The following is a 72,089-nucleotide window of genomic DNA, read 5'->3' as shown; positions in this document are numbered from 1 at the left end:
CCACCGTGGCACTAAGGAGAAAATACCTTCAAAAATTATTGTCTGCACGCTGCCAGTGTTTTGGCAGAATTGCTGGCTGTCCTATGGTTCCATCAATGTGGGAACAATAACAAATAGGTTTTTTTGTGTTGTTGTTTTTGAGGAATGCTCTGCTCCTTGTGCACCATGAAAATTTAAGCCATAATTGAACTTACCGGTTATTCACACAAAAATGCTTTATAGTAGTAGGATTGAGTGGGGCATGTTTGCATGAGAGCAGCAGAACCTAATAACTTTGAGTCTTTCCAAAGTGCGCAGGGAACCTGGGTCCGACTCACATTAAATGAACAAGATTTTTATTTTGGCTATATTTAGGCCCAGTTCTGCATGCCTTTTTCTCTTTAAAAAAAGTTCTGCGCACTAAAAAAAAATCAAAATCCTGTGCCACAATAATGATTCTGTACACAGCAAAACTGAATTATTTGATGCATAATCTGTTTTGCACAACACAGCTGCTGCTCATCATGAGAACCAGGGTGGAGAGAAATATATCTGTAAAATATTATTTGCCTATCTGCTTTTACTACTGAAGATTCTGTTCTGTCCTCATACCACCCCAAGTTCTGAGTTTTTAGTAGGCATTGGCTGCGCACTAGAATGCAGGCATGCTAATGCCACATCCGCACCATACCTTTAAAGCACCATGATGCCACTTCAAACAGCCACTTGGTGTCCACAAAAAGAATTCAGGGAGCTGTAGTTTGTTAAGGGTGCGGAGAGTTATTAGGAGACCCCTAGTCCCCTCACAGAGCTACTATTGCCAGAGTGGTTTAACAATGCAGCCACAATGCAGAGTGGCTGCATCAATAGGAGTATAGCATCTAGATCAAGGGAAGTAATAGTGCCACTGTATTCTGCTCTGGTCAGACCTCACCTGGAGTACTGTGTCCAGTTCTGGGCACCACAGTTCAAGAAGGACACTGACAAACTGGAACGTGTCCAGAGGAGGGGAACCAAAATGGTCAAAGGTCTGGAAACGATGCCTTATGAGGAACGGCTAAGGGAGCTGGGCATGTTTAGCCTGGAGAAGAGGAGGTTAAGGGGTGATATGATAGCCATGTTCAAATATATAAAAGGATGTCATATAGAGGAGGGAGAAAGGTTGTTTTCTGCTGCTCCAGAGAAGCGGACACAGAGCAATGGATCCAAACTACAAGAAAGAAGATTCCACCTAAACATTAGGAAGAACTTCCTGACAGTAAGAGCTGTTCGACAGTGGAATTTGCTGCCAAGGAGTGTGGTGGAGTCTCCGTCTTTGGAGGTCTTTAAGCAGAGGCTTGACAACCATATGTCAGGAGTGCTCTGATGGTGTTTCCTGCTTGGCAGGGGGTTGGACTCGATGGCCCTTCTGGTCTATTCCAACTCTATGATTCTATGATTCAATCAATCCCTCTTAAATTGTAGTTTTGTGAGGGGAATAGGGGCCTTCTAACAAGGTGCGGAAGGAATTGTAAACACACAAGTCAGGTAGGTAGGTAGGTAACCCACCAATCCATATACAGCCAAACTGCTTGTGGATGCCAGCACACCAAGGACTTTCCTTCCTTCCCACCACCTTTTGTCTGCCAGGAACGGCAGCGATGGGTAGCAGGAGCAGAACATCAAGCACGTTATAGGCCGCAAGAAAAGATTTCTGCCTGCTTCTACACACCAGGGGGAGCAGCAGTTGTAGTAGCCTGCAGTAACCGGATGAGGGCCCCCCAAAGCAGCCTTTGTTTAAAATGGATGTTCCTTCTAGGTCCCACCAGCAGATGCTGCCCTTGCCTAACTCTCTCCCCCCTTCCTTTATTTTGCAGCAACGCTTAACATGGCTTCAGTCCGAAGGCGGCTGTTTACACTTCTGTCAATCTTCCTTTGACCACAGTTGCCCTGCCAGATGTTGGAGAAGAGGGGAAGGGTGGGAAGAAGAAGAAGAAGGCCTTTGGCGGGGGAAGGACTATGAGAAATTTTGACTGCAGATGTCCCACGTATTGTCCTACAGCTGTAGTGTTTCTTCTCTTTGGCTTTGTAATAAAACTTGGATCTGCTATATTCAAGTAAACACCGTGGCTCTTAGTATATATCTTTTAAGCCCTGTTTTCTTTTTGGTGGGGCAGGAGCTGATTTTTAAAAATGAGTACCAATCGTGAGCTGATTTATTTCAGTCCACCAATGAGATAATATTCTAAAGAGATGAACTGAGCATTGCTAAGATACATCATTGGGTGCCAAGGAGTGTAGCTCAGTGCTAGAGCATCTGCTTTGCATGCAGAAGGTCCCAGGTTTATTCCCTGGCATCTCCAGTTAGGGCTGGGAGCATCCCACCTGAAATCTTGGAGACCCACTGCCAATCATGGGGGCAATCCTGAGCTTGATGGACCAATGGTGTCGCTTGGTTCCAAACATATTATTATTTGACTAAAATTCTCCAATGGCAACATAGCAATTGGGTGCCATAGTGGATCAAGTGTCAGACATGTCAGGGAGGTGAAATCTCTTGTCTTATGTGCACTTGGATACATTTGACGAGTGACCTTAAACAAGTTACTGCCTCTTCAGCCTAACCTACCTGCCCAAGGTAGTGGGCCAATAGAAATGGGAGAACCTCATTTGTATTGCCTTGTGCTCCTTGAAGGAAGGTAGGAAGCAAATGTAGTGTGTCTTAGTCCTTGTACACTGGTACCTCGGGTTAAGTACTTAATTCGTTCCGGAGGTACGTTCTTAACCTGAAACTGTTCTTAACCTGAAGCACCACTTTAGCTAATGGGGCCTCCTGCTGCTGCCGTGCCGCCAGAGCACGATTTCTGTTCTCATCCTGAAGCAAAGTTCTTAACCCGAGGTACTATTTCTGGGTTAGCGGAGTCTGTAACCTGAAGCGTATGTAACCTGAAGCGTATGTAACCTGAGGTACCACTGTACTTCCAGAAGAGCATCTGCACTTCTTTCTGCTGCTATTGAGAAGAAACGAGCCAGAAATGGCTGTGGTCACTTCAGTTAAATATTAAGACAAGAATAGAGACGGCCTTTTTATTTTTATTTTTTGGTTGAGGAGTGGGGAAATGTTCTCACGCTGCCTGCACCATTTTATTGGGGAATCAGTGGCAGAAGATAGAGCATCTGAGGAAAAAGCCAAGAGAAGGTGCTGTGAGCAAATAAGCGATAATAGTTGTGTTAATATATCCCACAGCTAGCACATCTCTGGAGACGCTAAGCTAATTTCCCTCATAGGTCTCAGGAGTAGGTTGTTGTTTGGAAACTATATATAACATTTTCCATCACAACAGTATACACTGCCAAACAGAGGTCTTGAATAAGGAAAGATGTGCTAGCTATAGAGATGGGTCTCTCTTCTCTCTTCTCTCCCCACACCCTTTCCCAGCTATCAGTTCATGCAATTTCCTCCTCTTTATCTCAGTCCTAAATGTCAATAACAATTGTCGAAATGCCACGAGAGTCTGTAAAATGAATCTGAAATGTGAATCTGAGAAATGCAACCAAAACAAACCTAACAGCTGGGGAGTGGCTTGTTCATTTCATCTCCCCCCTACCCCGCCCCACTTAATCACAATAGAAATGGTGGATGAGGTTTCCTTGTCCTTTAAAACACACATATACACACACCATCTTCCAAGACAACCTTGGGCACACTTACCTATCAGCTACCTATTTTGATGTCGCCCTTCAATGGAGGATCACAGGGCAGTTTACAATATGAAAACAAAATATATATATATATAGTAACAAATGAGAACAGTACTCTCCCCTGTTTAAAAGGCCATAGATTCTCTAATTCAGTGTTTCCCAACCTTGGGCCTCCAGCTGTTTTTGGACTACAACTCCCATCATCCCTAGCTAGCAAGACCAGTGGTCAGGGATGATGGGAATTGTAGTTCAAAAACAGCTGGAGGCCCAAGGTTGGGAAACACTGCAATTAGCCAAAGGCCTGAGAGAAGAGGAATGTTTTTGCTTGATGCCTAAAGATATGTAATGAAGGCACTAGGTGAGCCTCTCTGGGGAGAGCATTCCACAAGCAGGGCATCACCACAGAAAAGGCCTGTTTTCATGCTGCCACCCTCTAGCAAAGGAGGCACAGGAAGAGCAACCTCACATGATGACTGCAGGGTCCGGGAGGTTCATATGGGGACAGGCAGTCCTTGACGTATTGCAGTCTTAGTTAAGGCTTAGTAGGGCAAAACCAGCACTTGGAATTGGGCCCAGAAACTAGTTGGCAGTTCAGCTAGGATTGGCATTATATACTCAATCCATCTTGCCCAGGACAGAACCTGGCCTCCCAATTCTGCACCAGCTGAAGTTTCCGAACCATCTTCAGAGGCAGCCCCATGTATCATACATTGCAGTAATCTAACCTAGAGGTCACCAGAGCACAGATGACAGGAGCTAGGTTATCCTTGTCCATATAGGGGCGCAGCTGGGCCACCAGCCCAAGCTGATGGAAGGTACTCTATGCCACTGAGGCCATCTGAGCCACGTGACAGCCAAGGATCCAGGAGTACCCCCAAGCTACATACGTGCCCCTTCAGAGCGAGTGTAACCCCATCAAGAGCAGACCACCTCCCATCCATCCAGTTTAGCGGACCACCCACTAACAGCGCCTCAGTTTTATCTGGATTGAGCTTCAGTTTGTTGGTTCTCATCTAGTCCATTACCAAGGCAAGACAACAGTCCAGCACGTTCACTGCCACACCTGCAAGTGTAAATGAGAAGTAGAGCTGTGTGCCATCAGCATATTGCTGGCAACGTACTCTCAAACTCTGGATGATGCCACTCAGCAGTTTCATGTAGATGTTAAACAGCAAGGAGGATAAAATTGAGCCCTGAGGAACTCAACATTGAAGGGTCCACAGGGCTCCTCAAGCATTATCCTCTGGAAACGACCATCCAAGTTGGACCACCCCAAAGCAGGGCCATCCATCCCTAGCTCCAGAAGGATGCCATGGTTGATGGTATCGAAAGCCGCTGAGAGGTCGAGGAGAATTAACAAGGACACATTTTGTCACATACAGGGTGACCAAAGCAGTTTCTATGCCAAAACTGGGCCTAAACTCCAATTGAAATGGATCTGGAAAATCAGTTTCCTAGATCAGGTCTGTGACTATCTGCTCAAGAACCTTGCCCAAGAAGGGGAGACTGGCAACTGGTCAGTTATTACAGTGGTACCTTGGTTCTCAAATGCCTTGGTTGTCAAACAACTTGGAACCCAAACACTGCAAACCCGGAAGTGTTCTGGTTTGCGAACTTTTTTCGGAAGCTGAATGTGCTCTGTTTTGAGTGTTACGCTTCTGATTTGAGTGCCACACTTCTGTTTTGTGTGCCACACTTCCATTTATAGTGTTACGCTGAGGTCTGTCTGTTTTTGCTATTTATTTTGCATTTTCGTGGCTCTGTATGTGTGTGTGTGTGTGTGTGTGTCTGTGTGTCTGTGTCTGTGTGAAACCCAGTTCAGCTACTGATTGATTGCGTGAGTGTAGTACATTGTTTATTGCTTTCCTTTTATGGATCAGTGGCCTCGTTAGATAGTAAAATTCATGTTATATTGCTGCTTTAGGGGTTGTTTTTAAAAGTCTGGAATGGATAAATCCATTTTGAATTGCTTTCTATGGGAAAGCATGCCTTGGTTTGGGAACGGACTTTTGGAACGGATTAAGTTTGAGAACCAAGGTACCACTGTACTTTTCCAAATCCAAGGAGGACTTCTGACGGAATGGTGTTGCTGCTGCCTCCTTGAAGCAGGCAATGGGACTTAACAGCATAATTCTGTATATGTGTACTCCTAGTGAATTCAATTAAACTTACTCTCCTGGCTAAGTATGTATAGGACTGCAGCCCAAGTGTCCATAATTCTACCCTGGATTGTGGCCATATCTCTCCCCCTTCGCACGCACACACTCCAGCATTAAAGCATTCTTATTATTTGTTTAAGCCTTACTAAGAGCATTTGAGGTGTGTGACAGAATCATGTCCATTAATGCTGCCGAAGAATCAATCTTTTGAAACTTTCTGGGTTTCATGCGCTCAGTTTCTCCACCGGATCATTTGAGTTAACAGCTAGTCGACTCTTGTTTACCTATTCAACAGTTTTTCCTTTTAGTTTCTGGCTAACCGTAAATGTATGGAAACACTGGGTATGTAGTTTAAAGCCCTTCATAGCTAAAATTAGAGTGTGGCTCTTCCAAGGAAGGAGAGTGAAATCAAAACACACAAACAAAAGGGCTTAACTTTGTTTGCTGGTGGTGGAGTAGCAACATTTAAAGTAGTTCTTGCAGCCTGCTGCTAAACATTTACTTGGAATATGTTCAGGATCGCAGTTGCAGAGCAAGGGAGCTCAGCTGGTTAGAGTGCTGATAATGCCAAGGTTGCAATTTTGATCTCCGTATGGGGTAGCTACATATATATTCCTGCCTTGCAGGGGGTTGGACTAAATCAGGCATCCCCAAACTTGGCCCTCCAGATGTTTTGGGACTACAATTCCCATCATCCCTGACCACTGGTCCTGTTAGCTAATGATGATGGGAGTTGTAGCCCCAAAACAGCTGGAGGGTCAAGTTTGGGGATGCCTGAACTAGATGATCCTCAGAGTCCCTTCCAACTCCACAACAGGTGGCGCTGTGGGTAAAACCTCAGTGCCTAGGACTTGCCGATCACATGGTCGGAGGTTTGAATCCCCGCGGCGGGGTGAGCTCCCGTCGTTCGGTCCCTGCTCCTGCCCACCTAGCAGTTCAAAAGCACATCAAAGTGTAAGTAGATAAATAGGTACCGCTTTATAGCGGGAAGGTAACGCCGTTTCCGTGTGCTGCGCTGGTGCTGGCTCGCCAGAGCAGCTTTGTCACGCTGGCCATGTGACCCGGAAGTGTCTTCGGACAGCGCTGGCCCCCGGCCTCTTAAGCGAGATGAGCACGCAACCCCAGAGTCGGACACGACTGGCCCGTACGGGCAGGGGTACCTTTACCTTTTAAGATGATAATGGTTTTGGCAGCTGGACACCTGGGGACTTCATACAGCCCTTGCCCTGGTTTTTTTTTTGTTTGTTTTGGGTTTTTTTTGTGGGGGGGCTCTCACTTCTCCCTGCATTAAATGGGACATGAGGTGCTGTTTATTGAGCACTGAGTCTTGATTTGTTTGCAGGGACAATGTTAGACAATGTTGGCTATTTACCGGGCATCCGTTCCAATTTGTTTGCAGGGAGGTTAGATGAGGTGCCAAAGCAAGTGTTATTTTGTACTTTCCAGTGCATTTACCAGATTTTATTTGTGATTTTACTGTGTGTTTCACGTAAACCACTTAGAGGCTTCGATAAACCATATATAAACATCCTTAGATAAATAGGTAGTCAGCCTGGTAGTTACTCCTCTCCAGTTCCAAGCATTTCCCCCATCAACTGAAGAAAAGATCAGGGTGGTCTAATCCCTCTGCCTCCCCATCACCAAAATAAGAATAATAAGAAAAGTTTCTTCAGATTTCATTGCTTAATGAACTAAACTAGAATCTCGGCATACTCTATAAGCAGGCAGTGAATGCTTAGAGTGGGGAATCTGTCCTCCTTTACAGGGCTTATAGCTCCCACTCTGCTCCAGAACTGTCCTCTCAGAACAATAACGTATCATTAGTATAGGACCCACAGTTCTCTTTTCCTCTGCCATTATCTCTTAATGGGTTCAGAAAGCCTGTCTTTACTGCATATGTAATTTTCCTGATTCTTTCTTAGTGTGACAGGTTTTAGTTAGCCTCTTCCTCTTCCAGCTCTCTAATAACCAGAATCTTTCGCCTCAGGCCCTTGGTGTGTGGTGTCACTGTCTTGTGCTGCAATATTATGAGTTCATTTTGTGGCGTTTGTTCCGCCCCCTGCCCCCCCCCCCGTCTTTTTCCTTCAGTATTTCAGCTCTAAGGTATCTGCTCTTTAGCCATCAGGAAGCTACAATATGCAAGACTGGCAACATATATTAATTAAAGGCAGGGCTTTTTTCAGCTGGAACTCACCAGAACTAATTTCCGGCACCTCTCAGGTGGGCGCCATTGCCATTCTAAGAGAAGGAGGGAGGTGTTCGTGGTAACACTTTTTCTAGAAAAAGAGCACTGATTAAAGGTATATCCTTACCGATACAGATTGGAACAAAAGACGATGGAAGAGAAGATATCAGAAAAGGTGGGGAAGCCAGCTCTTCCTTTGCCCCTGATTGTTCATCTTACTGTCTGTGCACAATTAATAATGTGGCTTTTTTTTTAATTTATGAGGACAGTTGTTGATGGCGGTTTCATGGCAATGACCACCCATGTTTGAGTGTTTCCCTTTCTTTCATCAGAATTACATTTGCCTCTGAATTCCACTAAAAACAAAGCTAAGCTCACTATTTGTGCTTTTGTTGAATCGCAGAAGCGATATCACCGACACCCAATTCTGCAGTGTTTTCATCAACTCTGCATCCAGGAATTTCAGAGTGTGTTTTAGTACTATGACAACAAGTATTATATGTTTTCCCCATACCTATGTCTTTGTGATTATATATATTGTCACTTATGTACTGAACCATTTAATGCAACCTCATAGAAAAGTTTTTTCATTCCAAGTTGCATTTAAAATTATGAATGTTTATTCCCTGAGTTCAACTGGTTGATATTAAGCAGGCTTCCTCAACCTCAGCCCTCCTGATGTTTTTGGCCTACAACTCCCATGATCCCTAGCTAGCAGGACTAGTGGTCAGGGATGATGGGAATTGTAGTCTCAAAACATCTGGAGGGCAGAGGTTGAGGAAGCCTGATATAGCATACAGTGCCCATGATGCAGTGCAACTGCCAAAGAAGCACACATGTGAGAACCTATAACCATTAATGCAGCTGTAGGCCTACGCAGCCCATGATGAAAATACAGTTGGTAGAGCATGAGACTCTTAAGCTTAGGGTCATGGGTTCGAGTCCCACACTGGGCAAAAAAGATTTGTGCATTGCAAGAGGTTGGACTAGATGACCCTTGGAGTCCCTTCCAACTCTACAATTCCATGATTCTACATGCACATGTAAAAAAAGAACCAGAGCCTAACTTATTTTGTTACATCAAAATAAGCATAATTACTTGAATTGTTTGGAGGACTGACAAACCACTTCAGGAAGGGACAATTTTGAGCAAAGAAGCAATTCAAATGCAGTGCTTAGCCTTCTCCTAGGCCACTGTTTCTCCATTCCATTTTGACTCCAAGCCACTGTTCCTCCCATGGGGTTATAAGCATATGCAGTGGTACCTCTGGTTATGAACTTCATTTGTTTCGGAGGTCCGTTCCTAACCTGAAATCATTCTTAACCTGAGGTACCACTTAAGCTAATGGAGCCTCCAGCTGCCGCCATGCCGACGCCACTGCACAATTTCTGTTCTCATCCTGAGGTAAAGTTCTTAACCCAAGGTACTACTTCCAGGTTAGCGGAGTCTGTAACCCAAAGTGTTTGTAACCCAAGGTGTTTGTAACCCAAGGTACCACTGTATTTGTCAGATGGGGAACTTCTGGGGAAGAGATAGTGGCATGCATAGAAAGAGTTAAACGACACACACAGAGCCTGCCACTATTTTTCACTAAAGTGTCCCCTCCTTTTCTTTTAAAAAACTGGTTTCATTTGTGTGTAATGTTTCATTAGATCCCCAAGCCAGCAATTTCAGCTCCCTGAAGAGTCGGACACAACTAAACGTCTAAACAACAACAGCAGAAGAAACAGCGCCACATGTGGAACAACCCATAATTGCTGAATGGGCAGAAATATTTCCTACAGAGATTTGCTGCTCGGGATTAGGAAAGAAGGACTAAAAGCAGACTTTCACACAACCTTAACAGTGGATAGTGGAGGCCACCATTCTGTGGTCCAAGTCAGAAACACAAGAGTTCACAGAGTCCAATTGTTTGTGCCTGGGGTGGAATTTACACACGTGTTAAAAATGTGAAAATGCTTTTTAAAAACTGTTTTAGCTCACGGTCATCATCTAGTGTCACAATTGTATACTGCACTTCACAACACATTCAAAACATTTTATTTGCAGCTGTATAGCTGAGTCTCTAGCGATGTATCAAGGTTGCGTAATGGAGGCACAGGGCCCATCTTGTTTGGACTGGTTTCTGATGAAGATGAGAAGATAACTGAGTGATTTTAATTTAATATAGCAATCTTTTATTTTTCTTATGGATTTATAAGTTGCCTTCTACATGTGTGTCAAGGCGACTTACAAACATAGAGAAACAGTTTTAGAAACAGTTGAAAAATAACCGAAATTAGATTTAAAAACAATACACAATGAACATCTAAAGCCAGAGTCCTTTTCATCTGACTGGAAATGCTTGTCAACTGCATCCAGTTGTTTCTGGAAAGTACAAATTGTGAGCACCTGCCATATCTTGACAGGGGCAGCCGCAATGAAAAGCCTGCTCCGAGTTCCTGTGGAAGGGGGTTCTGGTATGTTTGGGACTCTTAGGAAAAACTGGTCTGCAGAATGCATTGACCTGCATGGTATATAAGGAATAAGGTAGTCTGTGGGCATCTATGGGCATTTCATTGTGCTGTAGTTCAAGCTGCCATCACCTGAAGCAGGGCGGTGCAATAATATTGAAAAGGGAGAACTTGCAAACTGTTTCTATTGGTGGATGAGATTCAATTCCATATCAGCGAATTCAGGTTGTGCAATTAATGTTGATTGGGGACTCCTCCAGAACAAATGCATTCTGCACACACACATGCTCCACAGTCAGGGCCGGATTTAGGTTTGATGAGGCCCTAAGCTACTGAAGGTAATGGGACCCTTTATATGTCCAGCTGTCCTTTGTCAACAACAAATCGTCACTGTTTCTTTTGTTGAATATATGCTATATGGTAATTTATGGACCTAATAGGTATCTAAAGCTATTTGCACATAACAAATAGGAGCCTACACAACACAAAACACTGTTGCTGTAGGTAGGTTTTATTTTATTTGTTTTTTTATCTTATATTTTGGAAATGTACATCCAATTCTTTTCCTTTACCTTTTTTGGGGGCCCCCAAGAGAGTGGGGCACAAACTATAGCTTGTTTAGCTTATACCTAAATCCAGCATTGCCTGCAGTCAGATTTTGTGATGGGAATAACGCTTGACACAATGGCACATAACTTGTGTACAAAGAAATCAAGGCGAACGCTCCATAAAAAGCAACCAGAGAAACAAAATATGCCCTGTTGCTGCGTTGGCTATTCTTGCCTCATTTCTCCACCCCTTTAATACTCTCATCTTGCTTTCTTGTGCTCCTTTAAAGTCCTTATTTATTTTTCTAAAGTCATCTGCAACAGCAGAGGTGGGGGTGGGGGGAGCAACCAGCTGCAGCACCGAGGGAATTCGCCCAGCAGCTGTTGAAATACAGAAGCATCCTGGAATTGCTAGTACAAATATGCAGCAGATTGTGGAGGATTAGAACTGTGAGCAAGCAAATCTAACAAAGGGAAGCCAGTGCACAGCTAATCACTCTTATGAACAGGCTTATAGTTATATTATTTGAAGGACCCAGGATTGCTTTATCATTCAATTACCATATGTCTGCCACCCAAGAAAAGGTGGGTGCAAGCTGGTCCTGAAATGGGACCTGCTGCCTTCTGTTTTCTGACCACATCTACTACAAAATTAAAACTGGCTTTGAGTCATTCTGTCTTCTCCAGGAACTGTAATTCTGGGAAAGGGCAATAGAGATCTGTAATAGTGGGTTCTTACCATCTCCGGGAACCACAGCTACACCCTACTTCAGCAGCAGCTGTTTTCCTGGGATTCTCTCCCATGGTGCTGCTGCAATGTTTGAGGGCCCGGCACCTCACGGATGGGGTCCACCATCACACAGCTTCATCTCAAGCAGTTGCCACATGTCATCATCATGCTCGGCACTCCTCAGGAGAAGGGAAACACTGAGAGTGGTGATATCATGCCACATGCCACGAGGGATAAATGTGGGCCTGCGAGGGCCACACTCCCCCTGTAATTAGGCATTTACTTCTAAGGGAACAAGACTAAGATCGGGCACGCATTACGACTGCTGTTTCCAAACAATGGTCTTTTGTAGGGCTGCTGGTTTCAAGCAATGCACTATGATGCTATACTATTGCTACTTTCTGGCAATGGTCTATGCGTTGGAAGCATCAGGTCAGTAGTGCTGCTCTTCCCCCAACAATCAGGACTCAACTCCACACAATTGGCGTCCTTGGGATCTACAAAAGACATTCAGACTTGGTGCAACTACGTACATCAAAATCTACCACTTGGAAGTGAATAAGACAGGCTGCTTCTAAGCAAACTGCTGATATTTCCACAAATCAGTATCTTTCTGGAAGAACAGGCATGTACAAGACTCTTTGTTCTTAATATCCTTTCCTGTCACCTGAGTGGCTTTCCCCCCCAGCCGTGAGGATTGATTAGTTAGCACAAAGTTGCTCCCACTATCTAAGGGATAGATCAGTCAGTAGAGCAGCGGTTCTCAACTTGTGGGTCCCCAGATGTTGTTGGACTACAACTCCCATCATCCCTGAGCTCTGGCCTTGCTAGCTAGGGGTGATGGGAGCTGCAGTTCAACAACATCTGGGGACCCACAGGTTGAGAAAGGCTGCAGTAGAGCATGAGACTCTTTAATCCATGGGTAGGCAAACTAAGGCCCGGGGGCTGGATCCGGCCCACTCGCCTTCTAAATCCAGCCCACGAATCAGCATGTTTTACATGAGTAGAATGTGTGTTTTTATTTAAAATGCATCTCTGGGTTATTTGTGGGGCATAGGCAGTGGCGTAGCGTGGGTTGTCAGCACCCGGGGCAAGGCAAGTAATTTGTGCCCCCTAACCCGTGGATTTGCGCCCCCAACCCGTGGATTTGCGCCCCCTAACCCTAACCCCCAGATGTTGCGCCTGGTGCGGCCGCCCCCCCCTGCACCCCCACGCTACGCCACTGGGCATAGGAATTCGTTCCTCCCCCCAAAAAAAATATAGTCTGGCCTCCCACAAGGTCTGAGGGACAGTGGGCTGGGCCCCTACTGAAAAAGTTTGCTGACCCCTGCTTTAATCTCAGGGTCATGGGTTTGAGCCCCACATTGGACAAAAGATTCCTGCATTGCAGGGGGTTGGACTAGATGACCCTTGAGGTCCCTTCCAACTCTACATTTCTATTAGGAAATTGCTAGGATTTCAAAGGCAGAATTGGCATCTGGGGGGGATTTTTGAAAGATGACTCTTTGTCGTGGATTTTAGCGCTTTTGTTTTTAAAAAGCTCAGCAACTTTTGTGTTTTCCTAAGAAAAGCTCAACGATTTCGATGGTTTTTTTACTTTTGGGGTGTCCTGGTTTTTACTTTTTGAAATATGGCAAACCTATTTCTACGATTCTGTGTTTACAATCAAAGCCTCATATGTACTGGGTGGTGTTATTTTGGAAATTCACTTCCCAGGCAGTAGGAGTACATTTACCCATAAACCAAATGAACCATTAATTATAAGGAGCTGAAAAGCTCAGGCTATTTAAAAACATCTGTAAAGTAACCAGCAAGGCTGCTTTGGTTGCAGAGTGGGGGGGGGGGGGACGAGGCAGGAGTATGGATTTTTAAGGGAGAATGGGAGGATTCCAGGGAAGATATGGCTCTCCTTACATGCCCACTGTAGGAAGTATTGACTTACCACCTAATGTGCTTTTGAAACCTGCTCTGTACAGTTGATACAGGCCTGCCTTTGAAGAGTGTGCAGAAATTTCAGCTGGTGGAGTACGCAGTTGCTCAAGTCAGTTATGTATACAGGTCCCTGGGAGTATGATTACACAAGTGCTCCAGCTGAGAGAGGCATTATCCATCTTCACTCACAACAAGTGGCCCCAGATAGAGCAGCACATCTCCACCTGCGTTCAAAGATGTTTTCAGCCAGTTCTGGGGGACTCAGCTGAGCATCACTTAGCAGACATAGATGATGGACATCAGGGTCATCTTAAGTTTATCCGGCGCTGTGGTGCAAAGATCCCTCCGGTGCCCCCACCCCCATTTCCCAGAGTTGCCGACCTTTTTACGGCACTGCCAGCAGCTTTGTGGGGCTGGAGGAGGCAGGCAGCGGCTGGAGGGTGGCTCCTTCGGTGGGGAAGATGCAGAGGCTGCGGGCATGGTGTTGCTTTGGCGAGGGCAGCGAGCTGATGCCGGGAGGTGCCGCATCCAGCCTCCACCTCTTCCTTGGCACCCTCCAAAACTTGGTGCCCTGACGCCCTGTGTCACTAGCCTCTATGGGCAAGACGCCCTTGATGGACATGAAGAGGCATATTATCCACATTGGCTGCCAACATGGGAGCTTGCTTCTACATGGATTATGGCACAGGTGGCCAAAGTGGTGCTCTCCAGATGTTGCTGGATTGAAGCTCCCCTCATTCTTGCCCATTGGTGGCTAGGACTGATGGCTAGGAGTTAAAGTTGAGCAATATCTGGAGGGCGCCATGTTGACTACCTCTTAATTAAGGGAACTGTGGCAAACAGACATCATGTCTGAATAAATTCAGGGATCATTTTGCCAACAAAACATAAACATGCAATAATTAATGGAGGGAATGTAGAGCTGGCTTAACTCTAAAGAAATCGAGGACCAATGCTGAAGACCAAAGACGGTTCCCTCTGTTTCTGAAGTTCACGCTGTAAGTGCTGCTGCTGAGTTAAAGGTAAAGGTAAAGGGGCCCCTGACCATTAGGTCCAGTCGTGGCCGACTCTGGGGTTGCGGCGCTCATCTCGCTTTATTGGCCGAGGGAGCCGGCATACAGCTTCCGGGTCATGTGGCCAGCATGACTAAGCCGCTTCTGGCGAACCAGAGCAGCACATGGAAACGCTGTTTACCTTCCCACCACAGCGGTACCTATTTATCTCATTGCACTTTGGTGTGCTTTCGAACTGCTAGGTTGGCAGGAGCAGGGACTGAGCAACAGGAGCTCACCCCGTTGCGGGGATTCGAACTGCCAACCTTCTGATCAGCAAGTCCTAGGCTCTGTGGTTTAGCCCACAGCGCCACCTGTGTCCCTGCTGAGGTAGCCAAAAGCAATTGCGCAAAATTATTATTAATTTGATTTAGATACCGCGGCCCTTCATCAAAAGATCTCAGGGTGGTTGAAAAGATAAAAGAGTAAACAGTGGGCTCAAAGAATTCTGGGCGCTGTAGTCTACCCCTCACAGAGTTACAATTCCCGGCAACTCTTAACAAAGGACAAGGCCCAGAAATGCTTGAGGGAAAGAATGTGCTCTCAATGTGCTGTGCAAGTCCAATGCATATGCAGCCACAGGGTGCCGTTAACCACAGAATCCTGGCTGACTGTGATGGAGAAACAGAAATCCAGGGGGAAGACTCTGTACAGGAGTCTTGTACAGAGAGCACTCTATGCTGCAACCTTTTGTTGCAGGTCCTACTGGTATGGCCTAACTTGTTTTTATTTTTTGGTAACTTCATTTCATGGGGTGCCACCTGAATGTTCTTTCAGCTAGGGACAGGGGAGAACTTCAATTCAGCGGGCACTGAAAGGTGAGCTTGCCCTATTTGCAGTTTACTAAACAATGCACGAGCTGAAACACCGCTACGCTTCAAAATTGCACACTTACCCAGATTTTGCCCTGCAGCCAAGTAATGCACACCAAAAAATGCATATATTGTGGTAAAGTGTACATATAAGTGCATATGTTACTGAAAACAACATACAAAAATGCATCATATTGGGAAAAACAGATTTGCAAAAATATGTATATTTGGCCAAAAATGCTTGCAAAAATCTATACAGTAAATTCACACAAAAATTCTAACATATTTTTTAAAAGTAAATTGATGTAGAAATGTAGAGAACTGGGGGAAACGAGCAGTCGAGAAAATCAAAACTGACCAATTTGTCCATCCCTACTTTCAGCTAGGACCATTCAGTTAGATTCTGCTTTCCTCAGTTACCAGCTGAAGAAGTTGTGTGAGGTGGGCTGGGGCAGGGAGAGGAACTGAATTATGAAGAGACTTTGGCAAACAAACTGAGCTCTCTGTTGTTGTTGTTGTTTTAAAAAAGTTGCTGAGGCATGGATCTCAACCCCTGAGTCCAGCAATACTGAATCTGCTCTTTAATAGTCCTTGACAGACAATATCCCTCTCATGAATCCTCAGAAAGGTACCGTGGATCAAAGACAGACCATTAACAGTGGAGAAAATGTGGCATGGTGACCTGATGCAACACAATCTTCTGATTAAGATCATGACATCTTTTTCGCAGGTGGGCATTGGGAAACTGCTAGCCAGCATGTGAAAGGGACACTTTGTTCTTCTGGAGCTGAGAAGAGGCCCAGGGAGAAAAACAAGAATGCCTTTCCCGATTCCCTTTTAAATAATCCTCAGGCGACGCTAAGCGAGTTAATAGCAGCACATCTGGGCCATTTGAGTGAGACTAGGGTGGAATCAAAGGCAGCCTCTGTTGACATTATAATGCTGTAGTACCCTAGTGGGATGATGTGTAGATACTTTATGAAGAAAGCAGTGTCATCCAGCTTTACTTCATTATGCCCATCTGCAAAATAAAATTATGAGGGCTCGTCCTTGTTCCTCTTTTAATAATCATGAAAAAATGTTGTCCTGAGGCAGTGCTTCTTTTTTGGTTAAAAATGAGGTATTAATCATATCTCAGAGGATCCAACTCTCAGGGGTCGAGAGGGTCTTTGCCCACCCCTAAAATATTTTGGTATTGAATGGCACTGCCATTCAAATGGTGTGTGTGCGCTGCATCATGTGATGCCTCCCTGATGCCTCCCCCTTCCCCATATTTTATTAAAGTTGGCACCCCTGTCATATCTTGTCAAAAGTATTGTGGGCACCAACACAAAATGGCTGCCATGGACAACAATAAAAGAGGTGACTGTACTTCATACTATTGAGTTCTCTCTCTCTCTCTCTCTCTCTCTCTCTCTCTCACACACACACACACACACACACACACCACTGGCCTTAGGCAAAGGAAATAGTCATAGCTGTCAACTTTTCCCTTCTTGCGAGGAATCCAATTTGGAATAAGGGAATTTCCCTTAAAAAATGGGAAACGTTGACAGCTATGGAAATAGTAGAGGAGGAAAAGGTTCCTCCATACTGGAATTACTTCATCTCCCAAAGTTAGACTGCTGAGCTGTATAAATACATGCAGCCATGGACTGTGAAAAGAAATGTCAAGATTAACAGTGGCTTGTTGGCTTAGAAAGCTTGGGAATCAGAAATCTTACAGGTTAACATTTATTGAGCAAATCCAGCCTGGAAGGTCTCAATAGGCAGCTCAAACATATTGAGTGAGGTTTCCCATAGAGCTTGAAGCACCTCACTCGGAGTCAACAAGAGCTGGATCCTTGACAAGGCTCCTAAGCTGCAGTGCTATTGATTGGCCATTGTCCCCTGTGAAAGAAATCCTGCGCCCTCAAAGATACTTCCTGCTGTAGCTGCTCACCCCTGATGCAGAGATGCTAATCGGCTCTCTTGAAATGGGATGAATTTATCTCTCAGGCAAACAAGAACCAAAGGAGCACAGGGCTGTGCTTGACCTTTTGCAAGCGTATTCAGCCACAAAAACTGCATTTCTGCATCTCATTTTGACTTGTTTTCTTCCATGCCTGCTTTCAGGTTTTTTGAACCTCCACCGCCCTCCCCCCCAAAAAAGAAAACCACCACCAAACCAAAAACAAAAACAGTGTGAATGGCTTCTCTTTCTGAAGTAGGAGCTTGAAGCCAAGCCTGGAGCCAGCTCGGAGAAAATTGCTGGAGCAAAGGGAAGCGACACAACAGCTCTTGGTGGTGCTTTTGCATTCCATAGCTATGGAGAGCTGAGCTTTCCTGTCTTTTATTTTTAACTTTGTCCTGACCAGTCTTCCTGAGCCGGTTATAGTGATCCTCCAAAATAAAAATATTTGCTCACCTGCCGGCGCGTTTATTAGTGTCCTCATCAATTAAACCTATTCAGATGATGCTGACATGCTGATTTTAGCTGCTATATTAGGGAAGTCCAATAAAAGCACCTTACCCATCTTGGGCTGGCAACGCCAATATAGATATACACTGTGATAGCCATAAGACAGGAGCTGTGTGTGTGTGTGTGTGTGTGTGTGTGTGTGTGTGTGTTTGTGGGCAGGAAAGTGGTTTGCAAGCAGTAGTCTAATTAGGGAATTTGTCAGGTACAAGGGAGAGTAGCAGTGAAAGAGCTGGTCAAAGCACCCAGTTGTAAATGGGTTTGGAGCACTTCCAAACGGTTTGTTTATTGAGCATTCATCCTGATTTGTTTGCAGGGAGATTAGACTTAGTTGGCTAAGTCATGAGTATTCATTCTGATTTGTTTGTGGGGAGGTTGGAGAATATTGCATCAAAGCAAGTGTTAACCCACACTTTCTGCTGCCTATTCCAATCAATTTCCTTATCGCAAAAAGTCAAATTTTGGGGGAAGAGGGTGTGTTGCTCAGGATCCAATATGTGATTGAATCTCTCCTGGAAATAGTGACAGTCTGGAAGTGTGCCTGGTCTGTTTTGTAAGAAAATGAATGCTCAATAACATCGAGAAAATTATTATCCTGAGCTGGTCCATTAGCTAGTCAAAATAAACAAAAACAAAAAAACCGGTAAGAATCCACAAACGTGAATTGTCTTCTGTTTTTTTCATGAGCACATAGCTTCCAAGGAGCCCAGGGCAACCCCACTGGCCAAGGTCACCTAGTGCTCTCTTGTGGGTTGGCCTTTTTTCTCTGTCTCACCAGAGTGGTGCATGCTCTAGTTATCTCCCGCTTGGACTACTGCAATGCGCTCTACGTGGGGCTACCTTTGAAGGTGACCTGGAAACTACAGCTAATCCAGAATGTGGCAGCTAGACTGGTGACTGGGAGTGGCTGAGAGACCTACATTGCCTCCCAGTATGTTTCCAAGCACAATTCAAAGTATTGGTGTTGACCTTTAAAGCCCTAAACGGTCTTGGCCCTGGATACCTGAAGGAGCGTCTCCACCCCCATCATTCAGCCTGGACACTGAGGTCCAGCTCTGAGGGCCTTCTGGCAGTTTCCTCACTGTGAGATTACAGTGAACCAGGCAGAGGGCCTTCTCGGTAGTGGTGCCTTCCCTGTGGAACGCCCTCCCATCAGTTGTCAAGGAAATAAACAACTATCTGACTTTTAAAAGACATCTGAAGGCAGCCCTGTTTAGGGAAGTTTTTAATGCTTGACGTTTTATCGTGTTTTTAATATTCAGTTGGGAGCAGCCCAGAGTGGCTGGGGAAACCCAGCCTGATGGACGTCTTCTCCTACTATTTCACTCTCATGCAAGCCAAGACACAAACTAAAATGTCTTCAGTCTTTTCCCTCATAGTGTCCATGCCTTTGACAGTGGTCTCCTCATGCTATGCACTTATCCACTCACTGTGAAACACAGGCAAAATGCAGGCAGGGGTGATCAAACTTTTTAGCAGGGGGCCGGTCCACTGTCTTTCAGACTTTGTGAGGGGGGCCGGACTATATTTTGAAAAAAATAATAATGAATGAATTCCTATGCCCCACAAATAACCCAGAGGTGCATTTTAAATAAAAGGACACATTTTACTTATGTAAAAACACGCTGATTCCTGGACCATCCGTGGGTCGGATTTAGAAGGCATTCGGGCCAGATCCGGGCCCTGGACCTTAGTTTTGCCTACCCATGGGCAAAGGGATCTTAAAAGCAGCTGTGGTGCAGAATAAGGGGTGTGTGCCTGTGTCCTTGGGATCCAGTTGTATAAAGGTCTGCTTTTCCATGCAGGAAGCACAATTTGTGCCTCAATCTTCCCTTGTGATGATCACACACATGTATTCACGGTCTAGGAACATTCTGCAAAGCCATAGCTATTTACTGCACGTGCAGTGGGCCCACAACCTACATTTACTTTACATATGCAAACTTACACGGAGGGATAAATGAATAAATGGAGAAAGAGGGAAAACCCAACATTCCCATACTCCATTTATTTATTCTTTTCCCCACCCACACACCCAGCAGGGGTTTTTTTTGCTTGTTGGGCTCTGAGAAGGTCACACAAGGGTCCTGGGATGCTCCCAGAGCCCTCAAGCCTTCTTCCCAGAGCCCAGTAAGCAGCCCTCCACCTTGCCGGGGGGTGGGTTCTGGGGTTTCTGCTTTTGCTTGCGGACCCCGAGAACCGAACCCTTGCGTAAGTAGTGAGCCAACTATATAGGTGTGTTATCAAAGGCTCACTGGGTTAGCAAAAGCCTGTTTGTTTCATTTTCCTAATTCCAGCTGCTTCCCCATACAAGTCAATGTGTGGGTGAAATTAACTAGGCCAGAGGTATAGCTCCTGGGCTAGTCAATTCCAGTCCCTAGGGAAACTTTGAAATAGATCAGAGAATCATAGAATGGTAGAATTGGAACTGCCATAAGCTGGGGATCTTTATCTTGTAATCAGCTAGCCCTGAGCATGCATCTCTAATTCAAAGCACTTTACAGATGGCCATGTACAGATGGCCTCTTAGGACAACTTTGTCTCATGGCCAGACATAATGTGGTGCACAGATAAACCTTCAGCCACATTCTTCTTTGAGAAACAGATCAATCAGGCAGCCATCTTGCCACGTGGAAGGATTAAAAGCACATTAGCTGAAGAGAAGACTACAAAATATGACCTGGGTGGAGACAGAAATTAGTTTCAGGCAGGTAGCCGTGTTGGTCTGACGCAGTCGAAATAAATTTTAAAATTTTAAAATTGTCCAGTAGCACCTTAGAGATCAACTAAGTTTGTTTTGGGCATAAGCTTTTGTGTGCATGCACACTTCTTCAGATACACACAGAAAGTTTATACCCAGAACAAACTTAGTTGGTCTCTAAGGTGCTACCAGAAATTAATGTTAACATTTCTGTCACAATGAGTTAGCACAAGCCTTAAGCTTAAAATAAATCACATATACAATGGTACCTCAGGTTACAGACGCTTCAGGTTACATACGCTTCAGGTTACAAACTCTGCTAACCCAGAAATAGTACCTCGGGTCAAGAACTTTGCTTCAGGATGAGAACAGAAATAGTGCTCCGGCGGCAGGAGGCCCCATTAGCTAAAGTGGTGCTTCAGGTTAAGAACAGTTTCAGGTTAAGAACGGACCTCCAGAACGAATTAAGTTCTTAACCCGAGGTACCACTGTATTTTATTAGGTTTAAAATATTCTTTCTGTTTATTATTCCCACGTGCTCAGAGCCACTTTTGAGGCAGGAGAAGTGGTTCTTAAGTCTTTCCGTCAAGTAAACAAAGTGAGTGGCTGCTGGGTCCCAGCTGCGAAAACAAATACAGATGGGAATGATTTTGTCTGTGACTTGGGGACAGGGAGATCAAAGTGGGAACGATGTCCACCCTGAAGAAGGGGGGCATGGGAGATTTGCAATAAAGAGGATTGCTGTAATGATTCCCAGCTCTGCCAATCAACAGGAGGGGCAGGAGGACATACAGCCTTTTGCACTGCATTGATTGGAATTTGCCAGAAAGGGGCTCGCATCTCCCCTGGCACTTTCCCCCTTTCACTCTGTGGACTGCTTAGTGTAGTCATAGGCAAACTTGGCTGCACTCGACTACAATTCCCATCATCCCTGACCACTGGTCCTGCTAGCTAGGGATCATGGGAGTTGTAGGCCAAAAACACCTGGAGGGCTGAGTTTGCCTATGCCTGGCTTAATGTGTCAAGAACCATGGGCTCTGTAATTGTTCAAGAAGCAGTGAGGCAACCCACTAAATCGAGCCGATATGTCTGGATTTCTTTTCAAAGTGGTCGGTTTTGATTTGCAATGCACATCTTCAGCAGGCAGTCCTTCCATTACATAAGCCCTGAGAGCAGAGAGCGAGCATTTCTTTAAAAGGCAATAAGGCTGACTATACTCTGTGGAGCAGATCCAGATTTCACTGTAACCGAAACAGCCCTCAAGTAGGCCGTCTGGTTGGCTTTTGGGAGTGGGAGCTATTCTGGAAATGTCTGGTGCCACTGTGATTATATTCCATGGTTTCTTCTTGGTTTCGTACCTTACATTCAGTAGCTCCGTTGAGAGAAGGAGCCAAAACTAACAAAGATGTGGCGCTGGCAGAATATCTGGCCTAGGCTTTCCTGTTGATGGTGCTCTTTTGTGGTGCTGGAGCTGACAGCCCATGAGAAGGGAGATGCTTGGGCTTAAAGAGTGAGGATTTTATGAACAAAATCTTTTTTATTATTATTAACAGCAGGACTTAGAGAACTGCACAGCAAGCAGAAATAAATAGGTGAAGCTTTTCCCAGCATTGGGGATGGGGTGCCAAGCCTATTTTGCCAAGATTCTGACTGACTGCAATGGAGATTTTTTTTCTGTTAGTCATGCTGCTGTAGCTTTTTGCTGCTGTTTTCGGTGGGTGTGTGGTTTATGGGTTTTTCTGAATTGCATGCTTCATAGGATTGCTAGTCCTACTTGAGAGCAGGCTCACTGAAGTTAGCAGACATATCGGTGTTGTTTTTTTTGTATGTAATAAGCATGGAAATAAGCATGAAAAAAATAAAATTAAAAAAAGAAGTAGTTAGCAGAGATGACTAACTTAATGTTGTTCATTTCAATGGGCAGGATTCATCAAATGAACATTGGCAGGGGTTTGTAGGATCCACCTCCCAATCACCCCTGCTCTAAGTCCTTATGGAGGTGAGCAACTTTATCCTCAAAATGCGTTCCATTTTGTTTTCTGCTTACCAGGATGATTCATATTAATTAGCCTTGTGTGCCTCTCAGAAATGTTCTGCCAGATGGGCTACTTGAGGATGCAATGGAGGTGGAGAAGAAAGCTCTTTTGCCACCTTCACTACCAGGCAGGTGTTGCCTTTGCAGAAACCCTTATGCCTTTTGCATTTAAGCCATCTACTGGATGCTACAGAGCAAATATACTCATGGCTCAAAGTTTCCTGGATGCTGAATGAATCTATTTCATTTGGTGGCCTCACTCAGGAAAATACAAGAAATGAGACGGGTTTGGGAAAAGTACCAGAATGTTCAGGGCTTCTCTAAAAAACTTATCACTAAAGAATGCTCTTTTCTCCTTGCTTTTTGGACCAAAGTTTGCAGAATTAAACCTACGTTTCTGAAATCCCAAGAGGAAAGGCTGTGAGCCAGTTTCTTGACACGTCAGCTTGTGTACTGAGTGGCCTATTTTCCACTCCAGATGCAAGATATCTCTTGGGCAGAAACAGATGTAGGAGGGATGAAACCTTTCCCCTTCTATCCAGCAAAAGACTCGGAATTTCATTTGGAAGCCTCCCCCCACACCCCCTTTTAGAGAGAGTGCTGCAGAAAAATTGCATGTCTTTATTTGATTTGATTCCTGTCCTGTATGATGAAATTAAAGGTGCCTTTTCTTGCCCCACTAAATTAAGATCAAGTCGTACTTCAAGCATCTTCTTTTATCAGTGAAGGCATTAAAAGTCCTTTTAGTAGCCGATTGGTTTTGTGGCCTGCATCTAACAAATCATCTACACTAGCAACACCTGTGCAAATGTCATGCATTGCACATTAAACAGGCAAGTTGATCGATAATGGAAATATTTTATAAAGTGTTTTGATATACTTTTTTCTTTATTTCCTTAGGTTGTATTAAGCAACCATGGGCTATTTTGGGGAGGAAATGGAATGTATAAAATGGATAAGATAAAATAAACATGAGCCACAATCCAGCACAAAGCTAGGCAAACATAACACCCCCCCCCAAAAAAGTGAAAGGACTTATGCACACTTAACTCTGTTTTGGATTGTGACATCAGCATTTGCGGAAGAGTCGGTGTTAACTCCTCAAACTTAAAACTGGCTACAGTTACTGACAAATATTAATGCTGGCTGTCTATTAAGAGCTCCACTGTGATAGTTTCCAGATGAATATGGCCTTCCTTCCTAGGGGGGAGCGGATCTTCAGGCTTGCATAACCCCATTGCAACACCACAACCCATTCAAAGCCATGCACATGTCCCCTGTTTTTTACAGCCAGCAGATGCACAGGAAGGAAAGGTGTTGAAACATACAGACACCAGCCAGCTCTCAGTATTTAGTAGTGTAGTTAGCGACTAATTGCAAGACAGCAGGAGGAGGTGGGCAATTTCCACTCAACAGTTCTAGCCTAGAAAAACAGATCCAATCCTAACATGCACTTCTGAAGCCAGGAACAGGAGGAGCAATGCAGGTGTTGTGATGTGGTCAGCTTGGGTGGGTTTTAGATGTTTCCATAGTGATGTGGCAAAGGGCTGACACAATGGGATTTTGGAATCCACCCAGGAGCCAGACAACTGTCCCAGCCACCTGTGGGCTTTATATCGAGCAAACCTGGCCTTGCACATTACACTTAGGCCACAACCACTGCATATATTTAAAGCACTCTTATGGCATTTTAAAAGTAATATTTTCCTCCCAGAGAATCCCAGTGTCAGGGACCATACTGAGGAGAGCTGCACTGAGGAGGAATCGTGGGAGCCTTCCCCTCCCCCTGACCCAGATCCTGAATCTTCCCAGGAGCAGGAGGAGCAGTATAGATTTGGAACAGTGATTTGCAGAGGGGCACAGTTCAGAAGGCAGAAGCTGGGAAATACTGGATGGGGAACAGCTAGGAGAAGAAACACTGGAAGAGAGAGGGTTAACAGGATGTGAGGGCGATCTGGCTGCGACATCTGTCATCCCATTGATTGCCAGGGTTGATTCAGCTGATCTGGCTGGCTAGGCGGGTGTCCCCTCCCTCCCTCACCACTCCATGTGCATCCCTCCTGAAGCTCAGTGGAAGAGGGCAACCATCCCAGATAGAAGGAGTGTACCATTCTTCGGTCAAGGGAGAGGGTTAACAGATTCACAGTCTCTGGACAGCATTCCTCCACCGCCCTCCCCAAAGTTGAGAAGAGCTCAGAAAGTGGCAGAACAGAAAGCACAGAGGGTACAAGGTCAGATTACAAGACGTAGAAGTGATGTAGGTTAATAAGGACAGAAAGGGGTGGAATCCTTAATTGGGAGCACTGCCATTACTAGGAGATGTGTTCTTTGTTTTCTCACTGTGATGATTAAGGTTTCAAACTGGCAAGAAGACTCCTTTCCTTTGTTCTGCTTTGTTCTGCCATGGAGGAGGAAGCCTGACACCCAGGAACTGTAGTTTGTGAAGGGTGCTGCGATTTGTTAGGAGACCTCTACTCGCCTCAGAAAGCTACAATTTTCAGAAATATTTTTACAACCAACCCCTCTTTCCAGGGAATTCTGGGAATCATAGCTCTGTGTGGGGAACTGAGGTTTTTGAACAACTCTCAGCATCCTTGACAAACTCCAGTTCCCAGGATTCTTTGGGGGAAGACGTGGCTATTTAAGTGGTATATTTATGGTACAGATGTGGTTTAAGTCTCACTTTCCCATCTGTAAAATAGGAACTGTAGTAATATACTATCCAACCCCAAAGAGCTGCTGGCAAAACAAACAGAGTGCACATTTCACAGGCAGGACCCTGTGAATTTTGCAAATCTGTAATCACAACTGTTTGTGGCCCCAGAATGTTTATGGGAGTCACTGTCAACTGGATCAGCAGAGTGCTAGAATTCTGCTTTGCCTGAGCCCACAGTCACCATTTTGTTTATTCCAATCAGTGACTGCACCACCACCCTTAGAGTGGCTCCAGCCTCCTCCTCTTTTTCATCCTTCCTTCAGCACCAGCCCTCTTCCATACATCCTGTGAATACCACTTATGTGCATCCACATAGCAGCCTCTTGCTTCTTCTGCATTGTTCTGGTCTTTATAAAATTCAATGACATGGTGGAATGTCAACAATACGGAAACAGCTCATTCCATCATTATAATGTTGCAAGCCCTTTGGAGTGTCTGGTGAGCTGTAAGGAGGATATAGTTCTATGCATGCGTACACCCATACACAATGCAACATCTGCTTCCCATTTTATGAAGATCTGCATGTTTTAAAACTTCACATAATTGTGGTGCTGAATGTAGGGTGGTTTACTTCCAAATATGAAAAATCTTCTTTCCTAGCCCTGTATTTTCAGGTCTCGGGAACAGTTGATGTGGTTACTTCACTCTCACAACCTCTAAATATACCATTGATCCTGAGGGAGCTCTCTAGTTTGTTTAAGGCAAGTGTTGGTGACCCTGTGGCCCTCCCATCCGACTCCCATCAGGCCCAGATGGCATAGCCAATGGTTGGGGGTTATTGGAATGGCAGTCCAGGAACATTTGGAAGGCCACAAGTTCACCATCCCTGCTTCAACGCCAGACTGGTTGGGAAAGAGGTTAGGACATCCTCTCTTTGAGTTGTATCTTTACTCAGTGTAAATCCATTGGAGGTAATAGATTTAAGGAAGTCATGTTCATGAACATTGATGGGTCTACTCTGAGTATGACTAGCATTGAATGAAGCCTTTTTATCTTTATTTGTCTGTGGCAATATATTCATTTCTAGATGTTCTGTTGTTGCTTTAAGGTAACCATTGCACCATTGTGCTCGTCACAAACCTTTTCTTCTCTTCCATTTGGTGGAATTTTGTTTACTTTTGGGTCTTAGGGTAGCAGAGTATAGTTTCAGAGCTCTGCCCCCAGAACCTCCAAGACCAGAAGTTAATGTCAGTTCACATTTTCCTTTTGTGTATCATGGAGAAAAGCATTAAGTGAACTGTCTCAGGGAGCAAGTTGTGTCTGAGGGTTTCTCTTGAGGGAACATGATTCACAGTTAAGTCATGCGTTTCTGGATTCCTCCCTCCAGTACCATAAATTTCTGTCAGATTTATGGAAACTTCCCCAGTTACATGTGTTAACTTGTTTCTGTCTGTATCTAGAATGAGATGCACTGGGCCCATAATTCATGTGTCTGCACTGTTCACACACAAAGCATAAGAATGCATTAAGGACATAACAGCAAATGTCTCTAGGTCCCTGTTCAGCCTACTATGTGGCATATTCTCCAATGGTACTTACCGGTATTTGATAGCTGTAGTACTCTATTATGTGTACTGGTGGCCACTATGGGCTGCATTTCTACCTAATAGGACTAGCATCTTTTGGTTCGATCTCCCTACCTTGCTAGCATGTGCCAAATTTTAGAATTCCGGCTGTTTTTGTATGTGGGAAGTAATGAGACAAAACATGAAAATTTAACAACATGCACAACTGTGGCTCCTCCACCCAAAGTTCATCAGTGTACAGTAATGGAGCCCATTTCTGATGCCGGGGTTAGATCAGAACAAGTGACATTATATAATAGATTCTGAGCACATGTGGAATTTATTTTCTCCACAGTTGAGCAGCAATCAGATCCCTTGTGATCCTGTGTTAAGTGTAAAGGCTTCCCAGGCAACATGGAGGCAGGGCTCAATTCTCTACTGCACATCATTTGAGGATTTAAGACTTCTATCCAATACATAAAGTCCCATTGAATTCAGTGGACCTTGCTTCTGAGTAGGCATGTGTTTGACTGCAGTGAAATCACTGCATGAGTCCTGTTGCAATTCTGCACACTTGTACAAGCTAGGCACATTTGTGAAAACAAAAAGCCCCAGTTGTTGCTATCTTAGAAAACAGCTACTACCTTCTAGTACAAGTGCTTACATTTGTAAGTGAAATACAGGGGGATAGCAATCTGTTCGATAAGTGAAGGACACTCAGATTATTATTAAGAACTCCTTGTTCCCCCCTCTATTAAGAGCCAAGACGTTAGCCAATCCCACAAGCATCCCCTCACTTTTGCTAGCAAAGCAGCTCCTCCCAAGCACATGAAAGCCAAGCTTAGCTTTGTGCAAGGAAAGTGGAGGGGCTGGAGGGGGTCTAGGCTTTGGTGCTGCTTCAGTGCAGCTTCTTTTCTGCATTGGCTAATCGTAATTGCAAAGACATCCATGTGCTGGAACTCGCAAAGGATGAGGATTCCTGGTTAAATTCTATCTCCCTTTTTTCTGATGCAATTGCTCCTTTTTGCTTTTGTCAACGCTCTGCATTCAGCTGCCACGTATGTAAAGAAGTTGCAGTTATAATTATCTCGCTGGCTCTGTCATTTGGTGCTCTTTAAGGGAAGGTTTCGCTTCAGGCCAGAACGCAGAGCATTTAAGCAGCTGCCACGTTGCAAGCAGAAAGCGAGCTGGTTCCACTCTTTAAACTTTTCCAGATGTTTTTGTCTTAACAGGACAAGTCCCAGCAGCTGCACCATTTCAATGCCTCGAGGCTGGAAGGCATAACTAGTCCACCGCAGAAAACATTCAGCCTTGCTGAAGCAAGTGACTGAAATGCAGCAATGGGAATTGTACAGAAGCATCTAAGCCGGTTGCCACCTTTTCAACTGGATCAGCTCTTGTGCCTTTAACAGCAGACCAATGTGCAGAAAAGTTGCTGGTAAAGCTTTTTCAAAAAATCTCTTATGTCCATAACAGCAAGGATGGAGAATTTGTGGCCTCCCCCCATAACTTTGGGGGAATTCATCTCCCATCAGCATGGCCAGTGGTCAAGGATGATTGGAATTGTAGTTCAGCAACATCTGGAGGTCCACAGGTTGTCCATCTGTGCCATATCAAGGACTGCTAAATTTCTAGATATCTATAGCTACTGTTAAAAGGCATAAGGATGATGGCAGTGTTTAAAAAGAGAGCCACAAGCTTAGGCACAATAGAGGCAAACTAATGCATACCGGGTGGGAGTGAGTTCCATTTAACTCAGTGGGCTTTACTTCTGAGTAGGCGTGTATAAAATTGCCCCGTCAGTGTCCACTTATCATCTTCTTGGGTATTTGACTCCCAACTATTCTCAGAAAATGCAGCAGTTAGGGGCTAGCAAAAGGGCCAGCCAAATTATTGCATTCCAGGATGGAGAGGTTGTTTTGCTTTTGCACACACAACACCTGTGCACATCCTATCCCAATGTCTCACTCATCAATGGTGAGCTGCACAAGGATGCTACAGGCCACACATGGCAACATGCAAGCAACACACTACCACCTCATGTCTTCTTTGCCCTGAGGTTTGATTCCCACATTTCTGGTTGTACGTTGAAGCCCAAACCAGGCACTGGGACTACACAAGTTCCCTATGTTGAGTTGGCCTTAGATACACTCATGCTTACTCTTTTCAAAAAAGAGTTGGTTGAAGACTGCTCTCACACACCCTAGGCCAAGCTGAACATGACACACACACCCCAGCTATGTGGCCATTAGGTACTCATTGTAAACCATAGACAAACATTATCCGAATGTCCCTTTTTATTTGAATCCCAAATGTTTGAAAATGAGAACATGACTATGAGAAACTAGGATGCTGCTCCAGTCTACATTTCTGGTTTCCAAAATCTTTTTTCTTCTTTTGTTTCAGGGCCAAATACCAACAATCCAATTCATTTGTATACCTTCTCTTTCAGATGGGTGTGTCAGACATGCCCCCCCCCCTAAATAAAACAACAGTTTTCCACTCACCTTCAGTAATTGATGGACCAACCTTATCTAAAATGCTCCTTCATTTTCAGAGTTAACATTTTCTGACTGTTTAAAATGAAGTATTTGTTAAAATGAGAGGGGAGGGGGCGTTGACAAACAAGAGTCCTAAAAGGACTCTTTCTTTGAAAGTTCTTTGCCATGGAAATTCTTAAGGGATATGCCTGGTAGCATTATGAATGAGTTGTTCAAGGACAATGATGCCTCCTGCTTTTGATTTATGAAATATCATAAATAGGGTTTGTGAACCATCACCATTGTTCTACAGTAACAGCGTCACACACAAAAAGAAGAACACAGACGGAAATTTGCTACTGGAACCTAGTGAGTCACCAATCCCATCCTTTTGAATATGTATCATGAATTGATACCCCATTGACTAAGATCATGCATTCCAACTACTTAGGCTTTGCTGCTTAATCTGTAGACATCTCAGAGCTATCTGTTAGCCACAGAGGTCATGCTGAAGCTGCCTGACAGCTGGACTACATATGATTCAGTCCCATTTACGACTCCCTTGAGGGAATTCTCCCCCTCCCTTACCTTTAATCTCACAAGAAAAAAGAATTGTAATTGAATCGGGAATTCCAGAGAGTCAAAACTTTCCATTTACAGTGGTACCTCGGGTTAAGTACTTAATTCGTTCTGGACGTCCTGTAACTGTTCTTAACCTGAAGCACCACTTTAGCTAATGGGGCCTCCTGCTGCTGCCGTGCCGCTGGAGCACAATTTCTGTTCTCATCCTGAAGCAAAGTTCTGAAGCCGAGGTACTATTTCTGGGTTAGCGGAGACTGTAACCTGTAGTTGACTAACCTATGCAGATTGATAATGTTGAAGCAAGTGTTGACCCCCTACATTACCTCTCCTGCCCGCTTCCTTTGCTGTTGCCTTGATGTTGGAAATATTGCTTAACAGAAAGTAGAACCATTCTAGAGTGAATGTTTTGAATAATATATTTTATGTAACTGACAGATAGAAGATTGGAAATCCTATTTATTTCTCTCTCTCTTTCTTTTGTTTTCCTTTGGTGTCCTCTGCTCTGGGCCATTGGAGTCCAAGGATTACGCACATATGAAGGAGGTAGGTGGATGAAAGGGCCCTGGGTGAGAGTCAAGGAAGGGAAGACCTCCCTGGATAAGAGACTGGGAGAGGAAAGGAAATCTCCCAGGTGAGAGCTGGGAGGGCCCACTACTCTCTGTGGGAGACAAAGGTTAACAGCTACCTTTGAGAGAGGACTCTGCGTTTCCTTTTCTCTTTCTCTGTTCTTGTTCTTACCTAGATTAGTTTCTTTTAACTTGCTGTATCACAAAGAAGCATTAGCGAAATCTTATGGAAAAAGGGCAAATTTAAATAGGAGCAGGGTTTTGGGGGTGAGCAGGGGGGAATCACTAAAACTCACAGGCATTGTACTGCTTGAGATTTCTGAAATTATAAATATGCAGACAAGATGGTTGCTAACTCCTTAAATTCTGCTAGCATGAGGGTATCCCTGAAAACCAGTTACTGGGAATACCAAGTGGGGACCGTACTGTTGCCCCCAGGTCCAGCTTGTGTGGATTTACCACAGGCTACTGTGGCAACAGGATACTGGATTAGATGGGCCTTTGGCCGGATATAGTGAGACGCTTCTTAGGTTATCAGCCAAAAGGTTGGAGAGTTTCTACTCATGGCTAGGTTGCATTTTATCAAAATATAAATGTAAGAATGTTAATAATGCAGATGACAACCAACCCCCTCACCGCCCATCCCCAGTTTATAAATGGCTGTGGTTAATACTATAAAATGCCGTGTTTCACAAACTAAGTTTTTCTGGAAATGCAGCTTATCTCCCTGGAAAAAAAGGGATATCCATGTTAATGGCGTTTTTATTTTCATAGACTTGTTATAATTCCTATTACAGTGGTACCTCGGGTTACATACGCTTCAGGTTACATATGCTTCAGGTTACAAACTCCACTAACCCAGAAATAGTGCTTCAGGTTAAGAACTTTGCTTCAGGATAAGAACAGAAATCGTGCAGCGGCAGCGGGAGGCCCCATTAGCTAAAGTGGTGCTTCAGGTTAAGAACAGTTTCAGGTTAAGTACAGACCTCCGGAACGAATTAAGTACTTAACCTGAGGTACCACTGTATAGCAAAAATAATAATAATCTGGATTGTATTACTGGTGTCTTTGGCCCCCCTTCTGCTTCGAGATATCATTTATTCTTTCCATGATTATTTTGTTCCGTGCTTTGATTTTGCATTTTAATACAACAATACAGGAAAAAACAAATAACGGTAGGAACTCTTGTTCACACCAATATGAGGTCACTCACCACCCAACTGGCCACAACCCAACACAGAATTACTGTGCTTAAGCCCCTTTTAATCAATGGACTTAAGCTACATTGGATTTTTGCCACCCTCTTTGCAATATGTGAACATGTCCTGAATAGGTTTACGAGGTCAGACGGATCCCTCTGTCTCTTAACAATGCAGACTCTCCTTCCGTATACCCTTAAGGCCACTCCACACAAGACGATTTCCCTGTTCTGTAGGTGGGAGGATACAATATCCTAAGGAGCTGCCGCCAAAAATAGTACCCCTGTGTTCATTTTTTCACCTCTGCTATATGTTGTCATCGTGTACCGTTATCCTGAGCACATCATAGCTGAGCAGGGACGTAGAATTAGCATAATAACAGCAGGATGCAAGGAAAGTTGAGTTCCATGCTGCACGTAGATGGGGGAAAGGGAATGTGATGCTGGGCTGCTGTTTTCAGAAGCAGGCTTGCAGGGGGGGGGGGCGGTTGTGTGGGTGATGTGTAGTTTCACTGTGGGAAAAACCAGAGACACTGAGTTGGGAAGTGCAGCCGTGAGTATTAATTCTGCCACATGGATTAAAAGTCTCTGTATGCACTTTGTCGTTCTTCTGACCAAGCTTCTGTTCTTTCATACAGAGCTCTGACTGGTGAGGGCCATTGTGATGTGGTGGTTAGTGTCAAACTAGGACCTGGGAGATGAGGGTTCAAATCCCCACTCAGCCACAAAGCTTGCTGAGTCATCTTGAGCCAGTCACTGCCTTTCAGCCTAACCTACTTCACAGGGTTGTTGTGAGGATTAAATGAGCCTTGAGCTCCTCAGAGGAAAAGACAGGCTAAAAATTCAATAGATAAATAACAGTGTAGGGAAAATATGTGCCAATCACACACTAAAAGATGGCTATGAATGCCAGTGGTGTGCTTCCTTATATAATCCCCATTATAGCAATTAGGAAAGTTTTTAATGTTTGATGCTGTATTGTGTCTTTAATATTCATTTGGAAGCCACCCAGAGTGGCTGGGGAAAGCCAGCCAGATGGGCAGGGTATAAATAATAAATTGTTGTTGTTGTTGTTGTTGTTCCTTTGTCACACTGCTTGCCTTACAAGTTGATGCTAATGTTGATGGCACTATTGTGGTCCTTTCCCTAGAATAGTTGCAACTGGATCCTCTGCTTCAGTCAGGTTATGCACCAATAAGCAGCCATCTCCATCGGTCTGCAAGGTTTGTATGAACAGGAAGGACTGGGCAGCGCCCCGTAAAGCTGACAATATTTTTGGGAAGCCCGAGAGAACAAAAGAGTCTTTGCTGGAATCCTGAAATGCCTGCCACAAATGTGGCGCTCGCCTATGATTCTCCATCAGCTCCGCTGCCTAAAGGCAGTGTATTCCTCCGTCACTTCTTGATTGCTCTGGTCTATCATTTAGTTTTTGGCTGCAGCTTCAGATTATATTTTTGGGACTCGGGAAGAAGGGGACGGGGTGGGAGGGGGACGGGAGGGGGAGAGCCAGCCCACTGTAGAGAGAAAGAAACAGAATTGGAAAATAGAGAAGAAGGAGGAGGAGGAGGAGAAAGAGAGCCAGCCAAGCAGAAACCCAGCCCAGCAAACCTCGGAACGGTTTCCTGTTGCCTCCTTCTAAAACACTTAGATTCCTTCAGACCCTTGAGAGAGGCTGAAGTTTTCTCAGCTCCACTGCCCTGTCCTTGAGGTATGGCATCAAATCCTCCTTTTCCATTCTCTGCTCTTTCTCATTCCTCTCTGTTAATGATACTAAGCAAGCGGGTCAGTTTATCAAAGATCTAACATCGGCACCTGAATCGGTGGAGAAGGGGAGTTGTATTAATGTGTGGAATTTTTTTTTTTTTTTTGCATTTTCTTGACTTTCCATTCTTGAGAATTTTGCTTGCTTCACCTTACTTTCCTTCCTCAGTTCGAAAGCTATTCCCACCCCTCTTATAGGTGAAGCATGTTAATAGGCTTAGTTCAATGACATTTCAGAAAGAACAGGATTTTGCTGCTTATTTCATTGCTTTTCGCTGCTCGCCATAAATATGTGTTTATTTATTGGAAGGAGATGACAGTAATTTTCAAGCAAGTCGTTACTCTGTTGCTAGGATTTCACAATTTAATTCCTCCCCTCAAAAAATAAATAATAATAATTAGGTCTGGCACATGGAATGCAGCCTGTCATTGGTCACTTCAGGTTACGAGCATCTAAGGAACTAAACTTGTCAAGAGAACGTTATCTTAGCACATTTAGCCCAACGGTATTTTTCTTTCCAGAAAAAGGCCATCAAAAGAAGAAGAAAGTTGTTGTTTTCAAAGTATACTACCCCCTGCAATTGTCGTTATTTATCTCACTGATTTGCTTTTGGCAGAGTGACAGCAGTACAGAAAGAGGATGAATTTCAAGTCAGAATGTTGTGGGGTTTTGTGTGTGTATGTGTGTGTGTTTTTTAAATAACAACAGTGGATGCTAAAATGGATTTCATTGCCTTTAAAGGCAGCCACTACCTCCCCTGCTCTGACCCAAGAGAATAATTCAGCTGCTCTCTTTTTTTGGTTCCCTCTTGGAATAGTATTTTATTCCAAAATGTTTGCCAAGAAAAAGGCAGTTAATTTTGAATTGCAGAGTGCAATCTAAGCGCCTGGAGCAGTTTAATCTGGTGCAGATAGGAAAGAGCCCTGTTGCTCTGAGCAGTCTATTTGTGTGCGTATTGGTGGGGGACGAGGGGAAATATAACAAAAATGCAATGGATTGTGACTCTGGAAGGGTGGTAAAGTTGATGGGGAGAAATTCTTATGTGTGTATGCGGAGGGGATTAAGGAAAATGCATGCACAGTCCATGAATCAGTTCAAACAAAGCCATTGTCTGCCACATAGGCAGAAGCAGGAGATTGGGGGTGGGGGTGGGGAGATATCAACTTTTCAAACTTTTGCCAAGCTCCGCCTACTGGGGTGGGGGAAAGGCGCTCTTCTCTTGTATGACTCTCCCACAATGGAATGTCGGCTTCCATGGCAACCCTTTCAGGGCCTTTTGGTTCAGGAGATGCAAGGCCTTTATGGCCTGAGACGCAGAAAGGAAAAGATGTGTTCAGCTGGAACTTTTCCCCTTTGCAGAATTTTAGATGCGGAAAAGTTCAAAGGTTTATTTTTCGAAGTGCTGCTTTCGGTTCTGAATCGCCCTTCTATGCAGCATCCAAAAAGAAGGAATGTAGAAAGACACAACAGGGCGCCTCTTGACTTCTCCCCAGTTGTCCTTAACTGACGTTGCAATCTATTATGGCAGAGGGGATCTCATAACACACACGTCTTCATGTCAGTAAAGTATTTCAGTTCACTCGCTATCATTAAAACTAGAGCTTGGCTTCCGCAGAGGATCAGCCAGGGCTCCATCGGGGACTGTGTGTTCAATGCTTGAACTCAGTTCTGGAATACATAAAGTAAAGTAAAGGAATATATCTTCTGTGCAAGTGTCTTTACCACTAACTATGGTGGTTGTGGTGGTGGTGGTAGTAGTAGTACAGTGGTACCTTGGGTTACAAATGCTTCAGGTTACATATGCTTCAGGTTACAGACTCCGCTAACCCAGAATTAGTACCTCAGGTTAAGAACTTTGCTTCAGGATGAGAACAGAAATCGTGCTCTGGTGGCGCGGCAGCAGGAGGAGGCCCCATTAGCTAAAGTGGTGCTTCAGGTTAAGAACAGTTTCAGGTTAAGAACGGACCTCCGGAACGAATAAAGTACTTAACCTGAGGTACCACTGTAGTAGTAGTAGTAATAATAATAATAATAATAATTTATTTATATCCCCAGCCACTCTGGGAGGCTCCCAACAGAATATTAAGAACACGAGAAAACATCAAACATTAAAAATTTCCCTAAACAGGGTTGCCTTCAGATGTCTTCTAAAAGTCAGATAGTTGTTTATTTCCTTGACATCTGATGGGAGGGAGTTCCACAGGGCGGGTGCCACCACTGAGAAGGCCATCTGCTTAGTTCCCTGTAACTTCACTTCTCACAGTGAGAGAACCTCCAGAAGGCCCTCGGCGCTGGACCTCAGTGTCTGGGCTGAACGATGGGGGTGGAGACGCTCCTTCAGGTATGCTGGGCCGAGGCTGTTTAGGGCTTTAAAGATCAGCACCAACACTTTGAATTGTGCTCGGAAACATACTGGGAGCCAGTGTAGGTCCTTCAAGACCGGTGTTATGTGGTCTCGGCGGCCACTCCCAATCACCAGTCTAGCTGCTGGTCTGTTCCCTGCAACTCCAGATTAAGATGTAAACCTTCCAGAGCCCCAACACTGGGACAGCCACTGTTAAATGGTATAGCGAAAGAACAGCAATTACGGTATGCCCACACAGTTATTTATGTCAGCTACATTCATGCCAGCTGTTTATATCTTAAAACAAAGGGCTATGATTAAACAAACCAGCCTTTAATTAACTTTGTGCGGTACTTGATAGTTTAGGCATTCTTTATAACTTAAGAAAGTTGCTGATATCTTTTTGCACTGGAGGAGGGGTGAACTGTAGGGGTTTCACAGGTGGTGAGCATCTGGGCTTCCGTCCAGGCCAAACTTCCGGCCACTTTCCTCTTGGGACAGACTGCTGGTAGCTGACAACATGAATGCTGAGCAGCTGGCCTTGCTTTCATCATGGTGCCGCAGAATCCATAAAATAACATGACCCAAAATAACTGGAAAATTACAAGCAAAGCAAGCCTAGCTTTCCAGTGCTGGATATCTCAGACAAGACTTAGAATTTAGTCAGGTCCATCCATCCATTTATCTGTAAGCTGTCTTGAGTCCCAGTCTGAGGGGAAAGCATTATTATTATTATTATTATTATTATTATTATTATTATTATCATTATTAGCTACAATTGTGGCAGGGCACCACTTCTGCTGAGATACAGGACATCTCCCCAGAGGCCCATGAGATGGCACAGGGACTTCTGGAGCAATCTCTTATTTCTAGAGAAATCTAGAGAGGGTGTGCTACTTTTGTCTCCACAAACGCCAACAAGAAGCCAGCGCTGTCTGCGCTGAAATGAACACGAGAGAATTGTTCTCTTGCTCCTTCCTTGCTGCCAGACATCCCTTTCACCAGGAAATGGAAGATCACCTCAGTACACCAGGGAGTGAAGTGAAGCTATAGCCATAGCTGTCAACATTTCCCTTTTTAAAGGGGAAATTCCCTTATTCCGAATAGGATTCCTCGCAAGAAAAGGGGAAAGTTGACAGCTATGGCTATAGCTAGTCCTTACAGGAATCCAAATGTACAACTCCTCTTAAGCCAAAGCATTTTAAGGCCCTCTTACTTGAGAGACACCGCCCCACAATGGGGAGCTGCTGTTGTCCCAACTACAGTCCCAAGCTCAGGTTTATCACCCCAATGAGAATTATGCCCCAGGCAGCACATTAAATTTCATAAAGGTGCATGTGATTTTTATTTCTTTCAAAAACTATTTGCTAAATCAGACTGGAAAGTATTTAGCTTGTGCAGCTAAGGACTAGCAATAAAGAGCCAGATCATAGCCCTGATATCACAGTCATATGAGGCTTCTTTCCCCTTATCTTTACGGTGAAAATTACCTGCTGCTTTCCTCTGCCCTTAAGCCTTGGATATTCTGACACATATCATTTTCTCTCCAGATAAAGCCACACATTTGATACTAGGGAGCTGAATTATTGGGTAGTTCTCTTGAATGAGTTCTTAAAATGATGACACTTTATGCAGTGCTTCTGCCAGAGCAGACTAACATCAGCTTGTTTTTACAGAGGAGAAAATGAAAGGGATCACCATTTGCTGGCAGGAAAGGGAGGACTTAATGTCTGTGCCTAACAATACAAAGTGGAGTCAGAAATGGAATCTCCATCCTGAGCTCATTCGGGAGGAAGGACAGGATTAATAATAATGATGATGATTATGATTATGATACCCAACCATTTCCCAAGCTTTTCTTTGCTCATTGTATTACATCTTCGTAAGCTTTTATATAGTGTGGCTTTTGAAACATGGAGTTACTAGCAGTGGCGTAACGCCCTTTGCCAGAGCCCAGAGAAGATAAGCATACATGTGTCCCAGGCTCATCCAGCCCTTGCCACTGATGTCGCCGGGCGGGTGTTCACGTGCTGTGCAGGAGCAGGGTGTGGAGGGTGCCCTTCACCATCTGCACTCCCCCGACCTCACCTGGAGTACTGTGTCCAGTTCTGGGCACCACAGTTCAAGAAGGACACTGACAAACTGGAACGTGTCCAGAGGAGGGCAACCAAAATGGTCAAAGGCCTGGAAACGATGCCTTATGAGGAACGGCTAAGGGAGCTGGGCATGTTTAGCCTGGAGAAGAGGAGGTTAAGGGGTGATATGATAGCCATGTTCAAATATATAAAAGGATGTCATATGGAGGAGGGAGAAAGGTTGTTTTCTGCTGCTCCAGAGAAGTGGACAAGGAGCAATGGATCCAAACTACAAGAAAGAAGATTCCACCTAAACATTAGGAAGAACTTCCTGACAGTAAGAGCTGTTCAACAGTGGAATTTGCTGCAAAGGAGTGTGGTGGAGTCTCCTTCTTTGGAGGTCTTTAAGCAGAGGCTTGACGACCATATGTCAGGAGTGCTCTGATGGTGTTTCCTGCTTGGAAGGGGGTTGGACTCGATGGCCCTTGTGGTCTATTCCAACTCTATGATTCTATGATTCTATGACCCTATCGCCTATGGGCAAGTTCTGCTGTGCTAGACAGGGGTGGGACATGCAGAAGGTGATCTTCATCCTCTGTGCTGTCCAGTCCCTGCCGCCGGCAGGGTGCATGGGGGATCTCCTGGTTCACGCCCCCCCCCCATATTGTTCATCCAGGGCAACGTCCCCCATTCCCCCCCATGCCACTGGTTACTAGACAGTCTTTAAATTGCTACTTGGGTTTAATAATGGGAAATGAAATGGTGATGCAATCAGTTTCCCTGAAGATGAACAAGACTGGGTTAAATGCATAAGCAGAGCCCTGCTAGATCAGGCCAGTGGCCCAACTAGTCCAGCATCCACAAGATGCTTATGGGAAGATTGCAAGCAAGACCTGAGCACAGCAGCGCTCTCCCCTCCTGCGGCTTTCAGCAAACTTGCATTCTGTTCATGGAGGCAGAATGCAGCCCCCAGGGTTAGTAGCCATGGATAGCCTTTTCCTCCATGAGGTTTCAAAGCAAGCTGCGCTGCATTTATTTATTTTTGAACAACTTTCTATGGGGTTTTTTATAAACAGAAAGCTGCACTTTAAAAGTATTACCATTGCAGCAACAGCTATCACACAGCCCCCCCCCATTTCATTTATATATATTTTTAAAATGTGGCATAGCACTTCAAGCAGGACCAGATAGCTGAGCCCACTCTTTATTTAACCTCCTTCTAATTCTGCGGTGTAGGGTTACTCTCAGGCATTGTGAGAAATTCAGCTTGGTGCTGCTGCACCTCAACTGCTACCAGGTATACTTGATGATAGAGGAGGCTGACCATCAGAGAGCATTTGCCCAAGGCCTCCTCTGCCTGGCTCAGTGGACTTCCTCCCATGTTAGTGACTGTCTGCAAGCTACAAGCACAAACCGCTCGCTCATGGTACTCATCTGCAAACCTTGGTTTGCAGTTTGGAGGCTTTCTCCATGAGCAACAGTTGCAAAAGGGATCCGTTTTGTTTAGGATCCTGGTCAAGCCATAATAGAAGGTAAAGGACCCCAGGACGGTTAAGTCCAGGCAAAGGCGACTGGGGTGCGGTGTTCATCTCACTTTCAGGCTGAGGGAGTAGGCGTTTCGTCCACAGACAGCTTTCTGGGTCATGTGACCAGCATGACTAAACCACTTCTGGGGCAACAGCACACCGTGACGGAAACCAGAGTGCACAGAAATGCCGTTTACCTCCCCACCGCAGCGGTTCCTATTTATCTACTTGCACTAGTGTGCCTCTGAACTGCTAGGTTGGCCAGAGCTGGGACAGAGCAACAGGAACTCACCCCATTGCACGGATTTGAACTGCCGACCTTCTGATCAGCAAGTCCAAGAGGCTCAGTGGTTTAGACCACAGCACCATACTAGTCAACTTAACTGATTGATAAAAAGCCGATCCTGAAGAAACATTTGGCTCCATCTGAACACTCGTAAGGCTTCTTGCACCCTCTCAAATCTGCACCAGCGGGTTTGCTGAACTCTCCAGAACAGAGGGCAACAGCAAAAAGTGGGAATTAGTGAGAATTACCTTCCTTCCCAGTCCATTCACAGAATTTTTTGCTGGAGCAATGAGTTGGCCATGAACAGAAGGACCCAACTAGAAGCATCTCTTCATAAATGCTGCATTTGAGCCATATTCATATAATGCTGCTACATGGACAGATGTTGCACAGCTCTTCTCAGAAAGAAAAGGCTCAGGATAAGTGAGCATATTGATGATTGTGCACACTATGATAGCTTTTTAAGAGAGACATGAATTGGCAACATGGGTTAATACCCCCACCATGTCAAACCAGGGTTGGAAGAGTAGTTAGAACGAAGGGTGTGAGAAAAGGGGTGCAGGCTCTAGCCTTGCTCCATGACTCCTCATCCTTTAAATGAGATGGAATGTGAACAAAGAGGACAGCAGAGAAAATTGAATTTGTGGTCATTTCAAATGCTGGGTAATGAACGTTATCCTTCCTTGGGAAAAGGCAGAGAAAGCAGTCCATGCTGTCCAGAGGAAGCCACCAATGCTAATCTTAAAAGGCAGAGAAGAGAATTGCGATGCTTGAGATATGCAGTTGATAAAAGGCAGCCACCAAAGCCACCTAAATTGCAGGTACGGAAATAGGATGATCACATCTTTTCAAAGCTCTTTTAAGTAACTCTGGTCTCATTATTCATTATCATCATAAGGTGCTGTTTTGCATAGGAACATATGTCAAAAGGAAAGAGGAAGGAAAGGTGGCCTAATGTACGTGTTCTGCAGTGGACTCTAGGCATTAAAGACAGCAAGGCAAAATGGTGGAGTCAACTATGACAAAAGAAACCCTTACAACAGCCTGTGTGCTGCATTCCAGATATCACCGGGGGGGGGGGCACCCAGGGGAGATGCCCTGGTGGGAACCTTCCTTAGCTCTGCAGCAGCTACCAGTTTCAAGCCTATTCTGGGTATAATGTGAACTTGACTGTTGATTTAAAGTGGGGATTCAATATTCCGCTGTTCCTCGCAGACTATAGACCACAAGGCAACAAAGAGGTACATGTGGCACCCAAGGGAAATGGCCAGGACAGGGCGTTTATGTCACCTAGTGCGCTTTCCCTTTCACAAGAAGCTTTCTCTGGGATTGTTGTGTCAGATGCAGTGGTGTAGTGGCAAATATTGAAGAGCTCATCATGACAACCTTCATAGCCACACCCTAAAGGAGTGTCCAAAAGTACAGGCAGCTGCACTGATCCCTATATTTATGTGTGCATAAATGTGTGCGACACACACACATACACACCAAAATGTAGAAGTACATAGCATATTACCAAATTGATTAGAATGAATATGACCACAATCCAATATAGTTTCCTGGTAATAAGCACCATGCATAAGGGAAACCATGCATAGGTTTATAGCCATGTCAATCAGAAACGTGAACCATCTTGCAAAGAAGTGTTGCCATTTAACCTGCTAGCATGAAGTAAGAACCCCAAACCAAAGGAAAGAAGTTTCCATCCTCTACTTGACTATTTTCCTCCTTCTCTGACTGTGCTAAATGACACAAATAAGCTTGAAAGCTTTATTATCATGTCACTCACTTGCAAGGAGAGTTTGTCAAGTACCCTAGCACCCCAGCATATGACATCATTGTTCTTGCACTTTCCTACATGACTTCCAACCCCAATTAGATCATGGGAAAAAGGCAACACTTCTGCAGGATAGGAGTGTAGCTGTGATTTATTTGTTCTTGGGGTGGGGACGGACTCTGCACATGCTGAGAAGCTGTCTTTTCCTCCCATGGGATATATAGAGAAATCACTCCAGTTAAAGAAAAGCATGGGATCCTTATCAAATGTCAGCACCATTTATAGAAGCAGATACCAACCGCAGCCTACACAGCAAGCCCTGGCTGAAACTAAACACAGAATCTGGTTCTTCTGTAGTTCAAACTAGGATAGTGACCATGCCACTTAAACCTTATTTGAAGTTCTGTTCCTTTGGACAACTAGCTTTGGCATCTGTTCTGTGTTCCAACCTACTCCTGGGAAACAAGTGTGTTGGAAAAGGGGGATTGCATCTGCATTCATGAGGATATGGATGCATGTGCGTTAATCCACTTTGCAGATCCAAACTCTGAGTCTTGGCACTGAGAAGCATGTTCGTGGGTTGAGCCCCTGTGAGCCCCGGGTCTGGCTCAAATTAAGCCCCAGCAGCATGCCTTGAGTCATTTGATTTTCCACAGATAGCCGTGTGATGGCTGCTGCACAGGTCTTCATTGCGAGAACATCACACTATGCATTTGACCACCTCTGTTGCAAAGTACCAAGGGTACGGCTGGAAGGCCTCAGCCAAAGCAGCTCCTCTTAGACAAAAAAATAAGTCTCTTATGGAGGCATTTCTGGACATTTTTGTTTTTCAAATAAACTTGTTTCCTGTCTCCAGCGACAGACGTTTATGTAAAGCTTGTTTGCTCAGAGAGTTGATCCATGTCCCTTCTACCTCCAAGCACAACAGTGGCTGTTCTCAGTGTTTGCTGGCCTGCTGTCAGATGGGCTCCTATACCTCAGCACAGCCCCAGGCCTTGAAATCTGATATTCTCTGGGGCAAGGAACACCACTTGAGATCCTCATCCAATATTGACCAGGGTGGCTCAAGGGGTGTTGTCTTCTGAAAGCAGCCCCTTGACACCTGGCTCATAGCTGCTGAACCTCAGCGAAGTTGTCGGACCTTGGTCATCAGTGGACCTCGGAAGCATGGCAAGAAAGAGCCCCGCTAGGCAAAGCACAAGAAAATCCCTTGTAGATCCAGGAGGAGGGAAACAGCCAGATGCAGCTGTACTTTTCCACCCCCAAAAATGCCATTTAAAAGGGGAAGAGCTACTGACCTCAGCTTCAGGTCTTGGCAGTGACGAAGGATGCTTTCACCAGCCTCCAGAGCAAATAAAGGCAAGAGGAAAGGACTTGGTGTACTGAACAGCAGGAGAAGAGGTGGGGGCAGAGGAAAGGGCTGTCTGCATTAGACAGCCGCCAAGTCAATGGGAAATAGGCCCCCTACATAGCCAACGTGGTACTCTCCAGATGTTGTTAGGCTGCAACTCCCATCAGCCCCAAGCAGCCTGGTCAGGGATGGTGGGATATGTAGTTCAAAGCATCTAGAGGGCACAAAGTTGGTTACTCCTGCCTTACTCTATACTAACCAAAAAGTGTCTGTAATGATGAACTCTCAGGCACATCCATGATTTTGCATGAAACCTTGTTGCATCTTCATGAATGGTTATATTTCTCTTACCATGATCTAACCACATACACAAAAAATATATCATGCAAAACATGCTGGAGGCTGCAGCATGAACGTTTTTAGAAAGTTACAGTGTAAATATTGCTAAAGCCTGCTACATTTGGCATAAATAAAAGCTGAGATGGAAATTTCAGACATCAGCCTTTCTGTAGTGCATTGAAGGCAACATGTTTGGAAAACGATTCCACATTTTGGGCGCAAAGGGAGCATGCTGCAACCTGCCATAGAAATGCCAGGAAATGCATTCATATTAGATCTGCAATATATTGAGAGGGGGAGGGAAATCAGCCACATTTTGTATGAGGTTGCATTTAGGTGTGAAATATGTTTGTAGGTAGGGAGCTACTTTGCAGAGTTCAAATTTTGAAAGTACTGAGTTGGAGTTCAGAATTTTATATCCCGTAGTTTAAAACTTGGGAGACTTCTGGTTTGTGAAAATATTTCACTGTTAGATAAATATTTCACTCAGGCTTGCACTACAAATGAAAAATAAAAGCCACTGCCAGTGTTGTCTTTATATTTTGTCGTACATCTGTCACATGAACCTGCTATCAATAGGGAAGGTCATTTGTGAGAGATCTGTACGCATCAGTCTCATAATCTTATTGTGAATACAAATTCCATATTCTCCTGGATTTCCCTTCTTTGTTAGAAGCAGGAAGTGATCAATGAACAATAGATTGTATCTGAGCAATTGAAGAGGCATTTGGCAATAGCATGTTGTATCAGTTGGTCTGGATTTCCAGATGCCCACCAGTTTGTACCCACTAGTACTCTGTGAGTGGTTTTTCAGATTAGCAAAGAGTTCATATATCATTTTACAGCCAACACATTCAGATTCTTGCCTGCATGCTAGGCACAGCAAGAGATTCCCCCTTCTTCACAGTTCATACCACTTTTCATGGACACAGATATTCAAGTTCTACAAATTGCATCTGGAGTAGACAAGATAGCTCCATATAGGAGCACTGTCCATCTGTATCAACACTCTACTCTTAGGAAAATAGGCGAAGGTCTGAAAACTCTCAGCAGGAAATATATAGGCCTGTAGAAGAAGAAGATTCTGCAGTTGCAGCCTCTGCGGTATGCCAGACTGCAGATAAGCAAAGAATTTAAACACTCAGGATTTCCGCAGTTTGTTTCCCCAGTGCTTTCTGGCAAGATCTTCCTTGGGCAAGGATGGACATGTCTTAATGCTATTGCATTTGAAAGATAGGGCTTTGCACCAGCAGGAAGATGGTTTGGACATTACATGATGCAGAGAATAACACTGACTTCCACTTTCCCACCCTTATTTTTCCCCTTCTGAAATATTTTGGCTCCCAGTAAAACTTTCATGTTTTTGTTTTTAAATCCAAAGGATATTTAAATCCTTCTATGGTTATCTGTTATGCACACTTCTGCAATGTAGCTAATAGGAAAAAGCTCATTTTAGGTCCTTTATTTTCCCCTGCTACCCACAATGTCTGAAACAGAGATTATTACTGAAACATTAACAGGTAAAATTTATGGATGCCAGGTTTCAGCCCAGAAATAGTGTCTCTGCCTTCTATTTCTCTGCCACTTCTCCCGCTGCATTTTCCTTCTTTGCTTGTAAGGGGTCAAAATGAAGGCTTGCTTTGCTAGGTCCAGGAAGTCAGTGGATGGAGGTCATTGTGGTGTCTAGCCTTACAACAGGCTCCACAAGGCCACCAAGTTCAATGAAATTTACCCACTGGGCATGTGCTTGGTCAGGGATTTCAGCCTAAAAATCCAGGAAGAAATTTCTGACAATAAGAGCTGTTCGATATTGGAACCAACTCCCTTAGGAGGCTCCCCTTCATTACAGGTTTTGAGGCAGAGGTTAGATGGCCAGTTGTCATGGATGTTTTAGTTGAGATTCCCTTGGGGTCCCTTCCAACTCTACAATTTTTTGATTCTATCTATTGTTGAAGGGAGGAAACTGTAGGTATAATCCTTCCATCAGCTAATGTTAATCAAGTTCATGCATGAACTGTTCTGCAGAAGACTTCAGCTTTAAGTTCAAGTCATTTTCATTACTCCCATTTCTTTCTTTTTTGAAGCATCCTTGCAGGTCATCAGCGTCAACTATGTCAAAAGCCTTATCTACCCTTACTTATTCTTTCTGTAAGAAGAAACAGTAACATGAAAACATGGTGTTGTGGTTACAATGTTTTACTCAGCACAGAGCTCAAATCCTCATTTGAGCTCACCATGATTTGGGGCCACTCACTATCTATCAACTTAGCCTACCTCATAAGGTTGCTGTGAGAATAAAATTCGGGGAGGATCAAGCATGCTACCCTAAATTCCTTGGAGGAAGGGTGGAATAAACTGCAATAAATGAAAATAATAAACTGACTCTCGTGCAATAAAGCCCATAATTTTCATTAAAATTAATACAGTAGAATACAGTACTCAATCCCTACCCTAATATAAGTCAAACGTTTCCTCTTCTCTCTCCAGACTTCAAACAAAGATGCGGGCCTGGATTTTCTTCCTCTTCTGCCTGGCAGGCAAGGCCCTGGCAGCACCGGTAAGTATTGAACTTAGATCAAATAAAATTTTAAAACCTGTTTCCTAGAATAAATTTCTGCCCCTCCTGCTATAGGATTGCCATTGAGCAAGGCATAAGAAAGGTGAGTTTCAGGGCCAACATACAACAAACGGATTGCCGCATTTTGACTTGCAGGGATTTCCCCTCCCCTTCTTGGTGCCAGAAAAGATGGTTCAAACCAGCAAGATACCTATCAAATTCTAGAAATGGGGTTGTTGTTTCTGGAAATATGGAAAGGAGAGGCTATAAATGGGGGGCGTGTACCAAGCCCTGGTTTTCTTCTTTTGTTTCCACCTGGCTTTGGCCCACCATTCCTTCCCTTGGTCACAGCCATTTCCTCTCCTAGACCTCTGCTTCTTCTAAGTCTCCTCCCATTTGCCATTTTTCCTCTGTCTGCAGCTTCATCTGCCCCCTTCTTTCAGACCCCTAGAGCCTCCACATCATATGCAATTTTTTGTTAGAACAGAGTTCCTGCAGCCAATCAGAAGCCACATTGGACATTTGGCTTCTGAAAGAATGTTTGAAAACCGGAACACTCGCTTCCGGTTTTCGATCGTTCGGGAGCCAGAACGTTTGACTCCCAAGGTGTTCGGGAGCTGAGGTACGGCTGTATTCTGCTGTAGTTCTGGAAGTGGCTTTTACATCATATGAAAGCTCAAGTACAGTCATACCTTGGAAGTCAAAATGGAAGCCATTCCAGAAGTCCGTTCGACTTCCAAAACATTCAGAAACCAAATCACAGCTTCTGATTGGCTACAGTTAGGGAAATGGAATAAACTGCTGTGTGAACTCAGGCTAAGTCAGAACAAGCATGGATGTACACATGCCAGATTCCATCCTTCTCAAATGACTATATTCAAAAGTTTGATTCTTTTCAAAGTCTCTGCCAAAACTGCACCTTAGGGACAGGTGTGCTGTAAGTGTTGCTGGCAAAGTCCATTGGGTGGTGCCCAAGTTAGTGAGCAACAGGAATTTTAGGACCTTAACTCTTTGAATTCTAAGTGTGTATGTGTTTTAAATAAAATTGGGCCAAGGATACTTGAGTGGCTTCAAGTCTATTAAGGAATGAGATACAGCAATACTGCATTCCAAAGCAAGGCAAGGAGCTCCACAGACTTCAGTGGGGCCTGCTAGGTTCTAACTGTGGCAAAGGGGAGCATTATGCAGAAGGTCTCACACTTTCTTCCTGCTGGTTGCAGCACTTGGGTGGGGTGGCAGAGGAGCTTTGTACATGTGTGTGTTTGGTGACTGCAGTAGGGGTGGAGCTTCAGGCACAAGGTTGAGGGAAACCCTGCAGTAGAGCTAGGATGGGAGACACATCCACACCTGACTTCCTTATTTCTTCCTTGCAGCAGGATGCTCTACCAGAGGAGATGGAAGTAGTAGAGGACCCTACAATAGAGGTACGAGGTGATGCAATACCCCCCTCTTTTTATGTGCTTTGTGGGAGCAGATGCATTGGAAGAGGTGGGATAACGACTGATGGGAAGTTGTATGACCACCACCCAAGCAAATTGGGATGGATGCTCAGCAAACAGATGGTCTGGAAGCAACCGAACACATTTTCTATGGCATATACGTTCAATGGACTGCTATCTGCTTCCGCCATAATAAATATGTTAGTCTTTAGGTACTTCGAGACTCTTTGCTCTCTTTTTTTGCTAAAACAAACTAACACAGCTATCCTTCTGGAGATAGTTGCTTCAGATCACCATTTCTCAAGATCGGTCTTTTTATTCATTTTATTATGAGTTAAGAGCTTTCATACTGCTTGCTTGAAATTTAAGGGTGATCAAAAGACGAACAGAACTGCAGCTGGAAGCACTGTTGAGAGGTGGGGCCTGTAACTAACTCAGTCACAGTGTGGAGCGCTCTTGTTCAGGGTTCCAGCTAGCCACCAGTCAGCCATACCTCTCCTAGGACACCCCATCCCATTCCATTTCCCCTCCCCACCCTGTTTTCTGTATCCTCCGCCCACAACAACCAGTTGTGCTCATTGAGCATGTTCAGTCCTCACTGAATTGCTCAAGAGTCCCCTCCCCTGCTTTTATAGTTCACTAAAAATTGTGCTTCTCCAAATCTTCCTCAAAGACTCCTGTGCTATTTGGCTACATTTTAGAGTATGAACTCACTATTGGCATATAGTATACTAAATACCTCAAGGACCACCTCTCCCCATATGAACCAACCGGATCATCATCTGAGGCCCTTCTTTGTGTGCCTCCTTCATGAGAGGCCAGATGGTGGCAACATGAGAACAGGCCTTTTCTGTGGTGGTTCCCCGTTTGTGGAATACTCTCCCCAGGGAGACTTGCCTGGCACCTTTGTTACATATCTCCAGGTGCCAGGCAAAAACATTCCTCTTCTCCCAGCCCTTTGGCTAATTAAACAATCTATGGCCTTTTAAATTGGAGGGTGTGTGTGTTGTTTTTGTTTGTTATTATGCATTTTCAACCACCCTGTAATCTTCAGGTGAAGGGCTGTATAGAAATTTAATTATTATTATTAATAATACCTCAGGTTGGCTCTTCTTCCATGAAAGGAAATTAACTCTAGAGACATTTCCCTGACCTTTGGCTTCCTAATGCTGTGAGTCTCTCTTTAAACAGCCTATTTGAGTGGGTATGATTTCTATGTCGCAACAGGCTTCCAGGTTGTCATCAACCAGAACACAACAATAACTGACCTTATTCCACCTCTCTTCCCAGGAACCTGTGGGTATCAACCCCGTTCAGGTGGAGGTTGGAGAGTTTGAAGAGCCCACTGTGGATGTGGAGGAGATTGTTGCTGAAAGTAAGCAGTACTCTGGATATTATACTTTAAACCTGCAATGTTTTATATGTACACATAATATAAGCAGGGCCAGGCATTTTGGCACTTGACATCCTGCCACCTGAGGCGGTTGCCTCACCTTGCCTCAAGGGTGGGCCAGCCCTGTAAATAAGAATGCAAATTTTATAGAAATGCAAAAAACTGAAGAAAGGGGGTTGCTGCAGCAGCCCTGGTATGCTCATGCCAGATGATGCTTCTTGCTACTGTCATTTAAGTCCCGCCCTTCCAATCTTACACCCTGAAGACCCAACAGCATCACTCTCTCCATAGGCTGCTTTAAGTTGCAGGGGTATTACTTTAAAGGACCACAGAGGGAAGGAAATGGTCTGTGAACCGCATGCTCCCTCTGAGGCCGGTTCTCACTCCATTTTAGCCATGCAGATTGTGTTTACAGATATTTTTTAGGCTTGGGAAAGATTCAAAGTACATTAGATGGTGGCAGTAAGGTATCACTCTTTCAGAAGAGAATGCTGACACTTGCAACTTAACTCCAATACATCAGTTAAGGAGTTCTGGTCATTCCTGTGCTGCCCTAGTTAGAGACAAACATAGACTATTGGACTATATGCCTTGCTCCATAAAATAAATATGTGAGCCAAGCAAACACTATGCTGGATGGCTCAGACACTACTGTTGGTGAAAAGGCTGAGTATATCTCTCCATGGCTAGTTTTCCAGGGTTTTTTTAATAGTGAGGAACCACTGACACTGTTTTGGCTTCAAAAATTGCTTTTCTTCCTGGTCTTGCTTAGATCCTTGCCAGAACTATCACTGCAAGCACGGCAAAGTCTGTGAACTGGACGAAAACAACACCCCTATGTGTGTGTGCCAGGATCCTTCCAGCTGCCCAGCCAGCACTGCTGTGTTTGAGAAGGTGAGCAGAGAAGATGAGTGAAGTCAGGCCAACAGAGCAAACTGACAAAAGTGGAGGTCTTGGGAACAGTGATTGCTTATAGCCTCAGTTATATCTTAGCTTTATCATAGCAGCTGATGCATCTCTGAGGTTTCTCCCAGTAACATCTGTAACTTCTGGTTAGGGCATATCACATAGTTAAGTACTATGCTACCAATGAAGGGTGTTTTGCAGGTTTGGTAAATAGCCACGTCATCCAGCCCAGCTGCATGAAAGGAAGCTGCAGGAATTACTAAGAAAGGGATGTGGGCAATGACAGGAGAGTGGCCACCATGCCACTGGACAGAATGAGTGCAGCTTGTCATTCTTCTGAATCTTTCAGTGGTTTTGTTAAATACATCTGACTATCAAGTCTTCCTCAACAGCCCATGACACATGGAGTGAGAGGCCCTGCCTGGTAATAGTTCTTCCCCTATCTGATGGGTCAGTGCCAAGGGCATTACTGGAGGATAGCAGCTCCATCCCCTGGACTTTGCCCTGTTGAGTGCCATCTTGACCCTGGCACTCTAACATCTGCATGCAGCTGCCAGGAAATAAAATTACTTGGGAGTGCAGTGACAAATATATGCTGACCCCATCAAATCCAGGGTTGCAGTCCAATCCTTAAATGAATTGAAAGCGGAGTTATGGGCTGGATAAGGATTGCCAAGTAGAGGCTTTATGAATACCTGATAGACATTTGAGCTTGTTTATCTCTGGAAGGTTATTGATGTTGTCCTAGATGGGGAGAAAGATGGATCCATGCTGCATTTGAGCACTTTGTCTTTCTAATGCAACTAACCCTTTTCACAAAGGTATGTGGAACTGACAACAAGACCTATGACACCTCTTGCCACTTCTTTGCCACCAAATGCACTTTGGAGGGAACCAAGAAAGGACACAAGCTCCACCTGGACTACATTGGACCTTGCAAATGTGAGTTTTCCTCCTTATGCTGCAGATCAAAATCCATTCAGAAGGCAACTAATCAACATCTGCTTTCCAGATGTTGTGGCACTACAGCTCCCATCATCGTTGACCATTGGCTATGCTGCCTAGTGACGTTGGGAGCTGTATCATAACATCATCTAGAAGGCACCACATTGGCTACACCTAGCCTATATTCAACTATATTTTCAGAATTAGTGAATCCATATGGTCTAAGGAATAGCAAAAACACTACATCAAGTTATGTTGGCATGGAAATATATGGAAATCTACATGATCAATGTGGGTCACAAATAAATAAGGCTTGGCTGATGGGCATCCTGAAGACTATTCATTCACAGGGGTGCACAGCACCTGCCAAAAGATTGAGTTTGAAAAAATAAAATATTTAGGCCATTCTGTGACAACACAGAATATGCCTTTCTGCAACATCTGCATTCATAACAGTCAAGCAACAGATTCTGAGAAATGTGCTGAGAAAACTGACCCATAGGTCAGCCCAAAGGCATGGCATCTACCATCTTGGTTACCTCAGCCATTGTGTTCACTGGTCCAATAAACCAGGAACAAACCTTGCCTAGAGCTTGTGGTTTGTCTGTCGTGAGGCAAACCACAAGCCTGCTTTTGGTTGTAATGCTAATTCAAACCTCAATTTAGCCCCAGGCAACAAGGCAACAGCAGAACCAGGGGAGGAGCGCTGTGGTTGAGATTTCAGCTCTGGGAACCTACACATTTGCTAGTCTGTGCTGTGCCATGGCTTGGCTTAGCATTACATGTGAACTCGGTCTCTGTCAGAGAAGGGTAGCTTGGATTCCCAATTAATCATCTGCACCTGAAGAAGTGGGAATAGCTAGGAAATCTCTGCAGGCTCCTCAGCTACAGCAACACTTCTGAAGACACAACCTTGATCTATAGCTAGCCAAGATTTCCATGACCCTGCTCACTGGTAGATAGGTTTTATAAAGTTTTTATATTTCATTTAATGCTTCATAATTGCAGTTTATTTTGGGTGTAAGATTTCACAGGGGGGAGAAAATGACATAATCAGTTCCTCAGGTCTGATGGTCACAGAATGCATGACCAAGATGGTTCTGCAATGTTGGGTGCTGGCCTTCAGCTTTGTTTGGTCCCTAACTTTAAGGCAAACGTGATCCTCTGTATCCTGTAAATAGAAAATATGATCCTGTGAATAGAAAATGGTCTATTTACCATGCTGTAAAGTTCTGCTATAGGCTTTCAGTGGATTTTGTGATGTCTCTTACATGACACCCCAGGTGACAAACAAGTGATAAAGTACTCATTAAAGAACATTCTTGTCTCCAGCATCTTTCTACGTCTATCTCTAACCACAAGCCTGTAGAATGAGACAGCTTCTATTTTGCAGGCATTGTCCTTGCCCTAGCTCAAGGTATCCACAGTTGCTTCAGTGGCTGTGATGATTTCCTATTTCCAGGGGCTCCACTATGGATGCCTTGTGCAACTAACAATTGCTCATTTAAGCATGCAGGCAAACATGTTGAATAAATTGTAAACATATCACCAGCCCAACTTTTGAGCAGATGGGATGGAGTTAGATCAGGTCAGAACACAGAAAGTGTGGTCAAGGCGGCAGGATATTTTTATTTTCAAGTGGTCTCTAAGTTTAAGGCAAGAAGCGGCCTTTGCAACCAACAGAAAGAAATACTTTAATATCTTCTCCTCCAGACTGGATTAACGTGATAGCTGGCATTTTAACAAATATGCCATTAGTCAAGTAAGTCCTAGATTAATTTAAAAAAACAAACAAACACAGACATTTAAGCACTGAATTTATGGATGGTTGATGAAGTTAGATAAATGTTTTCCTCCTACCTGGAATGCTATTTTCTGCTGCTTGTGAAAGGCAAGCTTATACTTTCCTATTTTGTACAAAATGAAAAACTTAAGAAGGTAAAAAGTTCAAAGACAAACAAACCTGGATCAATCCACAAGCTGTTTATTATCTCAGGTTAATCCTAAAGTTGGTTCTGGTGTCAAGGTGCAGAAAGAGAGTACTGGCTTGAAGAGATTTTGGGGAGGTTTCTATGGGGATGAATGGCATCCCCACAGAAACTTGCAGAATGGGCCCCTTTTTTGCATTGTCAGAAAAAATAAAATTGTGCAAACTTTTTGAATGCAGTGGCTTTCTTTGCTATAATGCGTATTGCTATCTAATAATTTCTGTGCCGTTGTTAGGTAGAGTCAGTGTTTCATGGTTAAAGACAATAAACATGGCTTGTCCTTGACTGTAAATGAGCTGATGGGTCTCTGGTTGGGTTTCAGTCATTCCTGAGTGTCTCGACACCGAGCTGAGTGAATTCCCCCTGCGTATGCGTGACTGGCTGAAGAATGTGCTGGTCACCCTGTATGAGCGGGATGAAGACAACAACCTCCTGACCGAGAAGCAGAAACTCAGGGTGAGCTACTGCTCCACACAACCAACCATCCCCATAGCTTACATGGTGCACAAAAGTGAAGTCTTCCTACATCGTTATTTTTCATGGTTATGGATCTACCACCCCATCACAGCAAGGCCAACACATCATATCACATCACATGTTAGTGAATATAGGCAGCCCACCCATTTAAAGAAAACACTCCCCACCCCCAAAGTGCACCTAATATTTTTCAAGTGTATGCCTAAGCATACAGCATATGAATATAACAACTGTGTTTGAAAACATGTGTGTCTCACCAGCACACCCATTAGAGCCAGGATTACATCTGTAACAGATTCATACCCAGCACACACTTCTGGCAAGTCTGGTTCTTCTGCCACACAATGCATGACATGACCTTAGCTGCTCAGTGCATGCCATTCGCAAAGCCTGTCCTGTGTCACCAGCCATTGTGTGTCTTGCATTACCTCCATGTGCTGGTGTATTCCACCAGGTGGAAACTTCTCTTGGACAGCATGTCATACCCCCCTTCCTGTACATTTCTGCCAGTAATTCACTGCTCTGTGGCTCTTCTTTGGCCATCTCAGGATGAAATACAAGCTATTGCCCACTTTACCCCAAGAGAAAGGCTCTGATGGTAGCTTCAGACTAATTTCTTTTTTAATGGAAATTGTATCTTGATGAATAGGTGAAAAAGATCCACGAGAATGAGAAGCGCCTGGAAGCTGGGGACCACACAGTGGAACTGCTGACCCGTGATTTTGAGAAGAACTACAACATGTACATCTTCCCTGTGCATTGGCAATTTGGTCAGCTGGACCAGCACCCTGTCGATGGGTATGTACCCACCCACTTCCCTGGCCTGTGATAAACTCTAGCAGAGACAAGGCACATTCGTCTTAGATCACAAGCAAAATTCTATTTTTTATAACCTTCATTAGCCCTCATCAAGCAAGGCTTAAAATAATAAATAGCCTAGTATACAAGAACCAAGTCCCTTATTTATCTTAGGTGTAAAATAGCCTGCACTCAGCTCTTTGAAAAGCTACTTTGTTAGCAGAGGTCAGGGTGGTGTTTACTATGAAAGATGGGCACCTTCCCTTACTGCATGACTGTGCCACAATCAAGCATTTGGCTTTCAGCCTGCTAAGCAGTACATCCTTCAGATTCTCAGGATTCCTAAATTTAACTTTTAAAAACAGAAAGGGAGTGTCTGCCGAAGGCTCTGGTATCAACGGATAGAGAGTACAGCCCGTCCATTTAAAGGGCTGATTTCGGGGCATTCTCAATCCACATAATGTCCTTCAGGTTTGGGTAATGGGATGTTTTGCAGGTCCTTCCGTTTCTTAGATAAGACTACTCCAGAAAATGAGAGAGATTTCCCAAAGAACAAGATATCTTTGGTATTTAAAGCCTGATCCATACATTCTCCAAATGTCATGGTGCATCATGACTGCGTCCCGCGATGCTCTAGTAATGTACGAAATGAGAAAATCACAGGAGAAGAATGGAGCACATGGAAAGTTCCTACATTAGTTTTTGTTTCCTTTCATACATTACTAGACTGACACAAGTCAGGGGGTTGGAGCAGATGCCCATTGGGTCCCTTCCAACTCTTATGATTCTATGATAGGTCACAGATACAGGAAACTGGCCTCCATGAAGCTTGGGTAAAGTATGACTAGGAAACAGGCCTCAGTCCAATATAAAAGGGGGGAATTGCTGCCAGGGACAAGACGAGATGGGAGCACCATCTCTGGATTGACCTAGCCCAAAGTTAAGCCCACAGATATGTGCCCATTGTCTTGATGGCACAATGGACCCAGAACATAGAAGCCTTCCTGTTGAATGGACATGAGAATGAGCCTCAAAATATAAAGGAAGGGTATGATTGGGTGGGAGTGGAGGACCAGAGCAAAGGGATTGTTGCCTCTGTCCTTTCTGCCAATCTAGTGAAAACTGCGGTTGATGGTAATTTTATGCTGTTGTTGTTGTTGTGACCACCTTGATGCTCCTCCTTTCAGGTATCTGTCCCACACTGAGCTGGCCCCACTGAGAGCTCCCCTCATCCCCATGGAGCACTGCACCACCCGCTTCTTTGAAACATGTGATCTAGACAATGACAAGTACATCGCTCTTGAGGAATGGGGCAGCTGCTTTGGCATTAAGGAGAGTAAGTATACCGCACACCAGGGCTAAGGCATCACTGGGACTTCACTAGAGGAAAGGGGGGGCCCTCCTAATTCCAAACATCTCCTGATGATTCCAGACCAAGAGCACTAGGGAGATACACCAGAAATAATAGCACTTGCATAAAAGGAGCTAGCCATGCCTAACACTGCAGTCCTCTATACGTCCACTAAATCCCACTGAGTTCCATGGGTTTTAGTTCCAGGTAAGTGATCATAGGATTGAAACCAGAGCAACTTCATAAACTAGCCCAGTTGGTGGCACACCTGATGAGCGCTGGGATCTACTCTGGAACTCCTTGACAGTCTGCCTCTTTTATTTCGCTTGTACCCCAATCTTTCTCCAAGGAACTAAAAGCAGCTTACCTTTGGTTGTCAGGCCGCCTTCCCTGTTAGACAGCTTGTGGGGCTGACCCTGCTTAACTTTGGCAGTGGGACTCTGGTCAAGCTTCAGAGCCGGCCCACGCATTAGGTGGGGTGATGTAGTTTGTGAAAGGTGATGTGAGTTGTTAGGAGACCCCTATTGCAGTTCCCAGAGTTCCCTGGAAAGATAGATTAATTGTTAAACCACTCCTGGGAATTGCAGATTTCTGAGGGGAATAGGGGCCTCATAACAGGGTGTGGAAGGAACATCAACAGGCAAATGGGGCAGCTGGTTTGGGCAGGGGTGGTCGGCTGGGCTGGCAGGCAGGGATTAAGGGTGGATTTTTCAATAAACACTCACATACATATTGGGGAATAACACTGTACAGATTCACACACAACGTGTTCTTACACCATGCCTTTCTTCTTCTTTTGCAGAGGATATTGACAAGGATCTCGTGATCTAAATTCAGCAGCTTCTGCTTCTGTTACCTGCAACTCCCATGTTTTCTTTTCTTTTTTTTTAACAATTTGGGGGTTTTTTGGTTGTTTTATCGGGGACAAGGTGCTAATATAGATCTAAACTTATATATTAACGGTGCTAAAAGAAAAAGAGAGACAGAAAATTGTTAGTAGCCTAATCTATACCACTAGATTACTCTGCTCACGCACTCATCTGTGTGTTTCTGTTGACCTCTTGATTTGATAATATCAGTACAGTGAAACAAATCCGCTTCTGTTCAAAGTATTGACCTCCTTCTCCTGGCCCTCTCTTTTTCTAACTTTTTTTTTTTAAAGAAACAAAATCTTAACATGTTTTTGGCTATTTAACTCTCAGGCTAAGGACCTCCAGACCAATTTACTCCCTAATTTCTAGAAGGCAAGTAAAGGAAAGTGTACCAAAAAGGGTGTTGGTAGACTGGGCTATACAAAGTCAAGTAGTGGGGCAATTGTTTTATGAAAGTTTAGGAGATCCAGATTTCAGTTACTAGTAGGATGGGGAAAGCGTGCAGTTGGGTAAGGCCTACAAAATCCAAAATGGTGACTTTATGAATTCTGCGGTTCTCGAATCTGGCACCAACTCACCTGAAAGGAATGATTACAAGAGAGCAACTGAGATGCAAGGGGGGGGGGAACGAAGTCTTGTTAACTCCCACCTTTTAAAATAAAAAGTAAGAAAATTCTACCTGCTTCATTGCTGCGCAGTGACTGTATTCTTTGTTGTTGTCTTTACCATGCTTTTAAAGTTAGATTTGGTGCTTATCTGTGTTTGGTGGTGCTTATTTTTCTTTTCGTAGTCTTTTTCCCTGCTGTGGTTTGTTTGTCACTGAAATCCATTCTGAAGAGCAAAAGCACATTTTCCTAAGCCAAGTCTTTCCCTCCTAGTCGTCTGTGGTCATTCTAAAATTCCCATCTTGCCTCCGAGGAATAACACTAGCCTGTTCCCATGATAAGCTGGATGCGTGTACAAGCGTTCTCTACACAGGTACAAGTTTACATTCACTGATGTGTACAGCTCAACTACAGGCCACACACGGACTGTCACACTGAATGTAACAAGCAAGTATCCACTCAATTGTTTGTGCACACGCATTGAACATAACATGTGAGCACCCCTTTGGCACATGATGGTTCTACTCATAGGGAGGTATGTCATGAATAAACATTTGCATTTGGGTTGAGAAAACTCAGGGGAAGTATCTTCCTAATAAGAACATCTTCAGTAGCAACAAATAGGTCTCATAGGCTGAGAAGTCATTTTTATTTCTTAATGTACTCTGTACATCTTAGTTGTACAAAAATGTTGCTGCAGTGTGAGCAATGAGGAATTCTCTCAAACAAACAAAAGGAGCTATTTGAAACCACCACGCTATATGAGATCAAAAATGGATCTGTAGTCCTCAGTATATTACTAGTGACCCTCATCTCAGCAGGGTCACTTCCAACCGTCTTCTGGGAGCTGAAACTTGTGCCACAGTCTACCATTTGAAAAAAGCCATTTATCCTAGATTTGATCATTTGACACATTTAGTAAAAAAGAAAGACATCTATCTACAGGTGAGCATGGCACTGAAGCATGGGCTAGAAGATTAGTTCTATGTCGGTCCTGTTGAATAAAGGTGAGATCTTAGGCCCTGGGAGGTTATGTCTTAATGTACAATCTATATTCAGGATTTGAATTGGTTAAACAGTGATTTCTGTAACCCATGAACCCTGGGAACTGTTTTTCTTAGGTGGCTACAGACTTCAGACATAGAATTCTCTGCTCCTGTACCAAGATATTATTCCCATGACACTTTGGGAGAAGCTGTGATAGTTAAATTAACACAAAATATTTAGTCTGCTTGCAAAGTACTCCCCTCTTTTTACCTTGCTTTCAATGAACAGACCACAAACTGTTAGGAAGTTTAAAATGCTTGAGAAATATTCCAAAGGTCAGATTCATGCCTTTATCCAAGCAGCAGCAAAGAGAGCTCAGGCAGAATACTCTTGGATAGAAAGATTGCTTCAAACACATGTTCTAAGTTTGGAGCAAAGCTTAAGACATCCTTCTTGGTCAGTTACATGGTGTGGAGAGAGACTAGGAAGAGAAGGCTTCACTTCCTCTCTCATTGGAGAAGAAGGAGCGGGAGCTAGCCGAGTCTAGTAATCCAGCTCTATTGTTTTGACCCCTTCATGCACTAACTAGCACTCATGCATAGTTATGATTGACTGCAATTTCCCACAATCTGCTTCCAGGGGATGTGGTGATGGCCAACAACTTGGATGCCTTTAAAAGAGGATTCAATGAGGTTACGTTTATCAATGGCTGCTAGCCATGATGGCTATGTTCTACCTCCACTGTCAGAGGCATTTTCCAGGAATCGCAGATGAGTGGACAGGCATCTGGCTGGCCACCATGAGAACATGATGCTGGACTAGGTGTTCCTTTGGCTTGATGCAGCCGGGCTCTTCTGAGGCTCTTATGTTCCACTTCAGTCATGGCAACAGGAAGCACAAGTTTTCTTGCGCTTCCTGCTTTGCCGCTTATGTCATGAAAAGTCACTCCAGGAAGGTGGGCACACACAAACCCCGTAATTCACACAGGGTTTCATCTCATGTTCTCCAGACTTGGGCTTTCATGCATGCTAAGCGGCCCTGGAAAGGAAAACAAACCCCAAGTCATAAATACAGGAGATTGGTTATTTTGGGCAGTGCAAAATCCCAAAGCATTGGCTTAGAACTCCCATGACCGCAGGAAACCATGATGCCACTACTAGTTAGTCGAGGGCATAAAACTGTCAGGGCTCATTTCCGCCCAGCGACATCAACTCCAGTTTTCCATGTGTGCTGCATTCTGAACACCAGGGCTTTCCTAGGTGTCTCTGAGGAATCAATTCACTAAGTCTCTGAGAGCTTCCACACTTGAAAGTTGGATCCAAGTAAGTTATACTCAGAGTAGATCTAAGTTTGTCATGTCCATTAGTTTTAATGAGTCTACTCTGAGTAGGACTACCACAGACTATGAACTTGGGGTGGGGTTCGCTAAGTTGTGGGTAAATATATATGGCCCTAAAAAAAAAGAATGTATAAGGCTTATATTAAAATGGCTGGTTGACACCACAGCACAGCACATCTTTCAGAGACAGAGCAAAACTGAGCCCCAAAGTCCTCATGATTCCCCTCCTTCCTCCAGTTGTAAATCCAATACACAAAATAATTGACAATTTGCTACCTTTCCATGGTACCCCATCCAAAACTGTTGTCTGAGGTGGCTGCTCCACCTTGCCTAACATTAGGGCCATTCCTGGCATCTCTTCAGCTAAATACGGGACCCCTTGTTAGAACCTGAAAAATTCAGCCAGCAGTGAGCCATGAATAAACCATTCAACCAGAAATGTTTGTGGGACTGAATCAGTGTCCTGAATCAACAAGCTGCTGCATCAGCAACTAAATATTTTGGATGAGGGGCTACTGCCTGTATCACTCAGCCATCATGAAGATCATATTATGGTTGCCAATGATGTTGTGCCAGGAGCTATCATCTCCAGATACGGTGCAAGCAATGGCACACAACTGAGTGGAGTAGAAGCAAAACAATAGCAGGAAATATGAGACCCACTTATGGATGACTCATCTGTTTTGTAGATATGCAGCCAAAGATGTTGCAGCTGCAAGCTATGTTAGTACAATACTATATGTCTAATATCTGGCAGACAACAGCAGCAACAAATATTTAGTGCTGCAAGAACTGAACTGAATTGTAGGACTCTCTACTCTTGCTTATAGCTAAACCGCACCATGTTTTTCAACAGTTACGTATCTGCAGAATTAGGATGGTAATTTGTAAGCCTTTGGATGACATCTGCTCCAGAATTAGAAGGGCACAGGTGGTGTTCTTCAGCTTGGGGTGTATTTCAACAGCACCATTCATCATCCATAATATGGCTGGGTTGAGTGCAATGGACCCTTGCAGGAAATTGGCTGGATACTGAGACAGGGCAACATAGTTTGCATATTTGCAACATAGCTTGCATATCAACAACCCTCATTTCAGTATGTTTATCATTCCGAGGCTCTACAAATCAAAAGCGTTTAGCTCTCGACGGAGCTGATATCATTTGAGTGATAAGCTGAGCAGAGTGAAATTAAGCCATGTTCAGTGGTAGGACTGAGATTTGCCTGCCATTCTGTTCTGTTTTTAAGGTTGATCTTGGTCCTCTTTGCAGCTGAGTGGTCCTAAGATGCAGTCAATGGTTCTCAAAGGGGGTTTTTGTCCCTCAGACCACTCAAAAATTGCTGGTGGTCTCAGCGGATCACTCCCCACTAGACACACACATATCAATGCTCATTTTAACAACCTCTTTTCTTCAGAGGCAACATCCTCAAAGTCAAAGCCAGGGATGGATTCTGGAAATCACAGGCCAAAGACCACAGAACAGCAAAGGGCCCCTTGAACTCAGGAAATGTTTTAGGGGGGAACTGCTAGACAACATTAACATTTTTTTTGTGAATGTCACAGCTCCTTGATCAAAAGGAGCCTCAATCTCAATCACCTGAAAAAAAGCATCAAACACAGGTTCAAGCAGAGATATTCTTGACTATGCACTAGACCAGGGGTTAGCAAACTTTGTCAGCAGGGGACTGGTCCACTGTCCCTCAGACCTTGTGGGGGCCTGGACTAGATTTTGAAGGGGGGGGATGAATGAATTCCTATGCCCCATAAATAACCCAGAGATGCATTTTAAATAAAAGCACACATTCTACTCATGTAAAAACACGCTGATTCCCAGACCATCCGTGGGCCAGATTTAGAAGGTGATTGGGCTGGATCCAGTCCCCGGGCCTTAGTTTGCCTACCCTTGCACTAGACTATCTGATTGGAGCTCACAGATCACCATTTATTTGAGAACCTCCAATAAAGACAATATAGATCTACTTAATTTTGATTCTTGATGTGATATATAATATTCGTTTTGATTTAGAAGTTAACCTGATTCCTACGCACCTATGCATGCATGCTAAATAACATCTAAAGCAGAACAAGGTCGATATGTCCTTCTCCCTCTTGATCTGAATAAAAATTCGTGGGACACTATTGAAGAGCTAATGCTAGTAAGAAACCCTTCTGTTTACCAGACCTCAAATTACATGGGGTGGGGGTGGGGAACAGAGGAAGCCCACTTCCCTTCTAAGCTATCGGATGGTATCCAAGGTTAGTCATACTCGAAGACCCACTGAAATCAGTGGACTAACTTAAGTCCATTCATTTCAACAGATCTGCTTTGAGGGTGACTTAATTGGTTACCACCCACAGCTTTTAGAAGGCTACGAGGCACAATTTGGTTAAAACGGGGGGGGGGAGTCAGAGGATGTTCACTTTATGAAAAGTGCCCCCCCCCATCTACCCTGTCATACTTTTAGCCCTGCTGTCTGCACAAGCATTCAGCCACCATCTTACACCATCTGTAAGCTACTTTCAGGTAAGGTGTAGCCCACAGAGGTAAGGCGTTATATGTTAAAACAAAGAAGTAATGCCATTACAAAGTTCATTAGAAAAGGCAAACACAAAAGACAGGAGTGGATTGACATGGAACAGCACACTCAAACGGGTGTAATGAACGAGTCTTAGACGCTACACATTGAAGTCTGGTGTAGTAGCAAGGCCACTTGCTAGTTCAGGTTGCTGGGCAATGTTGGAGCCCAGCTAGAGACCATCTCGGTTTCCTGTTCCTGTTCCTCAGGCCATAGCAGCCCTCCTCAGTTCCACCTCAAGAAACCCCTCAGAGGCTTCCATCTGGGTCCATGATAGTTCAATCGTGCCGTCATGGGTTCTCTCCAATTTAAAAACTGGCATGGATGTTGAGGAGAAAAACAAAGCAGGATAGGAGGTCTGTCCCTTCCTCTCCCTCCATGCACACTCCCACTGCTGACTGAGGAATGGAGGAAAGGAAATGCAGACAATGGATGAGAGCGATCGCGTAACCTGCTCACCAGTTGCTCCCTCACATCCTAGGGCTCCCTCCCTATCTCCATCAGCAGTCAGAACAAGGGCAGCATTCCATCCGATTGAGCACAGTCTGCATCTCTCCCAGAGTCCAAGCTAATAACAGCCTAGCAGACAGGCTCCTTCCCTCACTCCACACACACACCCCGCCAGTCGATGAAAACCTTGCCAGGCATCTGCACCCCACTCCCTCCCTCCCTCCTTCCTTGGCTGCTCCTGGGTCGGCCTGCCTCGGAGGGGAAAAAATGGGAGAAGCAAGCAGCAGCATGGGAGGAAGCTGGAGAGGTCCCCCTGGTGGACTGAGGAGGAAAAGGTTCTGAATGAGAGCGAGGTGTAATTTTGCTGGGCCAGAGAGAGGCAATTTCAGCTTGATGACAATTGCATTAACAGTTGGAGTGAACATGGACATTGTGGGGTCGGCGGGGCAGAAAATCGGGAGGGAGAAAGAAAGGGGGCAGCGATTTTTAACTCTTTTGCTTAGTGCATGTGCAGAGCTCCCCAACCTATCCTCACAACACTGACACAAAAACTCTGCAAATGCACTAAGCAAAAGAGTTAAAAATCGCTGCTCCCTTTTTTCTCTCCCTCCCCCTTCTCTTCCCGATTCTCTCCCCCGCCGACCTCACAATGTCTATGACAGCAGCGTCTCACGCTGAATGCAACTGACCTGTAGAAAGGACTCTTAACTATGAAAACCCTTTAATAAAAATAACTTTTTAAAAAACCACAGTTTGGATGAATGTCAACACCAAGCAACTTCTCCGAAAATGCCAGTTGCATAGATTTTCAGTTCTGACTTTTTTTTTTTGCAGTCTCAGCATTGTGATTGTTGATTAGCAACAAGGATTTGGTAATAATTCAGCACCACTTGAAACGAAAAACCAAAACACTGTGATTTGTATTGGGTGCACGATGGTGGGTAACTGATGCACCACAAAATAGTTGTAACTGTGGATATTACACTCAGTGTCTGCACAGTCAAGAATGGTATCCCTGCTGAGCTGGGATAGCAGAATCTTGGATTAGACAGGGACCTCCAAAATCATCCAGCCCAGCCCCCTGCTGAAATCCTCTGCCACAGCATCCCTGATAGGTAACCATCCAACCTTTATTGAAATACCTCTGCCTCAGTGCCATGCATTCCTGATTTACGAGGTGCAAAAGGCACCACAAGTCTAACTTCCTCTCACATTGGATCTATGGCAGTTTAAACTAGGAACCTTGCAGCTCACAGTCACCTAATTTGCTGTGCACAAATCTGAACCATGAATCTGCCTAATACCGAGTCTGACCGCAGCGGTTCATTTCTTCCAGCCTTGTCTGCTGTGATTGATAGTGACTTTCTAGGTCTCCCATAATTTGCTATCCTTTTAGCTGGTGGTGCCAGAGCTTGAATATTGGACCTTCAGCATGCAAAGCCGTGGCCCCTCCCTAATCTCAGAAGGGGAGTAATGCAGCAGTTTTGCCTTTTCGCCCCAGATGGCCACAAGATGTCAGCAAACAGCTAAAAATGCATCTAACGAAGTGGGCTTCAGTCCATAAAATCTCATGCCGTAATAAAAGTGCTCATCTTGGTTCCTCAAGACTCTTCGTTGTTTTTACATTAGCACGTGATGCACTTGTTCCAATAAATGGACTTTTTAAAGTTTTATGTGCTCTGATTGGCTCTGTTAAGGTCACAGACCACGTTGCCTACATCAGTGTTCAAAGATGCAAATTGAAAATTGTTTCTGTCAGAATGTATGCCTCAAAGGGGGGTGGGGGATACTACACTAAGAGGGCAGCCAACATATGAAGAGCAAACAAGTTCTATATTATGGCGATCTATTCAGGTCCTATCTTCACTATACCTTTAAAGAGGTATCATATCACTTTAAACAGCCTTGGCTTTTCCAAAAATAATGCTGGGAACTATAGGGTGCTGAGAATTGTTAGGAGACCTCTATTCCTTTCACAGATCTACAGAATGGTTTAAAAGGCAATCCCTCTTCCCAGGGAACTCTGGAAATTATGGTTCAATTAATGGCATCTCTAGTGAAGACTCATGTTTGAAAGCCTCAAGAGCCACTACCGATGCAGTCAGTATTGAATTTGATGCGCCAGTGACTGCTTCCTATTAAACATAGGGATGTAGGTTGCGCTGTGGTCTAAGCCACTGTGCCTCCTGGGCTTGCCAATAGGAAGGTTGGCAGTTGGAATTGAGCTCCCATTGCTCTGTCCCAGCTCCTGCCAACCTAGCAGTTCGAAAGCATGCCAGTAGATAAATAGGTACTGCTGTGGCGGGTTCCATGCGCTCTTTCTTCCATCACAATGTCCGGTTGCACCAGAAGCAGTTTAGTCCTGCTTGCCCCATGACCTGGAAAGCTGTCTGTGAACAAATGCCGGCTCCCTTGGCCTGAAAGTGAGATGAGCGTCCCATAGTCACCTTGGACTGGACTTAACCATCCAGGGGTCCTTCACCTTTACTTTTACCTATTAAACATAATAACCTCAGTTCTTTGTCTTTGTGTATACTTCATGTACAGTTTGTTAAATCAAGCCTAAAAGCAGATGAAAGGTAACTCAGAACAGAAGGGACATAGAAGATGAGGAAAGGAGGAGCAGAATAGAAAGAGAACACTAGTGGAGCAAAAGCTGGAGCTGGAGTAAACGGCAACATGTACACAGCATTCCTAGCTGCCGCTGAAAATTCCTCCTCCTGAAACCCAAAGATTATAATAGCATATGAAGGAGAAAATGCTAATGCCTTTTCAGGCTGACATGGTGCCTGGCACAGCAAATCCTCCTTTCCCCCAACATGTGGAAGACAAAGGCAGGAGGTGTGCAGCCAGGCATTCCACCCCATTTGTGCCTTGATTTTATGGGACGAGTTTCACATCTCAAGTGCAAAGTGCAAAGGCCATCTTCTCAGATTTCAAGTAACGGCAGTGCATTGTGTTACACTGTCCCAGATTTCCTTCTGATGTGCTGTGCGAATCACCAGACTCATTCAGATGCCTTGATCACGAATGGTCCTCACACAGAGAATGGAAACTCTGAAGGCAAATATGCTCTTGCCACTGCGTTTTATGCAGCCTTCAACATAAGGATCAGGAAAACTAACAAAGGAAAGACAAAAGTTAACAGAAGGCAGGTGTAGGTTGTTTGAGGCCTGGGTGTGTTGAAGGGCGTGGAATTTGTGTGAGTGGAAGTGTGTTGAGTGAGTGGAATCTATTTGATGGGTTTTGAGGTTTTATCAGGGCGCTGGGATAGTATAGGGGAGCTGGAGAAAGAGGATGGTTGCAATTGTCAAGAGCAGGCTTCATTGTTTACTAGCATTTTGAGAGTTAATTTCATTGGCCCTTGTTATGTTCTAATGAATTACTGGATGCTTTTTTATAGAATCATAGAATTGTAGAATTGGAAGGTACCACAAGGGTTGTCTAGTTGGACCCCCTGCCAGGCAGGAATCTTTTGCCCAAAGTGGGTCTCAAACCCTTGACCCTGGGATTAAAAGTCTCATGCTCTATGGACTGAGCTACTGCTTCAGTCTGTTTGATAAAACTCATTCACTGGAGGTTTTTAAGCAGAGGTCGGGTGGTCATTTGTCATGGATGCTTTAGTTGAGATTATTTCATGACCCTCAGGGTTCCTTCCAACTCTACAAATCTATGATTCTATGACAGAGCATCTCTTTTACGTGAAGAATGTCCTTGGCTCAGTCTCCAGAAGACTGCTAGCCAGCCAGCTAGATGGACCCATGGTCTGACTCCCATGCCGCTATCTGCTTTATCATTCCATATACAGTAAATGTAAAGGTAAAGGGACCCCTGACCATTAGGTCCAGTCGTGGCCAACTCTGGGGTTGCGGCGCTCATCTCGCTTTATTGGGCAAGGGAGCCAGCGTACAGCTTCCGGGTCATGTGGCCAGCATGACTAAGCCGCTTCTGGTGAACCAAAGCAGCGCACGGAAACGCCATTTACCTTCCCGCTGGAGCGGTACCTATTTATCTACTTGCACTTTGACATGCTTTCGAACTGTTAGGTTGGCAGGAGCTGGGACCGAGCAACAGGAGCTCACCCTGTCGCGGGGATTTGAACCGCCGACCTTCTGATCAGCAAGCCCTAGGCTCTGAGGTTTAACCCACAGCGCCACCCGCATCCCTTCCATATACAGTAGTGTGTTATTTAATTTTGCTGCTGGGTTTCCTTTGATTTGTAACCTTTTTGGATGAAATGCAGCCAGTGAGATTGAGCTTAAAGAAGAACGTTTATTGACTATATAGAAAATAATGGTGTAAAGCTGAAAGCGCTGGCAGCATTGAGATTAATTCTACAGCGTAAATAGGTTTTGATGGATGCAATAATGGAATACTGAATGGTATAGTTTTTGTAAAATATGCAGGGATTTATGATATGTAAAATGAACCATGGAAAGAGAAGAAGGGAAGTCACTGATATCTTAAGGATGTAAAATGAGCATTTTAAATTGTCAAGCAGAACATTTAATAAAAATTGTGTGTGTGTGTGTGTGTGTGTGTGTGTGTGTGTGTACTTTTGTCCATTTACTGTATTTATGTTTCCTGATTTGAACTATAAAATGGTGATTTTCTTAAATCAAAATGAGAGTACCCATAAACATTTTTAAAGGAAAAAAGCACTGTGTGTGTGTGTGTGTGTGTGTGCTGCATGTGGCTGGTTATTTTGCAGCATTAAAGCCAGGCTGCATAGACAGGCAGCAAGCAGTTGTGTATTCCGAGGAGTTGCAATGCTTAGTATCAGGGTGGGAGTGAGGTGCTGAGTAGAATATGACTGGATGAAGTGAACATACAGCCATACAGGATGAGCACCCTCCATTCCCCACACTGGGTGGATACCCAACCCTCATAGTTCTGAACTTCAAGGTGAAACTGCCACTGTACCAGGTGTAATCTCTTAGTTGGTTAATACACACATGCCTGCGCGCACACACATATATAGCACGAAGCTCTAAGCTGCTCTTGGAGTACAAAAGATCCTTTGCTGTTAGCACAGGGCAAGCTACGACTGTGGCTGGCTTTCTCGCTGTCTCGCCTCTGGCTGCACCTTTAACATGTGTGGGCACAACCTTAAAGAATCCGCAGAACACAAGCAGCTGCTGAGTCCCACTAAGGACCTATGAAGAGCCTGCTGGATCAGGCCAGTGTCCCCTCTAGTCATCGTGGCCTCCCAGATGCCTGGGGGAACCTGCAAGCAGGATTCGAACGCAAGAGCACTCTCCACTCCCTTGGTCTCTACTTTCAATAGAAGGGCCAAAAACTATGAACCTATCCTTCCCTAGGAGTAGGGATGAGGGGTAAATTCAATTCAATTCACATTTAAAGCCAAATTTATTCAATGTGCACTTTCTGAAATAATGTGAGAACAGCCATCCTTTTGAAATTCACACTGATCTGAATTTCATGATGCAGTTGCTTACAAAAATGCATACATTGGGTAGAAGTGTGCATAAAAATGAATATATTAGCAACAATAACACAGAGAAATGCATTATATTAGGAGAAACTGCTTGCAAAATTGCGTACATTCGTCAAAACTGCATACAGAAAAAGTGTTTATTGGGAGACATTTCTGCTAAAATGCAGAAGGATTTCCAGGAGGATTTTTTAAAAAATGAAATTCACAGGGTGCTGCGGAATTGTGGGAAACCAAATTTAAGTTTGGAAAAATGAAAACTGATAGAACCAAAATTGGTAGATTCTTCCCTCCCTCCCTGGGAGTAAGACACCCTTACTTCTGTGGCACAGGGTGGCAGTGGAAGCATCTCAAGCCTAGGGCTAGGCTAGGCCACTTCTAAAAAGGCAAGGACCAGCATGCAGGAGTGATTCTTTTAATGCCTTTTAAAAAATGGAGCTATGAAGGAGGCAAGAGTCACCAATTTCAAAAAGGTGGAGGAGGAAGAAGAAGAATAAAAAGAGGGAAGGGAGTCATTGGAACGATTAGAACTCAAGCAAAACTTGGTCTATTAATGTGTCAGGAACCGTTTACCAGCCCTGAGTAAATAGCAATAATAATGTCATAATGTAAATAATGTCATAAGCTGCTGTGACTGTGTTTTAAAGATGTTGACTCTTTTTCATTCTTTCAAAATGTTGCAGCAAAACATTTCATTCCTTGTTTACCCACACCATAAATACATGCAAAACACACAGGTTTTCATTCCTCCTTGTTTGCTAACAAGTTCCCTCTTGTTTGTTTGTTTCTTAAGCCAGCCGAAAATGTTCTTGTTCCCATGCTTTCTAATTTGTTGAGATTTTGTTGCATCTCATCCTCTGCCCCTTCGACAGTCAAATGATGATTGAGCAGCTCTTGCAGACATGACTCCACCTGCTTCAATTTTTTGCCTCAAAAGCTATTATTATTAATAATAATATTATTACGACTAGTTTTATTTCAGAGTCAACCAACAGGGCACCCTCCAGAGGTGCTGGATCACAACTCCCAAGAACCCTGACCATTGGCCATGATAGCTGGGGCTGATGGGCGTTGTAGTCCAAAACCTCTGGAGGGCACCAGGTTGGCTATCCCTGTTCTACGTATCTTGTGCTTTACAGAGAACAGGTCTGGCAAGTCCTCACCACAAGGGAGCTCATTTTTAAAAAGACATGAGGGAAAGAGTAGAGGAACTAGAGGCGGGGGAAAGATGCTATTATTTCAGGTACACATACATAGTTACAATAGGTTAGGTGTGGGGAAACTGCGACCTTCCACGTGTTGTTGGACTATAACTGCTGTCAGTAAGGCCTGTGACAGGCATAGGCAAACTCGGCCCTCCAGATGTTTTGGGACTACAACTCCCATCATCCCTAGCTAACAGGTCAGGGATGATGGGAGTTGTAGTCCAAAAACATCTGGAGTTTGCCTATGGCTGGTATATGAGTAGTCAGGGATGATGGGAATTGTAGTACAGCAGCACTTGGAGGGTCGCAGGTCCCTCATCTCTTCAGTAGAGTATTAGCACCTGGGAGTTGTTCCAGAGGTGTTCATATGATTAAATCATGTCTGACGTTTTTTTAAAAATCCCTCTTTCTATCTCCCTCTCCTTTCCTATTAAACAAACAAAATCATTCTGAACATGGTAGCTGAAGGACAATACCACTGAAAGGCTGCTAAGGAACACACCTGTTTGAAGACGAGGTCCCACCAGCATTGCAGCTAAAGAAAAACCCCAACTCTGGTATGGATAACTGGGAATAGCTCGTTTGTATGCAAGAATGTGTGTCGTTGTTTAATTATACATACCCTATAAAAATCTCTGGGGGGAGCTCTTCACAAACAGAGGCATGCCAGTAACGGAATCCTTCAGATATGCTGAAAACGGACTCCTTCTGTTGCATTTCCATTCATTTATCTGCAAACACAAGATTTCAGAAAAAGAAGTGAGGACTTCCCCATCTCATCTGATGCCATTTTAAAACACATAGGCATATTTATTAGCAGTAGGGTCTCTTAAAACCCATGGGGATTTTCACATAAAGGCATTTCACTTAGATTGTAAGAAGAGCCTTGATCATTCTAACCCTCAAACTACGGTCACCGAACATATAGAGGTAAGATGAGTTGATGCATTCCGCCCTGTCCTGATCTCTTCTGTGAACTGAACATTCTGTGGAAGGCATGAATGGACTTTTACATGCATGCAACTATATGCAGCTTCTTCCACTTATCAGGAGCTTTGCACCATCATGGTTGCACTCACAAAGCAAAGGATTGTGTCCATGTGCAGCTCCATTCACACCTTAGATGCATGGGAAGGGGGCCAGGAAGCACAGGCAGTTGCCTTATACAGTGCCAACCCCTTGGTCCATCTAGCTCAGTATCATCTATTCTATCCAGGGTTCAGACAGGCAACATTCCCAGTCCTACCTGTAGATGCCAGGGATTGAACCTGCAACCTTCTGCGTGCAAAGCAGATGCTTTGTCACTGAGCCATGGCCTTTCCAACCCAAACTCCCTTCACTCCTAACCTTTATGCAGTCTGAAGCAAAGAGCAGAACTCAGGTCTTGCTCTCGTAGGGGGGAAAACCAACATGTTTTGGGTGTGTCATTGGGTTGAATGCCACACCCGTAATATTAAATACTGATTAAATCACCACAATGATTAAACACAGGTTTTAAAAGATCAACTGGGTAGTTGTTTCTCCGGTCCAAATTTCACCCATGCAGAGTAGCTTTTCTTGTCTTAAACAAAAAAGTCAGCGGGACTGCTGCACACATTTGTATATAATATGTCATTATGCCCTCAGACACAGCCGCCATGCTGTGATATACCAGGATGTTACTTTCAAAACTCATTTTTTTACAAAGCTCATTTCCTTTCTGTCTTCTTGTACCAGCAGTTTTGCAGGCTTCTGCACCATCTGCTAATTTAATTTATGGTTCCAGAATAATAGATGTGTAAGAGTCTGTTTTCATATATTACTTTCCAGTGCATTTTATTGTGTTTTTAATATTTTGTTGGGAGCAGCCCAGAATGCCTGGAGAAACCCAGTAAGATGGGCAGGATATAAATAATAAAGTAAAGAAACGTAAACTCATCATCATCATCATCATCACAAGTGGTCATCTCCCATGAACAACACAATGCTGCTGAACAGAAATGACAGAATTCAACAAGCCAGCTTCAGTGAGCAGCGATGGTTTGTGTTTGCACATCATAGTAAGCCATGGTCAATGGTTTGCCATGAATGCAGATTTCTCCCCTCATCACCCCTTGGGAGCAAGATCCTTGACTTAGCATTACGTTGCAACTGAGGATCATGGTTTGTTTCACTGAAATAAATCAATGACTGGTAAGCCAAGAACAATTATTGGCTTCATGCAATGGTTTGTTTGGAATGAAAAAAACCACCATCTCCAGTTCAGACATAGCGCCAAGCAAAGCATCATGGTTTGTTGCTCCTGCTCTCTAGCAGGGAGGATTAAAGCAGGAACAATCTGTATGATAAACTATTAACCGCGGTTTATCATTGTTTGTGAATGCAGCAGACGGACTGAGTTTGTACTCTAATATGCAAATTTACTTGAAAACAACCCCCACCGTTTTCAAGAGGGCTTATTCACCAGTAAAGGTATGAAGGAGTGCAGCCTGTAATGCAAAAGAGGGCTGTGGAATGTAGCCTATAAACAACTTTTGAAGAATCACCTGTGAAGAACCTCTGGTTTCCAGAGGTTCAAAGAGCAGCACAAGGCTCTTTGCAAAAGAGCTTTCAAACAGCCCTCCCACTCTGCTGTGCCTGTGCATGCAAGGGACCAGGTGCATATAGCCAAACTGAGCAGGATTGAACCCTGGTGAGCAGAGGGTTCAGTCCTGCTGGCTGCAGGGGTTTATTACTCCAGCACATTTTCCCAGGGAACAGGTTGGTAAAGAAGATCCCAGGCAAATTGAGCCACAATCTTTAGTTGAAATCAACCAGTGTGCAGCTATAAACGGTCTGGTACATAGAAGAAAATATCTTTGGGATGTCAGAGTGCATAACTAAGCCACACATTCCATTGATTAAGATTAAGTAGAGAGGGAGAAACATGAAAAGTTAAATAATGGAATTTTTTTTTAAAGACTCTAAAAAAAAAAAAAAAGACTACTCCAGACAGTCTTGTAATGAGGCTTCACATATGTGTGCAGTTGCATGGACCGCTCATGAGTTTAGAGATGCTGATCACTGGAATGTTGGAAGATTCAGGATGGATAAAATAAAGTCTTTTTTCATGCAGCACATGGTCAAACGACAGAACTCTCTCCCACAGGAGGCAATGATGCAAGTGACAAGAGGTCATGTGAGCAGGGGTGCTTCACCACATGGGACCATTGTACATGCCCAGACACCACAAGAGTAATAAATAAATAAAGACCTGCCATGGTATACGCCTTCTGTGCAAGCTTTTTCCTACATGGATGTAGGAAATGTGTCTGGTGTGAAGCAACCCTGAATGTTTCCATCTGGAAGATCTCATTTTTGGGTGGGGAGTGCGAGTCTCTGAGAGCAAACGCAGCTCTGAGGGTTTTCTTTGATCTGGATTAAGACTACGCACACCAAGTCGATGCCTGTATGCCAGGTTGAGGATTAGTGGCAGTATTTCAGCTTTCATCCAGGTAGATTAATTCTGATCTTGCCGGTCTCAGCTTTTATTTA

At 44.3% G+C, this 72,089-nt stretch overlaps 2 protein-coding genes across 2 annotated transcripts in view; both read left to right on the top strand.

Annotated features, from left to right (window-relative positions):
• ATOX1 (antioxidant 1 copper chaperone) overlaps nt 1-2,080 on the top strand; it is a 9,613-nt gene extending 7,533 nt beyond the window's left edge. Inside the window, exon 4 of the mRNA XM_028718316.2 lies at nt 1,836-2,080. The gene's annotated coding sequence lies outside the window, so the exon portion shown is untranslated. The remainder of the gene's footprint in view (nt 1-1,835) is intronic.
• Nucleotides 2,081-33,319: 31,239 nt separating this feature from the next.
• On the top strand, nt 33,320-56,714 carry SPARC (secreted protein acidic and cysteine rich). Its single transcript, XM_028718314.2, has 10 exons — nt 33,320-33,481; nt 45,721-45,790; nt 47,164-47,214; nt 48,520-48,604; nt 49,395-49,516; nt 50,350-50,470; nt 52,784-52,917; nt 53,588-53,736; nt 54,924-55,072; nt 55,890-56,714. Exons 2-10 carry the CDS (start codon nt 45,734-45,736, stop codon nt 55,916-55,918), a joined length of 897 nt encoding a protein of 298 aa, XP_028574147.2. The 5' UTR covers nt 33,320-33,481; nt 45,721-45,733; the 3' UTR covers nt 55,919-56,714.
• The last annotated feature ends 15,375 nt before the right edge of the window (nt 56,715-72,089 follow it).

The sequence above is a fragment of the Podarcis muralis genome, chromosome 2 (assembly GCF_964188315.1).
Source record: "Podarcis muralis chromosome 2, rPodMur119.hap1.1, whole genome shotgun sequence".
NCBI lineage: Eukaryota > Metazoa > Chordata > Lepidosauria > Squamata > Lacertidae > Podarcis > Podarcis muralis.
This window is presented reverse-complemented; position numbering and strand designations above follow the sequence as displayed.

Bases quoted from the DNA above. Each gene is read 5' to 3' on its own strand.
- SPARC (XM_028718314.2), top strand. From the start codon at position 45,734: ATGCGGGCCTGGATTTTCTTCCTCTTCTGCCTGGCAGGCAAGGCCCTG. The intron at 45,791-47,163 runs GTAAGTATTGAA...TCTTCCTTGCAG, and splicing joins GCAAGGCCCTGGCAGCACCG to CAGGATGCTCTACCAGAGGA. The intron at 50,471-52,783 runs GTGAGTTTTCCT...GTTGGGTTTCAG, and splicing joins CTACATTGGACCTTGCAAAT to TCATTCCTGAGTGTCTCGAC.